Source organism: Haemaphysalis longicornis, unplaced genomic scaffold (genome assembly GCF_048455015.1).
Source record: "Haemaphysalis longicornis isolate Haplotype H1 unplaced genomic scaffold, Haemaphysalis longicornis Haplotype H1 scaffold_1, whole genome shotgun sequence".
Lineage (NCBI taxonomy): Eukaryota > Metazoa > Arthropoda > Arachnida > Ixodida > Ixodidae > Haemaphysalis > Haemaphysalis longicornis.
Genome location: NW_027526203.1, coordinates 148,433,183 through 148,504,159, shown reverse-complemented (window position 1 = coordinate 148,504,159; position 70,977 = coordinate 148,433,183). Strand labels below are relative to the sequence as shown.

Genomic DNA, 70,977 nt, shown 5'->3' with positions numbered 1-70,977 from the left:
GACAAAGATAATGACAACGGAACAACCCGTCGAAACCTTGAGTCACTAATCATCCAGACAACGTCGGACACGCTTAACAGGAACGATTGAACTTTGGATACTATCTATGCAAAGTCACTGAAAACAGTGCTGAGTGCTACATAACCCGGGGACGTCCAGCCGATTGCTTCAGTGTGAGCAAGGGAGCCCTAGTGCTCCCGAAACGTCATTTGTATATTTTGACTTTGGTCAGTGACCAGTAAACCATTTCAAGTAAGTATCGTCTGAAGGATGGTCGTCGCAGTCTTATGATGTAAGTGCAGCGTTATCGATCTTATTGAGAAATACACGCGCAGTTCTCTTCAATCGAAATTGACCGAGTTGGCTCGTAGCGGGACTGCAGGCGCCTAGCTATTACAGCTCGCCGATTTGACATCAATCGTGCACTCGATTTTAAGTTTGAGACATGCAGATCGAGACCTAGAAAGGCAGTGAACTCCACAACTTTTGTTATGCGGATACAGTCCATCCCGCTTATAACGAACACATGGGGAAACGGAAATCAGTTCGTTATATCCGTTTTTCGCTATATCTGCAAATAAAATATATGCATACAAATGTTAACGGGAAACGAAGATTTCTTCTTTACAGCCAGGATTTCGTTAAAATCGGGTTCGCTAGAAGTGGGCTCAACTGTATTCTGGTGCCATATCTCTTGGTGGAGAACACTATAGTCGTCAGATCCGTGTAATAGTTATAAACATTCTTTAGTAATCCCTTTGTTTTCGAGCACCAAATTTATACAATCTTTCCGGGTTGCGTGGACCGTTGCTGGCGGCGTAACTGTAGAAGACCATGTGTGCCTTGCGCTGTTCCTTGGTCTCGTCGCATCGTCGTCGTTCCTCCTTAGCCATTTGCTCCGGCTCTCTTTGAGCACTGATGGTCGAACGTGCTCTGCGTTGCTTTCGCTTTTGACCCCGTTATTGGGATCCGCTGGTTCGCATTCCGCCGATGGCAGAACTGCTGATTGATTAATTGATTGTAGGGTTTAACGCGCCGACGCAACGCAGGCGATGAGGCGCGCCGTAGTGGAGGGCTCCGGATTAATTTCGACCACCTGGGGATCTTTAACGTGCGCCGAAATCTCGAACACACGGGCGTTTTGGCTTTTAGCCTCCATCAGAAAAGCGGCCGCCGAAGCCGGGAATCGAACCCGCGACCTCGTGCTCAGCAGCGCAACGCCTTAGCCACTGAGCCACCGCGGCGGGTGATGGCACAACTGCTGCTTGTCCGTCAGGCTCACCAGTGAACCAGTTGTTGTATGAATAAATGACCAACAAATGGGCCACATTTAGGGTGCGTAACACAATACTAGGATTCAGAGTAGCGCGCAGATTTCTTGTGGCTGGCCCTTCGAGAATGCTTGCGCGCTAAAACACTTGTATAGACAACTGGTACGCCAGAAAAGCCAGGGACAGCCGTTCTTTCGATATCAGCCGTTGCTTTGTTGATTTTGTCGTGCATGGCGGACCAGACAGGGAAACAGTCAAGCCCAACTGAGGCTGACAGACTCATTTACGCGCTATATCACCAGGCTCAGAATAAACTCTTTCACCCACGACAATTTATTTTGTGGGTTATGCTTACCCCACTCGTGCTCTCCCAGTAATAATAACCGTAAAATGAGACCGACCGGCGGCCCGCTTCCGCCAGCAGTGTTCTATGGGTTACTTCCGCGAATCACCAGCCTCTGCGATGTCTTCGGTTTACGAGGTGTTCGCGTTCACGTAACAGGCGCCGACAACCCGTCGTCGGCGTTTCGAGGGCAGACAGGTGCGGCAACAAAGCGAGAGTAGCGCGGGGCGAAGCAGGCAGCGGCCGCTCGAGGTTGCCGGGGCGTCCATGTGGGCCACAGCGGGTCACCGGCGCCAGGCCAGGGTCGCAGGGCCGCGAAGCGGGGCTCTCGGACCTTTCGAGGACGGCCCGCGCTTTGTGGGTCGAGGCACACCGAGGTTGCACACCGCCGTTCGCCCTCAGACTCGCAGAAAGGGGCAGCCCGCCCCCGATTGTCGGCAGGCGGCGCGGCGCGATTGTTGTTGCGCCCGCGGGATCCTGTGTACTTCAGCCCTGCAGACACCCGACCGGCAGCGACGAACAACAGGTTCCCCTCCGTGGCCGCTTTCAGGGCGCACTTTCGAGGGGTGCACTGACCCAGGGCGCAGTGGCTCCGGCGCTACAAACCCGCCCGGAAGCGTAACCTCATGGTGCTTCTTTTTTTTGTGAGTGAAATCAGGGCTCGGGCGTCTTTGTGGCGCCTCCAACCGGCTTATCGGTTCTTTATTTGCTTTGCTTCTTCCTTCGCGTTCTTTTTTGATGGTACGCAATGTGTGCCCAACCCGGCGACAGTGCCACGGTTCTTTTTTACCCACCGTACCCCGGGGAGGAAAATGGAACTGTCTATCTGCTCCTAAACGGGATCTGAAAATAGATGCGGTATGGAAGACCCAAGCTGTTGTGCTCCAAGATTTTAGAAACTAGCCCGTGATAAATAAGAACCGTAGTTATGTTTCCCGCGCAGCCCTGCTTTCTGTTTGGCACCTAATTAGCGAATTAATTTATACTACTTCTCATTTATTTTATACTGCAATTACGAACTTAATTTTTTCAACCTAGCTATAATCGGGCTTGTACACGCTCTACCGAAGACTGTCTGTGTATCCATTTACGCCGATGACATCTGCCTCTGGGCTTCGGGTGTTAATCTAACTCAGCTGTGAGCACGGCTTCAAAAAGCGGCCAATATGACGTAAGCACACCTCCGAAAGTAAGGACTGAGCACTTGTAGTGACAAGTGCGCGGTGGTTGCATTTACCCGCAAAACCATGTCCCTATATCCGATAACTATCCATAAAAAGTCGATACCTTACTCCAGAAATCACAAATTGGCGTCTTTGTTAAGGAAAAAACTCACCGCCATCACCCACATTTTAAGATTTCTCGCTGGAAAGACGTGGGGCACATCGGTCAGAGGAATGCTGCAGCTGTACCAGCCACTTTTCCTGGGAGTTTTGCGTGACAGCTTGCCAGCGATATCCAGTGCATGCTCCACTAACCTTCGGGCGATCAAGAGCATCCAAGCGCAGGATCTCCGCACGTGTTTTGGTTTGCCGCGATGTGCGTCAGCAGTAAGAACGATATACATTGTCCAAGACTGTCCTATAGCAACTTATGTGACCACTGAGACGCTACGCCTACACATCAGGCCCCTCACGAGGCTTCCATGTCACCAACTTGCGCAGCTTCCTCGAAGTCGCCCACGCTCTTCCTTTGCAGCCATATTGTCGCAGCGCACAGGGCTGAGGTACCATCAAGTTACATTCCTGCGGTCACACCGTTCTCCCCGTTGCGGTGCCTGGCAACACCGGAGATTCGTCTCCATGTTCCGGGCATTGGAAAGAAGGCCGACTTGCCACCACTGGCTCTCAGACAGTTTCCCATGCAGTTACTGCACGAACAACACAATGACCGGAAGCCTATATACACAGATGGTTCTGTGACATCCTCGAGCTCGGCAGGTGCGGTGGTTATACTATCAGAATCAACCAAAATTCGATTCCGTCTTGCCCACGCCACGAGCTCGACGGCTACTGAACATGCAGCCATCCGTGAAGCTCTTCAATACATTTTGGAATTAAGCTCCTCCCCAAAAATGGTCGATTTTTCCCGACTACAAAGGCGCCCTGCAAAGTTTTCGAGCAGCAACAGCTTTTTGTGGGTCAGCAGCTCTGCGCTGCGATCCTTTCCACCAACTGGTGACATACATTCGATAATTATTTCACCAGGCCGTCATAAAGGTCCATAATATTTTATTTCAGTGGCTGCCAAGTCACTGTGGAATAAATGGCAATGTTTTGGCTGATGCCCGGACAGGCAATGATAGTGAAAGTACCACCTTGTTTCCGCTTTCAAGGACTGATGCCGCTAGGGGGCTTCGTCAGTTCGTGCGCAGGACCTCCATTACTCAATGGAATACTCCGGACTTTGCGCATCCGCGCCTCCACGACGCCGTCTTCCATGTGGGCTGTTTCGATCAAGGTCTACTTTACTTAGTAGACTGTGGTTGGGAGTGGCCTTCACGAAAGCCTACTCCTTCCTCATCGGGATAGCCAGTAGCGCCCACTGCGACACCTGCGAGGTTGAAGAGACAATCGAAGATGGGCTTTGTTGTTGCCCTCAGTATTCGTCGGAAAGACGCGTTTTGGCCACCGAGCTCAGCCGATTGGGTAATCGACCGTTCAAACTATAGACTATTCTAGAACAACGACCCCTACAATCAACTTCACAGGAGGCAACAAAAGCCATTCTGTGTTTCATGAAGGACACACGCTTGGACGAACGACTGTAGTGCCCACGAAGGGACTAAAGTGTGTGCGCGGCCCCGCTCCTGTCCCCACTTTTTCGCCTGCCCTCTCTTTCATCCCTTGAACACTCCTTCCCCAGTGCCGAGTAGCAATTAATCCTGGCTCTAAGCCTGAATAACCTCTCGGCCTTTCCGTTCGCTTTTCTCCTCCTCCTGAACAGCGAACCACAAAAACAGCCGATGCAACTGTTCGTGGCACGCGCCCTTCCTCGACGCCCTTTTCACATGGTTGTTGCGCCTCCTTGATTTGCTTTAACAAGCTAATCGGTTTTCAGTTCCTTTTCCACTGGTTTGGTCCAGTGTTCGTTTTTTTGTTGTTGTTTTTAGCCCACTTATTATGTCGTTGTGATCCAAACTCATTTTTCTTTCCGCCCGCCTTTTCATTTCATTCTACAAATTACATTCGATGCTGTCGAACTTTTGATCGTTGCAATTGGTTTTTTCCGAATGCGCCTGTAACTGCGCTTGCCCTGTTTTGGTCAAAATGGCAGTGCCCGTTTGAGGTCACTTGGTCAGCCTTCCGTTAACCGATGAGACTAGAGCGTCGTTTATGCTTGGACGTCTGCAACGTCTGGCAAACGTTTTCGCGCGCCACATTTACATTTCGCATTTGCCATTATGAGGAACGTTGTTCGTCTTACACGGATCAATCGTCACAGAAGGGACTGGCCATGCTCAATCTGGCCCCAATGTATGCAGTATGAGCCGTGCATATAATGGTGACCCTGACTAGACATTGTGCGCTTGGTAAATGTTACCCAAAGACTGTAACAGTGCCCAAGGTGTGGTTTGGGTGCTCCCGCTTCTCAACGTCCCATCTCTGCTTCCCCCAGCACCTTATGAGCTCTCGTTATGATGAAGTCGTCCACTCACTCACACATACCTTCAATGTGGGCCATTCATTTCCCAAGCAAAGGTAATTTACTGGAGTGGGCTAAGACGTTGTGCTGCTGAGCATGAGGTCACGGGTTCGATTCCCGGCCGCGGCGGTCGCTTTTCTGATGGATACGAAAAGCAAAAACGCCCGTGTGTACAAGATTTTAGCGCACGTTAAAGATCCCCAGGTGGTCAAAATTAATCCGGAGCCCTCCACTACGGTGCGCCTCATCGCCTGCGTTGCGTCGGCGCGTTAAACCCTACAATCAATCAATCAATCAATTTCCTGGAGTGAATCGAGCTGCCATGGCGCACATCTTTAGAGGTGGCGGTGATAAGTGGCTTGCATATGAATCGACGTGGTGGAATGTGCAATCTCGCCATTGGATCTAATAGGTACCAGTGAACTTGATTTTAGCGCAGCGACTGCCTTAAAGAAGTACCGAGACCAAATTTGTGTTTCCCGTTTTTTTTTATCAGTCCACGCGAGCCCATAAATTATAACGTGTGAAATAAAACTGGCAATTGGCCGCTAACAGCCCGGGAGAAGGCGCGGGAAACCCTGACGCGTCGCAGGCGTATGAAGCCCGACAGTGGAGGGCGCGTGCCATTGGAAAGCGAATATGCCATGTATCAGGACATCGCTATACGTCCGTGGTAGAAAAAAAAAAAAAGAGCGCCGCTAGGCAACGTCATTCTGTCGGAGTGTGAAGCCTCTAAATCAAGGTCGTGGATGGAAAGAACGCTACACGGACAAGAAAACGTGTTGCTGGGCACCACACAAGATAGTCTGTGCGACACTGCAGGCGGAGCGTTCGAAGCGCGTCGTCTGCTGGCGTGCACCGCTCCACCCGCTCGAGCGCTACCGCTCACCTTTTTCTAACTAAAACGGATTTCGATTGAGATTCGCTTCGCGGGTGCAGGACAAAAATTGGCCCAGCTGGCGCCTAGAATGAGGACAGCGGCGCAGCTGTCACGACGGAATAATGTACCATGCTGCCTTGAAGTGCGCAAGATCATACGAGATATTATTGCACGAACAACAAGGTAAACAACCAGAGAATAATTGGATAAACAACAGCGTCAGAAAGGAGAGTACGCTCACGCGCCGAAATGCGGGTTCACTTCCGTTGTGTAACGTCGACCCTCTAAATTTTAATCCCAAAGGCATTAATTGGCCCACGAGTGAAAAGATCGCGGAGGCAGCCGAGCGTCTCGTCGTTGGCTTCGAGAGCATCTAGGGCCATCTGTTCCCCGGCCCAATTCAATATCAGTGACGCCGTAATCAGTACTCCCGAAAATGGCCAGAGGGGGTGACGGTTAAAGCCCCTTCATCGCGTCCTTGGCCGCTTTGAGCTTGGCAGCATATATGCGAGCATGCCTGGCCCGAACAACGCGATTGATCACCGTCTTTCCTCGCTTCGCCATGGCTTCGCCACCTGCTTTTGCAATGAGAAGCGCTCTCTGCGATGCCGAGCCGTGAAGCATATTTGCCAAACCTGGACGCCCACACGCACCCGACGTTTGCCTCTTTTTTGGTCACACTAGAATAATAGAAGAACTAATAAAACGTGTTGGTAGGCTAAACTGACCTAATGATACCAAACTATCCTTATCTCCGACAAGAATGCGTAGAATTGACCTAATAGAACATGTTGCAGCAAAACATTAAATAAGAGAGAGATGTCGGCCTTAGAAAAAAAAGATAACAATGATAAACATGATAAAAAGATAAACCCGCGTCCTTGACGCGGGTTAGATTTCTGGCCGTGGTGGCCGCTGTTCTGATGGAGGCGAAAAGCGTAAACGCCGGTGCGTTTGATATTTCGGCGAAACTTAAGATCCCCAGGTGGTCAAAATTAATTCGGAGCCATCCACTACGGCGCGCCTCACCGCCTGCATTGTGACCTGCATTGTGTCTGCATTGTAATCATAACCCATAATCAATCAGTCAATAGGTGACGAAAAAAATATTTTCGCATAAGTGGCCTGTAATTTTGTCAGGGTGGGCTCCAGTGGACACACAAAGGAAAAATATTTGCACTTATTGCGTTAGCTATTTGCCAGTGTATGTGTCGCGTGTGCTTAACTCACCACTTCTGTTATCTAGATACGTTGCTCGCCCCTAGGCGATTGCCCACCCCCGGTTTGCACACTTCTAGGCGATAGAGTAGGGGTGTGCAAGCAGGGTGTGCGAGCCCAGGGGTGTGCAAGCTTTCGAAACTTGCGAATACAGACGCGGTTAACAGGATAGTCCACTCGGATCTGATTCGAATCAAATAGCAATATTAGAAAATTTTGAAAGTATTTTTAAGTTTGAGCGATCACGGGCTTCCCCGCAATATACCGGTGACGTGAGGCCCAACGCCCAATAAACCTCCATACTGGTTAGATGCCTGGTCACATGACTTTACGTTGTCAAGACATGAAAGTTTGCCGACATGCACTATAGACTGCAAAAACTGTAGGTTGAGTTCCAAATAACCCAGTGTGTATATACGCGCGTGCTGATTCTATACCAGGCATCTAACCAGTATGGAGGTTTATTGAGCAAAACGAGTCACGTCTTCGTCAAATTCATAGTAACACATATATGTTTGTTAAGACCTGGAGGGATATTTCGGAACATTTTGCACAGCCATATCTTCCCGATATTCGGATATGCGTTATAGGAAAACACCCCTAATAATAAAGCAAAGCGCGCGTTACAAAAAAAAAAAAAAAAAAAAAAGCAGCGACGTCGGGCCGCGCTCACGCTCCCCTCGCGCGGTGCGCACGACTCCTTCAAGCCCGACGGTTGGCTTTCCCACGCTGCTTTGGATGCTCGGTGGTCAAGATGGCGGACCTATGCGCAACTCTTGCTCCCGTAGGGAGCATATACAGGAACTATAGTGTACACTATACAGGAACTCTAGGGGGGGTGTCCTCCAGTGCCCCCTGTTGCCAAAAAGAAGAAACCGAAACAGACGACGATCTTCGAAACCGAAACAGACGACGACGACGAAAAGAGAATATACAAGCAGACGGCGACGACACGAGCGTCCCGCGAGTTTCCTCCGACTCCGCCGATTTCGGGGGAGCAACCTTTTTGCTCCGTCATCTGGAGCCAACCGTTCTTGCTCCACGAAGCAACCTTGGCTGCGACGGCGCACTCAATCTACCATGGGAACATGCAGGATTCGGTTGCTCCCGATCTTCCATTGGAACGCGTTTGCTCCAAACGGAGCAAAAACGTTGTTCTGAGAGTCTGCCATTGGAATTCAACACGGCCCGGCCTCGCTCTTATCCATAGCCAAGCTCGCACGCATGCGGCGAGTCGCGTGGTCAGGCGGCGACCAAGCTGCGGAGAGCGCATGCGCCAAGCCGGCAGCGGCGGCGGCACGCTAACGTGGCCGTCGGCGGAGCTCTGCCTGGCGAGTCGCGCGTTGTGTTTCCAAGGGTGCGGGGCAGCTACGGTTAAAGGCTAAATTGCTCAACGTGATTAGTAAAGCTTTGTTTTAAAACACCAAGTCAGCCCCACAGCCTCATCTGGATTCCAGAATTGTAGTGAAACGAGGGGGGGGGGGGGGGGGGGGGGTGAGGTCAAAGGAGAGAAAAAATATATTCTGCCTAGAGTGAACTAGAAGAATCTGACGGACTAGCCGCCGGCTCCGCGCCTACTTCTTCGCGAAGCGCAGTTTGTTGAAAGTTGGCGTGGCGGCGCTGCGGTCGCAGTGAATTGGATTGATTGGGTTGTGCCGGTGAGAACTGCAAGTGCCGGCAAAGGGCGGCCACCGATCGGAGGTCCCGCAGTCGTATTCAGTCATTCGTTTTAAAACTGAGCGGAACCGCTGCTGCTGTTCATCTCTCTGTATTGAGTGTTGTTATGTCATGAGCCTTCAGTGTTTAATTTCAACGTCCTTGGCATGTCTCCTTCACCACTTTTACGAGCCGGGATGCCGCTCCGGCTACGCAGGTGTCAAAGCGGTAAAGAGTTCCGAGAGATGAAGCTCGAAGGTCAACCTAAGGCACAAAACTGCGCGGTGTGCGATCCGCACTTCGAGCACCGCTACATACAGCGTTACTGCACGCTTTTTATCGATGCTAAAGAATTGAGAGTCGCCCGTTGTGTGCCCGGTGTGACGGCCGACGTAGAAGTACTTGAACAAGGACGCGCCACCCGCAGGAGTCATAACAGATCGCATTGGTTTCCAAGTGGCATAGCATTAAATTGACATGAACAAATATGTTGACCAGCTGCGGCTTGTTCTGCTGACGCGGCGGTTCCCCTGTATCACGGGATGCTGCTGTTACTGATAAAAAAATTGTTAGGCTTGGTCCAGTGCCAATGTTCGGGCAAAGGGCGTGTGTTTTTCCAATCTGTACGGTTACATTTGCTAGCAATCTCGTGCTTTCGACCTTTAATTCCGCTGAAGCAGTCTTCCCAATCATTCGTTGTATCTCCACTCCCAACTATAATTAAGTACGCTATACAGAAGCTTTATGCTTATTCAAAGACCGAATAAGAGCGTTAATGGCTCTAATAAAATATCAGGACTGCTCTATATGGTATATTCTCAGTATACCTGTAAAATAGCGCGTCTATTCGCGGTGCTCTGGGGAGAGCATATACATGGCCAAATAGGATACAAAAATCGGACTAACCTGCCGCGGTGGTTCAGTGGCTAAGTCGTCCTGCTGCTGCAGAGCACAAGGGCGCCGGTTCGGTCCTAGGCCGCGGCGGCCGCTTTTCTGACGCAGGCGAAAAGCAAAAACGCAAGTGTATTCGAGATTTCGGCGCACGTTAAAGATACCCAGGTGGTCAAAATTAATCCGGAGCCCTCCACTACGGCGCGCCTCATAACCTGTGCATTTCCGGCACGTTAAACCCCACAATCAATCAATCAATCAATCAATCAATCAATCAATCAATCAATCAATCAATCAATCAATACAAAATCTGGCTAAAGACTCGGAGAGTATGCGAAAACCTGCGCATCGCTCCCGGGCGTATATTGTAAAACCGAAGGCCGCAACTGGGAATACGGTTGTGGGACACTGATGCGGCATTGATCACTTCTGAATAACTGACACGCACATTTCATCAATATATACGCTTCGATCGAAGGGTTATGACCGCAACGTTTTAAAAATCATTATTTCGCAGAGAACGTCCTGGAAAGTTAGCGTAAAAACTACTATACGATCATGCACCGGATGACATGCTGAGTATGATTAATTATTCTCTCAGGAATGCATGGATTCCCGATGTGTGGCGGATACCTAAAATACTTCCTATACCGAAGACTGTTGGTCAGGGCCTCGCTATTGATAATATCAGGCCTATCTCTCTGACTTCGAACGTAGTAAAACTAATTGAGCGGATTTTACTTCACCGAATTATGGAATTTTTGTCTGAGTATAATATCCTCAGCCCAAGTCAAATTGGATTTCGCCCAGGTTGTTCTATTTGGAGTGCCCACATCGACCTTGAAAGTCGTATAAAACTTGCCCGTCGATATAAACAGGTTGCGGCTCTAGTGACCTTGGATATAGCAAAAGCATACGACAGCGTGGAGTACCCTGTGTTAATGTCTCGCTTGCAGAAATTAAATTTCCCTAGATACATTATAGCATGGCTGCGTGAATTCCTAAAGGACAGGCAGTTCTGGTGTGTGAGGGGTAACATTTGTTCCTCTCGGCACTCACAGAAAAGAGGTGTACCACAGGGAGCTGTCCTTTCGCCGGTTCTTTTTAATATCCTGTTAAGCTCGGTCCCTGTGGTTTCGGGTGTCCAGACTTATGTTTATGCCGACGATATCGCGTTTTTCGCGTCAGCTTCTGACATACACGAACTGTATGTATTAATGCAGTCATATCTGAATTCTTTAGATTCCTGGTTAGATAGCATTTCTCTCACAATAAATGCCAGCAAATGCTCTGTGCTAGCTTTTCAGTCCACTTTTTCCTTTAATATCACTCTCTGTTACCGTCAGCACATCATACCCCAGGTTGATTCTTTAAAATACCTTGGGGTAGTATACACCAGCCAACTTGACTGGAGTCCACATATAGAGCGTATAGCTACTAAAGGAGCACGTGCTGTTGGCATGTTGAGGCGCCTCAGTCATAGAAAAAGGGGAATGCGCCGTGAATCTCTTCTGATGATATACCGTATGTACGTGCGGCCTATTTTAGAGTTCGGGTGTGTTCTATTCTCGGGTGCTGCTACGTATAAGCTCCATCGCCTAGTTCTCCTGGAACGCCAGGCTCTTCGCTGCTGTTTAGGGCTACCTAAAAATGCATCTAATGCGTTACTTTATTTGGAAGCCCGAGTTCCTCCTCTGATACACCGATTTAGAATACTCACTGTGGATACTTTCCTGAGAGCCTATGGCGCGGGGGTTAACAGGGCACAATTTATCTTTGTAGATGAACCAGCTGTGTTTTTGGCGGCCCAGTGGCCCAGGTCCTATCGACCGCAAGTTACTGTAGCACAAAGCTTGGTGTCTCCATTAGGGGTTGCGCTCAATAACGTACTTCCATCTCTTGATAGGGGTCATACGATAACGGTCAACTTCCGGAACATCTTTCCCCAAAATGCTAAAATGCTACCTGCCAGACTGCTCAATAGTATCCTACAAGATCATTTGGCCTCAATTCAGCAAGGTACTATCATATATACAGATGCTTCTCAACGAGATGAAAAATCCGGAATAGGTATAGTTTCCCCTTCCTTAAATTGGTACTTTTCGGTTCGTCTGGTGGATTTTATCCCTATATTCTATGCGGAATTCTTGGCAATTGTCTTGGCAATACGAAAGCTTGACATATCGGTGTCGTCTCCACTTATAATTACAGATTCCCTATCCGTAGGTTTAGCCCTTTCTTCTCCGAAAGACTCACCTCTTCTACGGACGTTTCGATCCCTTCTACCACCTCATATTACTGAAATTGACCTTCTTTGGGTCCCTGGGCACGCGGGAATCACCTTTAATGAAACCGCAGATTCACTGGCAAGGGTAGCACTCTCCGGGCCTGTTGTCGATGTCATTGAGACAACGCCTTTATTAGCCGCTGTAAGATTCCGTAGATTGTTGAAGCTGCAAGGGCAGCACGAATCAGTCTTATTGTCAATGCGAGATTTTTCTCATCTAAAATTCTCCTGGAATCCGAATTGGTGCCCCTCACGCGACCTGGAGGCGATTGTAACGAGCCTTCGATGTCGTGTGCCCCAGTTGAACAGATACCTCCACAGGTCTCGTCTGGCGCAGACTGCCATGTGCAGTTACTGTAATGAAGAAGAGTCTGTCGACCATTTCCTTTTGTCATGTCGGCGATTTTCAAGCCTCAGACGTCAGCTCCTTGAAGTGCCGCTTCATCGCCTGGGGTTGGTATTATCAGTGCCGGCTCTTTTATCATTTGGGGCTTCAGAAACGGGATACTGCCGCCGGGATGTTTGTTCTGCTCTTCTGCGCTTCATTGAAAATTCCAAAAGATTTACAACCTAATTCGTATCTTGTTCTGGATCCTCACCTGAGCCCTCCAAAAGCATCCATTTCTGATTTTTTTTTTATTCTCCTCCTCTCCCTCCTTCTTCTTCTTCCTCTTCTTATTTTTCTTTATTTAATTATTTATTTACTTATTTCCTTTTTTTTTGTTTCAATATTAACCAAATTCCAAACTCAATTCCTCCAACACAAGAAAAAGAAAAGCTTCCAAATTTTTATAATTTTCTTTGAATCATTCTAATTTTCTAATTTTCTTTGAATCTCATTCGAATTAACGACTGATGTTTGGCCGATCCCCTGATTGGGTATGCGCCAATATTCAAAGGAACAACAACAACAACAACAACAGCTCAAGGATCTTCAATTCGATACCCTAGGTGTGTATGTGCCATTCACAAAGGAACATCATCATCATCATCCCCATCATCAGCTCACGGGGTGAGGCGAGGGCCCGAGCCACCAGCTCACGCCATTACTCGCGTTCCTGACGCATATCGGCGAGCCAATGAGGACGCGACGCGTTTGAAACTCCGCTGCCTCCAATTGGCTGCGTTTCTTGATCGGGGAGCCAGTAGTGGCTTGCCACGGGATGGCAGAGGTGATGAGCGAACGCGCCCGACAGCGAGGAGGCAGTCGAGGAACAACTGCTCCCAATGGCGCTTCCAAGTTCACCCCACCGGAGCCCCAGGGGACCCGAGGCTGGTGGGAAGTTTGGAGTTTCCCGAAGGCGGCCAGCGGCTCCGCCATCCGACTCTGCCGTGGCCCCGATAGCCACGCTTCTTAGCTGGCAGCCGGCGTTCGTCTCCAGGGCGTCTGTCGCGCAGAAGCGTGGGCGAACTACGTTCCTGCTGGAACCCATCCGCGGACTGCAGGCACAGCGGGCACGTCGGCGCGCTTCCTCGCTGGGCTCGGCGACCACGCGGCCCCAACGGTCGTCTCTGCGCCGACACCCAGCGCATCACCGACACGACGTCGCCCACGTAAGCTAGCCATCATTTTGAGAATTGGCGTCTCTAGGCCTTTCACATTTGTATCGTAGCACTGTGTGCAATCCCCTTGTTTGTTAAAATTTTACTCGTTGGAGTTATTGGAGCACTTTCGATTTAAAAGCTGCACCTGTGGATACGGGGTACGCGACAGTAGAGGGCAGGCCTATGCCATAATCACGACCTATTCACTAGCGCCACTTTCAGTGCCATTACGCCGTCGCAGCTACAGGCCCAAGGAAGGTCTGGGACGCACTCGCTTGTTAGTGCCTTCTTTTGTTCCCGCCGCCGGGGTGGTCCGTCGTGTTCATGTGCAAATAAACGCTTTCTTTCGAATCTGTCCGATTCGCCTCGCCAGGCCACCTCAACGCCCCAGCCTTCACCCCCAGCCCTCACACTGCACTGTGTACCGAAACCTCGACAAAGGTGTCTTTTAGCTCACCGCATTTATCCGAAAAACGGCATCGAGGGTGAGAATCATCGAACCAACGACAACGGTCTTAGGAACAGCGGAATGTTTTTGGCTTCACCTTATTAACGGTGCCCTTTGGTGCCGGTTACCTGCAGTAGGTTTCGAGGCGGCGGTGGCGGCGTCCGATTAGTCCGTGTAACCGCGTGAGCGAACGAAGCAGCGACGGGAGAAAGACAACGGAGAGGAGCGGCTCGCGAAAGTGCGAAGGGGGAGGGCGGCACGACCGGCAATGGAGTCATCTCTCTCTCTGCCTCCCCCTCACACTTTCGCCACGCGTCGCCGCCAAGGAACGCGCTCCCTCTCGCACTTTCCCCAGCCGCTGTTCCAATCGCCACTAATCCGAACCCCTTGACATTTTCGCGGGAGGTTCAAACATTTGCGACAACATGCTCGATGCTCCGCCGTGCCTGGCTCATCCGAAACACGTGGCATTTGCGCGGGAGGTTTAAACTATTTTCTCTGCGGCTCAACATTCTCGCCGGTGGGGGCGACGTAGGGGCGGCTGGCCACTCTGACACGTGTGAGCGTGAGCGCCTGACGTGGAGCGCGGGTTCAGAGGCTTGCTGCTGTACGAGTCTCGTCTCTCTCGTGGGCGCCGAACAGGCGACGCGCTGCGAGATCTAAGAGTAGCGCGTCCCGCCATGCGTTCGCTGATCACGCGGTCACTTACTGAGACGCAGCAGATGTGCGCCGTGACCGAGAAGACTTCAGTTCGCGCGGGCACAAATTTCGCGTTGGGGGGCATAGTAACCATCATATCATTTTTTTTTTTGCACTTGGGATTATAGTTGCGCAAGTTGGTATACATATTTTCCGTTTGGTTGGCTTTCGTTTTAGTGGATGTGTCATGACATCTCATCAAGGGTTCCCCCATAATCAGCACGAGCACAAACACGTCCCATTTGTCGGTAACCGGAAGCTTCAGTTGATGTGGCTAGTTCTTCTAGCGGCGGTGCAAACATGGTCTTCATGGTGCAAACAGGGAAATTTCTACTTTGTTCATGCCTATGTGCACACGTTTATCCGCTGATTGATAACCCACCGTTATTAACTTCGGCATTGCATGAAGTGCCGTCCGGCGGCTGCAGCCACGGCTAGAGTGCCGTCCAACGGATCTTAAATTTTGAAGACTAAGCTCGCGCACGGCAGAGCGTCTGCCGTTGTGGTGCTGACGTTTCGTCTCAGCTTTTTGATACCTCGGTGGTGGATCTATACCAGCTTTTGGCTCCCTTTTTTCATCTTTTTATTATGGTAATTATAATCTTACTTATTATAATTTAATTATAATTTTTGTTTTAAGTCAGCCTACGGAGGAGGAGGAAAAGCTTAATTCAAACGCAACATTAAGCGTCGAGAATGTCCCGGGCCAGGTCCACCAACGCCAACTGGTTTGTGAGCTGGTCCAAGTCATGTGTGTTTTCATTGATTTGTTAGTGTTTGCTAGGTATAGGTTAAATTACGTAAGGAAGAGCGAAGTAGTGCCATACGTGGCATTTTCTTGCTAAACACCAGTGGATGTAGCTTGAGTGCAGTGGTTATAGTAACGTCGGATGGCACCATAGACCCAGCCTTGTCTTTAACTTTCAATTTTGAGTATTTCTGAATAAGACCACTGAAGCGCTGGCGATTTTGTTGATGGCCTAGCATTCTGTTCAATAATACTGGTTAATATTGCATAGTAGCATCTTAATTGGTCTTTGTCAACATTGATTTACGAGCTTACACAGGGTCTTACTTACATCGATAAATGGAACACTTTAAGATTTTTCCTGAGTGAACCGCTACACCGTTCACGCTCCAACTTCGCAGGAAGATCGCATTTTGTGGTCTATTTTGTATGACGCCGGGGACAACAGCGGCACCTACCTGTTTATTCGGAAAAAATATAGAAACTGTTTTCGTCAATGGAAGCCACCTGGGGTATGCAGCGCGAAACGTACGATGGAGATTCACGGTAGGAAGGAGCAAATGAGGTAGCATGACGATCAGAAAACTTATTTTTTCTGTGGTTTTTGATGGCCGCAATAGTTACAGAAGAGCTGTTCATAGTTTTCAATACCAGTCATCTGGTCGCCGGTTTTTCCAAGCTTTTAATGGCCACGTACCATGACAGTTTAAAGAAAAGTGTAATTTTGCGTTTGATGGTGCATTTGAAGGGTCATTGGGAGAAGACCTTGAGTGCTGTGATAGACAGCCAACCGAGGCTAATTATAGGTAACAGGTTTAATTAGCTGTAACCACACTCGTTAAGTCCAAATGCCAGAACTCTTTCGTACGTATCGGCGAAATATTTGGGGAACTGAAGCGGGAGGGGGCTACGGATCAATTATGCCATCTCTAGACTTGTTTGTTATCTAAAAAAATACTATAACCCCCTCCCTCGTACTCGGCAGCTTTATAGCCACTGTGGAAGGTTCTAAATCAACTGGAGCCCATCAGCCTGGCGTGCCCGATGTCGCAGGCATTGATTCTCAATTACGATTCGTAGAGGTCTCATTTGCAGTGTCCCACCTAGGGAATGTTTTCGGTGGACGAGCGGTCCCTTCCTCTCTGTTCTCCCTGCGCAGAAACCTCACAGGTCGGTCAAGATGCTTAACTGTGTTCCCCTCTTTTGGGACTGTGTCCGAAGACACTGTTGTATCGAACGCAGGAGCTGCGCTACGGACCTAGCGGTGTGGTTCCCCACGATTACCACACTGGTCCTCTATCACACCGCGTGCGCCTAGCCGAGACTTCAGTCAGGACGGTGGCACGCAGGGCGGGTCGCCTGGATCGAGTCCTCGGCGCCACCCCTTCCCCGAGCCGGGACCATCTGCACCTCTGCCCCACCACGGCAAGCAACCTGGCGGACAACAACAACAAGGTACAGACACCGATGCGTAGTAAAGGCGCACAGTCCCGTAGGGTGGGTGCTGTTTCAGCACGTGATGGAAGCAACACGCGTATATAGGAGACCACGGGCAGCCGTCCATGCATGAGAAGAGTGACACGCCTTCTATTACAGAGGGCATCAGGCACGAAAATGCACTTACACCGTGCTTATTTTGCAGCCAGTCCATTTAGGAGGCTTGATCGGGGGAATTTTGTTGATTGATTGATAGATTGATTATGAGATTTAACGCGCCGACACTACACAGGCGATGAGGCGCGCCATAGTGGATGGCTATGAATTAATTTTGAACACCAGGAAATCTTTACCGTGCGCCGAAATCTGGAACACAAGGGCGTCTTCGCTTTTTGCCTCCATCAGAAAAGCGGCCGCCGTGACCGGGAAACGAACCTGCGTACCTGGGCGCTTAATTCGGGGAACTTCGAGAATGCGAGTAATAGGAGAAAGCGTACAGGACACCCTGGAGATTTGGAAAGGACTTATTCTTGTTCATTGAGTCTGAGAAAGATCTAAAAATAACTCATGAATTGAATACTTACGTTAGGCACCCAAGCGGTGATACACGCTATGGCCTAAGGAGTAAAGTACAAAAAGGTGGATGCTTTTCCGGTAGCGTATCCCTCTTGGGGCGGCCGCCTGAACCACACTTGGGGAAACATAGAAGAACATGCCCCTTTTTTTTCCGCCTGCCCTGCGCAGCTGAGGAAGCCGTCCCAGGCGCCTTGCATGGTTTTGGTGGCAGATAAATTGTTAAATGGCAGCCGTAGCGCCCACCTGTCGGCCGCTTTCATGGCTCAGAAAACGGAGCAGTACTTAGCTGCCTCGGCGTTCGCAACTGGCTAATCCAATATGGCGTCGTTTTGTTTACATTTTGCCCCCCAAGAATGCCGGATTGGTCGCTGGGAGCGAGAGTAGCGCATGCGCAAAACGCTACTGGAAAAAGGTCCATTGCTCTTAAGAATTGATGCCGCTAGTCCGAATCAGAAGAAACAAAGGCATGCGATCAATACTGGCCGAGGTCCATTTGAGAACCCCTTCCAAGTGTGGAAGAGAAAGCTATATCTCGGTTACTAAAAATAGTGGTATACTACCCATGCATTAATGCATGGGTGTTATTAAAATAAGGAAACAACACATGGATGCAGCTGAAACTCGGGCCTTACTCAGCAACTTAAAATAAAATTTGTGTCAAATAAGAGAGGCTTGGAAGGTTTGTTTACAAATGAACACCATAGATTATGGAACAAACTCGAATCATAGACATCATATCGTTGAGGGACAGAAGTGGTGTTAGGCCATTCATATGAGGCAGAGGGCTCTGGGTTCAGGTGGCCCACTGGAGGAATAAAATGGCTACCGAAGGTCGTGATTCGAAGTTTCCGAAGACGCCGGCCCAAGCCACCGCCAAGGAACATGACCGGACGAGGGCAGTGTGGCCTCTACTTCCGTCCGATGCTGGAATTGATAGCGTGCTGCTAACACACTGACAACTATGTTTTAGTGCTGGCACATACGTGACTATTTCCCATTATACGCCACTGTAGCGCGAAATTGGAAAGTGGTACGATATTCCTTGGGTTTTCTTCGGTTAAAAAGCGTCTTTCGTGGCTGGAATGGACCTGAGTAATGTACCAAAGGCAAGTTCACTGAAACTAAAGAAAGTAGTTGTATTAAATATTTGAAATGAACAAACATACTTTGAGGATTGTCTATCGCAGGAAACATTTTCTTGGTGCGCAAGAAAACATCCTCAAGAATGGGTGCAAAAATTACAACGTTATGGCATGCCTGTCACAACGGCCTGCCTTTGCACCCTGGCTTTCTGGTGGTTATTGTTTGAAGGTATACACAGTCCTCCGCGCATGACCGGAATCGTGCACCTTAAACAGGAACAGTACAAGTCCGTCTGAGTAAACTTATGGGGGAGACCGCCTTCCTGCCTAGTGCGCAGTCCTATAGATCGCATGATTATTTTAAATGTATTTTGATTATCTATTTCATCCATTAATTTTCTCTTTACCACTCAGCAACGTGGCATAAATGTTCAATAAATATAGTTATGCAGTTGGGCTTTTATTTCCCTTTCGTTAGTTCATTTTTGTTTGTCCTTTCAAAGGGAGAGCGGTATCACACCAAACTCTGGCTGATACCCCCTCGGGGTGCAGTAGTGCCGTTCCCTCAGAGTTCATCGTCGCACGGAGTTTTGCGTACTAAGCAGTTGCTCGCGATCTCTCACCTTCCCCAACGCACCGTGCAGGATTCAGCAGGGGCTCGCGAGTGACACGTGGGCTCTGCGGGGAGACGCCGAGCGGCTCCCCGACCCCTCCGTGAGGGAGAGCCCGGTGTCCAACCAGCGGCCGAGCTCGGCCTGCCATGACCGGGCAGGGCATCACAGCTGCCACCCCCACCGACTTCAGTTTTATAAGCGGGATTCTTTCCCCGCCACCTTCTTAACTTTTTTATTATGCGTTATGAATGAATAAAGGCAATTGAAATGGAACGTCAGGACTCCTTACGTGTGTTATGGGCGGCAGCTTCATTGGCTGAGAAGGTGAGTCTGAATGGGTGGCACGTCGGTGGCACTGTGGGTGGCACGTATATGTTGCTGCCGCGTAGGAACTTGCGAATCGTCCGTGAGCTTCTGACGACTGGCCATTTCCAGATCAAAGCTTCCAGACTCAATGCCCTTTTGTATGGACTCTTGTCAGAATCGAGCAATCGAACGTATTATGGCTGAACTCATTTTATTTAGGACCTCGGTACCAAACCGGCTCTTCTGATATTGAACATTTTTCACGATATATACAGCAAAAAGACATTCATAATAACTCTGTTGCTATTGCTCAATACATGGCACAATAGCTCACCCCCCATCGGAGAATTCATCGCTTCAAAACCAGAAATGAACTGACTGGCGGAAGTGGTCAAACGTGCGCGACTCAAAACGAGCGAGTCGTTTAACATTAGTTAAAATTAAAATTTCAGGTTACAGGTCAGCTAAAATTAAAACAGAAAAAGAAGGGAAAAGCTGAACATGCACATTCGTGATTAACCTCTCAAGCAGATGAATGTCCCTTCAACAGTTATTGACCCAAAAGCTTTAATAGGTTTCTTGGTTTGGCGTAAATTTCTGGTTTAATTTTTTGATATCGACGGCTAAAAAATGAGTAGCTCTTTGATTATATACAGCAACACCTGGATATAACAAACCTCATTGCAATGAATTCCTGGATTTCAGTTTTCCCGCTTCGACTCCCGTTTTTGTCGCTCCAATCGCGATCTTTCCGCCTGCCTGACCAAGTTTGTGCCCCTATCGTCTCCGTGAGTACCTCTGGCGTCTCTGGATATCTTCGTTTGCCACCTACCACCGTCGGGCCCCCCTTCAGGACCATCGAACCTACCGACCACGCCGGGGCCGCCGCTAGGCCTACATTACAGGCCTAGTACGAGCGGCCGCCTCCCCGAGCTGCCGCTGCCGCACGCGCACGTGCACCTGCCATCTACCATGCCCCCTTCGCCATCCCGCAGCTGCGCTACGGCGCGTGACAGCACATCGGCACCGACGCAAGACCAAGACAACACACCATCGCCGGCGCAAGACCTTGTCAATGAAAACAGCGCAGACGGCCACATGGATTTCGACGACTCGAAAGGAAGAACTGCTCCGACACCTAACCCATGGCGTCAGGTCATAAACTCCCGCAGGAACAAGACCGTTGCTGAAAACCAGGTACGCCCCACAAACGCTACAACGACTGCCGTCCCCGCACGAAAAATACCGCCTCCTCGCTTTCCGCCAAACCACTTCATAACTGTCATCCGACCTCATGACGGCCTTCGTGTCGGAGACTGGCCTGCTCGTGACCTGGTATGCAGCCTCGTCGCGGCAAGCGAGATCCCCGGCCCCCTCTTCCGTGCGACTGTCACACTGCAAGTACAGCCAGCCCAAAACCACCTCGTAGCTGCCACCCCTGACCCAGATATCGCTGATCGACTCTCCCAACTCACCGCATTAACCCTCCGAAGCACTACCTATGCAGTATCTGCCTATATGAAGCCCCCTCCGGGCACTGCTCGTGGAGTGATTCACGGCATTCCCGAGGGCATCACGCAGGACCAACTCATTGAGCTCACCGCCGCTAACAGACCGTACTTGATCCACGCCCGCCTCATGGGTCGCACGAGATCAGCTCTACTGACCTTCAACGGACTCCGCATTCCGTACTATATTAAACTAGACTGTGAAATGGTGCGCTGCCGTCCATACCGCCGTGCCGCCCAGACTTGTCAATGTTGTGGTGAGATAGGGCACCGTCAAGACGTGTGCCCGCACCCCGACAAGCCACGCTGCCCGGCCTGTGGTATCGCCAACCCGTCACCGGACCACTCCTGTGCCCCTCGGTGTAAACTGTGTGATGGACCCCATGCCACTGCCAACAAAGAATGCCCCAAACGCTTTCTACCAGTTCCCCAAACACGGAGGTTCCGCCATCCTGCCCAGTCCCCATACCAACCAATCGGCCAGACCCCGCTGGCCTACCACGAGCAGGACTTTCCAGCCCTACAAGCCCAATCCTCGACTACCCACCCTGAAGACCGGAACGCCATCCAACCACAGGTGAGCTGGTCAGATGCTCTCCGCTCTACTCCCACTGCTCTAACTTCACCCTCCCTCCCCCCTCCCCCCCCCAAAACCCCAACCACCAATCCACCCTTCGTACTCCGCTGCTATTGCTGAACTTAAACAGCAGCAGCAACGTTTCCAGGCACAACTCGCCTCTCTAACTGCCAAAATTGACGCCCTATTAGCCTCCCCCCTCCCAGCCCCGCCGCCCCCACCAGCACCCCTTCCTGAGCAGATTCATGCACTCATTGACACGAAAATAGCGGAAGCCATAAAAGAACTGATAGCATCACAAACCGAGACTCTGGCCCCCATATGTAGTGGCATCCAGGCAATAACTGAACGACAAAACAAATTAGAGCAGACCATCCAAGGCATACAGAACTCCCTGGCTTCGACTCACCAACCCAAGAAACTCAAACATCACCCTTACCATGACTAATCCCCCGGATACCGACCTCGTCGTACTCCAGTGGAACTGCCGTTCTCTCAACAACAAGCGACACCAGCTAGACTTGTTTACCAAACAAGATCCTCCAGATGTCATTGCCCTGCAAGAGACCAACACTCCTACCCCCCGCCTACCGCATTATACCGCCTTCACGCAAGACCCCCAGCATCGCACCGCCACTTTCGTACATAACTCCCATCCGGCCCAATCACATTGTCTTAATCAAACCGTACCTCATACCTTTGTAGAGCTCATCTCCACAAGGCCGACTGGCTCCAGCATCTTCATCCTGAATATCTACAGTCCCCCATCTGATAACCTCCACAACATTGAGGCACTGATTTACGAAGCCGCATCCCTGTCCAAGGACGCCCCTTTACTTCTCCTCGGAGATTTCAACGCCCCACATTCTGCATGGGGCTACCATTTTGCCTCCAAGAAAGGCACGGCCCTCTTACGCGCCACCCAGAACCACCAGTTGATCCTCCAAAACGACCTCACCTTTCCAACCCGCACCGGCAACAGTGTCACTAGAGACACCACACCTGATTTATCATTCACTAAAAACATCTCCAGGATCCAATGGTCCCGACTCGACGAAACACTCGGCAGTGACCATCACCTCCTCTCCCTTCGCTTCCCAACCAAAAAGAAAACGACCCGGACGGGCACCGCACGCCTGACTAACTGGTCCGCCTTCCGTGAAGATCCAACCCCTCTCCCTGCAATAAGCCAAAATTTAAGTGACTGGACCCAGGCCCTCGAACACCGGGTTAAAAAGCACACCCAAGAAATCGCACTTACCGACAGCACTCCGGCAGTCGACCCCCACCTTATGCACATTTGGGACGCGCGTCGTAGTCTTACTAAACGCTGGAAACGGCAGAAGCATAACCGTAAACTTAAAAAGCGCATAGCCCTCCTAACCCAGCAAGCGCAAGCATATGCCGCCGATCTCCAGAGACAAAATTGGCACTCTTTCTGCAATCAGCTCCAAGGCACTCTCCACTCAAAGAAAACGTGGCATATCCTCCGTTCCCTTCTCGACAACACCAATACTAAGAGATACACAAACCATAGAATCCATCAACTAATCCGCAACAGCGCTCTCCCCACTCAAGAACTCCTCAAGTCGATCCGTGACCATCTTTTTGGCGACCCTACTACCTACCCACCCATCCCCGACACATGCTATACGGGCCTAGCTAACGAAGCACTAGACGCCCCCTTTACCTTCACTGAACTTCAAGCTGTCCTGGCCCGCCTCACCCGCAACACCACCCCAGGAAAGGACCATATTACCTACCGCACTCTCCGCAATCTCGACGAGGACACACTCCAAGATCTCCTCGAACTTTACAATTATCACTGGCAGGGGGGAACTCTACCTGAGCAGTGGCGACACTCGGACATCATACTAATCCCAAAACCCAACAAGCCACTGACGCCGACCACTCTTCGACCAATCTCCCTGACCTCATGCATCGGTAAACTCTTCGAACACCTAGTACATCAGCGCCTCACCGCATACCTGGAAGACCACAACCTCTACCCTTTCACAATGTTTGGGTTTCGGCAACACCTATCCACTCAAGACGTCCTCCTGCAGCTCAAGGAACAGGTGGTGGACCACCTGAGCCGCACCTCTCCCACAACAATCTTAACGCTCGACGTCAAGGGTGCATTTGACAACGTCACCCACGAAGCCATACTGGAAAACCTGAGTACCACGAACTGCGGCGTAAATACCTTTCGCTTTGTAAAAGCCTTCCTTGAGAAAAGAACAGCTACACTCCGACTCGGCCCTCTACTCTTGCCTACTTTCCACACCCCGGCAAAGGGAACACCACAAGGATCTGTTATTTCGCCTCTTCTCTTTAATATAGCTCTGCTTCACCTCCCTGACAAACTGCTAGCCATTCCCGGCCTACGCCACGCATTCTACGCTGATGATCTGACTCTCTGGACCACCCAAGGCTCTAGCGGTGCACAACAGGACATCCTTCAGCAAGCAGTCGACACCACTACTGCTTACCTTCAGCCCAGGGGATTGACCTGAGAGCCATCTAAGTCCGCCCTACTGGTCCTCCGCGCCCGCACAAGAGGCCGCCCGGCTGCGCCCACCCCTGACCCACAGGTCACCATAAGTGGCTCTTTTATCCCCCAAGTTACCACGCTCAGGATATTAGGCGTTCCCTTCCACTGGGATGGTTCAGGCTCTGCCCTACTCCCCCAACTGCACCGAACAGTCTCCCAGCTCATCCACCTTATACGCCGAATCCGGGGATCGGCATACGGTCTAAAAGAGCCAGACACTTGCCGTCTTGTCCAAGCCCTCATGGTCAGCCGTCTCACCTACGGAACCCCGTTTGTGAATCTCAGACCCCAAGAAACCACCAAGCTGGATGCCCTAATCCGCAAAACTTACAAAGCTGCCTTGGGCCTCCCTACATTTACCTCTACTGAGCGTCTACTCCAACTTGGGCTGCATAATACCCTCAGTGAAATTATGGAAGCCCAACGAACCTCACAGCTACAACGGTTGGCCCTTACTCCCACTGGCAGGAACGTGCTTCGCACCATTGGGCGGTCCACCCCGTCTGCAACTCACGAACTTCAACGCATCCCTCTTCACATTCGCCAGCGGCTTAGGGTCGCCCCAATCCCGAAACATATGCATCCGACGTTCAATAGGGGAAGGCGAGAAGCTCGTGTCAGAACACTCACAAGGCGGTATGAAACCGACGCCCAAACGCGCTACACGGATATCGCCCATACTCCCAACGGTTCACACACCACCCTCGTCACCCTGGACTCTACCGGCCATCTCGCCACTGCAGCCACCTACAAGCAGCTACCAGTTCCCACAGCAGAGGCACTCGCCGTCGCTCATGCGACTACCACCCACCAAAAACAGCCCTACCTAACCATCATCACCGATTCTCAGCAAGCATGCCGGTGGTATCAAGCTGGCCTGGCACCCCCTCAAGCTCTTCCCATCTTTCACTGTCTCCCCGAAGAAATAGAAATAACAATAGTTTGGACCCCTGGCCACTCTGGTCTTGCTGGGAATGAAGCGGCCCATGCCGCAGCCCGCGCTCTCCACAACCGGGAAACTCCCCTCTGCAAGGCTAGATACCACAGGACGTCCAGATTCCGCAAGAACCACCTTAACACCGCTGGACTCTACCTATAGCTCCATCCTTTCCCACTACACAAACAACAGAAGAAGGTACCCTCCTCCCCACCCATCCCTTACCCCACATGAAGCCTATGTCTATCGCCGCCTTCAGACGGAAACTTTCTATAATCACACGATTCTCTCACACATCTCCCCATCCCTCTTCCCCCATAACTGCCAAGCGTGTGACCTTCCTCTTACCACCTTCCACCTAGTCTTCTCCTGCCCGCAGCACCCAACCCCCCTTCACTCCCCCACCCTTGAGCAGTGGGAGTCCGCTCTGACCAGCTCGTCACCGGAGCAGCAGCTCGCCCTGGTGAACCGAGCTCTGGAATCGGCGCGGGCTCGCGGCCTCCTGGACATGGGAGGCTGACCACTTCCCCTTCCCTCTCCCCTAAAGCTCAAATAAACGTTTTTAATACCACCACCACCATTCCCCATTGAAGTGCATGAGTTCGCGACCTCTATGTAAGGAAGCAGTTCAATGATCAGCCTTGATGTAACGAAGTCGCTAACCACGCCAGGGGCACGCGGGGGACGCTTCGAGAAATGTTTCCGTAGCACAACTCCACTTAGCACCAACATGTTCCACGCTTTTTCGACCCATCACTTGCCTTCTCCCCCTCCCTCTCTAACTTCTGAGTACTTGCGACCCCTCAACTGGTTGTGCAGCTATAATTACGACACGTAGGTACGACATGCGGGGGGCAGACTTCCTTCGATGCCGCCATTAATAAGATAAGATAGTAAGACAGGTGCAGATTACAAACTTACAATTTACAATGTAGATTACAATGTACAAATTTAATTCAATTGAAGTTATTTTAAATTAAATGTAATTTTAGAAAACACGTAAGCATGCGCGCACCCCTCCTGAAACTTTCCGTATATACGGAATTATGGGAATGCGGAGTACATTCCTAGCATGACACAAAGCCACCACAAAACAAGAAAGATTTTTGAGAAGCAAATGAAAATGAAACAGTGCATGCCTATTGAAAAATTTGACACCTGTTTTAAGTCTGTATGATCACTGGAACCGCGAAATCATCGTCCGTATGAATTCCGTATATACGGATTATACGGAAATCATACGGAGCATCATTTCGCTTATTATTGAAGATAAAAACACGAAAACTGTGCGAAATGTTCATATTGTGCGAACTTCTATAATTCCCGTGTTTTTCGTAATAATATCTACATTCATTACGCTTGGGGACGTAACACTCTGTATAAACTCCGTATTCCCATAATTCCGTATATACGGAACTTTTCAGTGGGGAATATAGATCATTATCCGGCTTCGCTCTTTATTCTAGAACAAATTTATTTTCACAAACCAGATCATCAGAACATGTTGCTCAGCAATGCATCTGGCGGTATGCGCTGGCGGCATCGACAAGATTACACGACCGCACAGTGACAGCGAACATTGGGCCGTAAGTTACGATGCGGGTTGAAGCAAAGATATCGTTCGAAATTCTTTGCTCGCGTAATGACGCTGACAGCGCCTTTCCATATTCATGGCAAGGCGGCAGCCGTAAATTTCTTGTGTGGATATGTCGACTGCGGACGTAAACGTTGCGTTTGTGCAGAAGAAGCATAAATCGTTAAGCGCGCGGCAGGGTAGCGGACGACCAAGAAAGAGCGATTTTTGCGCTGCACCGCTTTAGCATCAGCCGAATCATGGCCGAATCAAATCAGGCTAGAGTGCATGTTGCAGTGTGCGATATTACTCTGGCTCATTTCTTGTGTGGTTCTTCCGAAATTGCTGTCGTACGATTTTATCTTATATCTCCTGGGTTATATCGATATTCTTCAGTTCGCCTTGATTATTCCAGACTAAACGTTCCCTGTTAGAGAATTAGCAGTGGTCACATATGTGGCGGTGTGCGATTACCCCGCCGCTCATTGCGGCCGCGCACCGTGATTTATATTCCGCGCGCGCTCCTCGTAATTGTGCGCATAGTTTGACATGTTCAAAGACTGATGTCGCGGCGAAGGGAAACAAGCCGCTGTGGAGAGCGAGCAAGGGGAGAACAATGCACAAAGCCACAACGACGAGAGGGGCACGAAAGAGGAAGAGAGCAAAGTGAAAGCTGAAGCCCTATTCTCGACTGCACAAATTCCTGGGAAATCTGGGAATTTGCCGGAAGTCTTTTCTGATTGGCTTTCAATTTTAGCCACGCGCTTCCGGTTGACAAAGCAGTTGTGTGTGCCTTCGTCATTTTGACGTTTTATGACGTTTACGGGCACCAGTTCTAAAGTTTGCCTTATTTCTCTTTACTGAAAGTGCATAATTCTTGGCCGGCAATGAAAAACTAGACTAAATGCACCGGACATGACAACACAGGCCTGTCTTTGCTATTCAACAACAATACTGCTTGTAATACACGCCCTCTCTGTGATTGGCTGAGAAGTCGTGACGTAATTTGAACAGTTGGCGGGAACGATCACGTCACACACTGGCAACTTCAGCCTGCGTAAAAGTGACGTAATGGTACGTTAACAGCTTGAAAATGGCAGCTGCTTTTGCCGTAAAATAGGGCAAAAAATTTCCCCCATCTTCAGCTCCACGAAATATCCACGAATTTGCAGCAGGCGCAGTTTCGCATGACGTGCCGTTTAAAGCATGTTTTCTAACGAAACAAATAACAGTTCGACTGTTTCCAAGTCAGCGATCACGGAGCATACAAACATGCAGTATTTTGCTTTTCCATTTGGCAATAAAATAAAAATTATGTTTGGCGTAACCGCAACATAAGGGGGCAGTACAAGCCTCTCCATGACAAAGAGAACCCAATGCATGGTATTTGTCCACGCTCCTCCTAGTAAGCTGCTGGGTCACATGATCGAACTCAAGAGAAAAATAACAAATAAAAGTGACTCTCTTGTTCATTACCATGCTGATTGAAGTCGAGCGTGACGAATGAGTGAATCGGCGACATCGGTGCGCTCCGCGGTTATCAGGCGTAGCGCTTCGCTGCTCTTATGTGTCATACAAGCGACGGTCATGGCCGTCTTTTTCTGTGATCACGTGACCATAAACTTGCAACTAGCAGCAGACGATAGCATGGCGGCGGTGGCGGCCGGGAAGGCGATAACGCAACAAAGCTTGCATTGAAGCAGAGAGCTTACCTGTGTTACTAAAAGCGATTGAAAGAAATAAACAGATACGGTAAAAAAGATTGTGTGATATTCTTTAGCTCGACATCCGCCTTTTGCTCGCTTTTGGATCAATGATACTCGATCGCCTTGTGGTGTTGACGCCAATTTTGACCTGCAGAAATGTGTTTCCCTTGCCAACCTCAGCTACCGTCTAAATTTTTATGATGCATGTCACGGGTTTTTTTATCTTTTATGAGCATTACATGTAGGCGAACGATTCGTCCCCCTCCCATATCTTGCGTTTCCTTGTGTATTTTATTTTAGTGTCAGTGCTCTGTTTATATTTCGGACCTCTGTTTTCCCTTACGTCGAGCTGGTGAACGTGCTCCCACGGTCGTCTCGTTGCTCGCCGTCCCATGTGCCATGTTTACGACCAACCGAGCGGTGCCAAGACATCCGGCAACTCAAGTGGTCTGGCTCCGGGGCGCGAGACGGACTGTGCCCAGGCAGTCGAGCGTTTGAGCATCAGTGGGTGTGCATATGTGGTGAGAGACCTGAGCGGATCGCGAGAAAACGTATGTGAGTGAAAAGAACAGCGCCGCCCAGGCGCATTTGTCAGTTTTGTACGAACCCAAGACAATAATTAAACAGTTTGTTTTTGCTTTCTCCTATAAATCGTACGGAAGCTATTATTTCACCGGATGTCTTCAAGCAAGAAAACGACCTGAGCGAAAGTTAATTCAAGGAAGTTAACATATATGACACCTTAGTTGAGATCTTTATGGGTGAAGCGTCAAATTACACTGCATGTCGTCAGAGCTATACATGCATCACATCACTGATTGCTTACGTTGTGCTTACGCAAAAAACATGGCGAATTTCCCGCGAGTTTGTGCAGTCGAGAATAGGGCACCTGGGGGCGCGGGGACATTATCATCCCTCGCAAATGATTTTTTCTGGGTCACAGTCGGTGCTCCTCTTTATCTTACTCCGTGGGTCGCACCATCGAGCCCATATACGTCACAGCATGGCCCAGACAATAGCCGGTGGTTGACAGGTGCAGATGGAGCAGACGACAGGGGAGTGAGTAAAGGTGGAGGAGGTGGCACAGGTGCACAAAACACGAGAGAAAAAAAAGACGTCTGCTAAAATGGTGTTTCTGGCTTCAGTAGGCATGGTGCCAGGGCCTCTCCTAAACTTTTCTATCCTCCATGGAGAAAATATTGGCTGCCTCAAAAAAATCAGGAGAGATAACAACCTCCTGAGCCCTCCGCTCTCCTTGTACAAGACGTGCGACTGTACAGTGCAGTTCACTGATTCCAGGTTTTGTTTTGGTAGGGATGTAGCATAAGCCGAAAGCCCTAGTTTATTTCTAACAGTCACATGAAAAGCAAACACCAAGCACCCTCCCTATCCATAAGCATGCAGCCAGAGTGATGTCATGTGTGTTTGCCATGTGGTTGTACATCTCACAGTGCTGTCGATTTCAATGAAACAACCCTAAATAATGAACACAGACTGTTTTTCTTGAGTCACAGTTTGTGTAGCATGCACATACTCCCAATCCCATTTCACCCCACAAGCTTCCAAATGCGTCATCAGAGCTAAAGAACATTCAGAACACTGTACTGAGAAGCTAGGACTCTTAGTTGTAATAGCTTCATAGATCCACTATGTAGCTGTGAAGTATTCCCAGAGTTCCCAGTCCCCTCCTTGTCACTGCACAAACCTGGATTCGATTCCTTCGAATTTTGTTTTTTAGTTAACAAGGCACGTGAAATTTTGGGGTCATCCACTGCTCGCAACTCCGGGCTTTTTGCCTCACGGGGCACATAATCTGCGCTGTCTTCTCCTGATCATGCTTTTATTTATGACTGACCTGGAAATGAAAACTAGGGTGACCATAGAGTTTCATACTAGCCCGCCGCGGTAGCTCAGTGGCTAAGGCGTTGCGCTGCTAAGCCCATCGTCGCAGGTTTGATTCCCGGCCGCGGCGGCTGCTTTTCTGATGGAGGCGAAAAGCAAAAACGCCCGTGCGTTCGAGATTTCGGCACACGTTAAAGATTCCCAGGTGGTCAAAATTAATTCGGAGCCCTCCCTCACGGCGTGCCTCATTGCCTGCATTACGTCGGCGCGTTAAACCCTACAATCAATCAGAGTTTCATACTAATATACACTAGAGGGAAATCTGGTGACACTGTCTAGGGAAGCCGCGCTTCAGTGAGCGTCCCCTCATGTACCGGGCAGGCAGGTTCCACGTCTTTGGCATGGCTCAAGAACAGGCTGAAAAGTTGGCTCTGGCTGCAAAAACGAGACTAGTATATTACTGTAAAAGGTTATTCAAATTTGTTTTTGTTCTTATAAAATTGAAGTTCCAAAAAGATTTAGTTCACAGTGATTATTTAGGAGCTTCATGCACAATGAAAAAAAAAAAAAATGTTACCCTTTTTTTTTGTTGACTTTGGCTTCGAGACGAAAAAGAAGCCATATGGCTAGCTAAGCCAAGCAGGCGAGGAACGTCGCTAGCTGCAATGGCGCTGCCCACGGTGGCCTGCGAGTGCAGCGATCGGTCCACTCACACTGAATCCAGGAGGAACCGACCGCTGTAACTTGATTCTTCAATTTGGGAATTTGTTGCGAGTCCGCTGGGATTTAGCCACCGATAAGAATGGTGCCCTTGATGTTCTCTCATGCCCACTGACCAATCAGATATGCTGGCAGCGCTCTGGGAAATGATGCACACTTGGCAACCATCCAAAAAATTCATTTAGCCAAACACCTCGCACTACCCTGCCAGCAACTAACAACAAAGCATTCAGGGGCAGAACCAAGCGAATATCCAGCCCTTCCAGTGCCCCATTGTAAGTGCTTACAGCCTGGGGATTCCGGGCATGCGATATTCCGTGCCAACATAGGTGCAAGCTCGGCACTTGCGGTACGATGCAGAACATAAGCAAATGTGTTGACATTCAACACCTAACACCTAACCCAACTCCTAAAAGATACCAAGCAACCCTTATATACAAAAGAAGCGCAGAATTGAAACAAAAAAACATTTCACAGTAAGAGAGATCCCAAGTCTAGGGAAAAAAAAAAAGACACTGCTGAAGGTTGGACCCTGAGTGTTTGCTCTAGAGCCCACAATTCTATCCCTAGGCTATAAAGACCCAACAGCGAAGTTCTTTTAGCACATGCTTAAAAAAACGGAATGAGTGTTCCAAGCGAGTTAGTAGGTGGCACTGGGCACACAGAGGAAGTGCCAGGGCTGTATCCACAAGGGAACGGAATCTCGCTCCAGGCACTCCATGGTGAATGCGATTTGCAGCTCCTTACAAACCTCTTTACCAAAGAAAGCCTGGCTGGCAGCACCAACCCCAACAACGTGTGCTTGCAGAAAGCACTGTACATTACATGCAATTACTTAATCATGTGAGACCAGCAGAGAGGATCATGCTCAGACACTAAAACTGGGTCAAGACTGCATGACCCCATACCTAATCCTGTGACAATGTGTGGGATAGAGGTGTGCAAGTATTTTGAACTTCAAACACTCCACCAACAGTAGGTCTCTTTTATTTGTCATTTTGGATTTCCCAGAACTTCTCCAGGGCAACACTGCACTTTAATAAAACGTAATGTTGCACATCATATTTCTATTGCGAGAGCAGTGCTAAAATGCCGACGAACCCCCCCGAAACCGGGAAGTAAAAAAGACCGAGTGTTTGCTATTAGATTTGATTTGCACCAAAGTTTAATCGCTACAGATATTCAAAGTATTCAAATTTTACAGCAATGAACGTTGGCTCTGCCAAACAGCATGCAAACTTTCCAACTTTGACAAGATTTGTTGCTCAGCTAGTTGGTTCATACTTGAACAAAAAACGTGCGGCGCTAGACAGACGAGGATGAAGGTAACAAGGAGTGTTCTTGCGGTTGGCTTTTTTGCACAACGCCAAAGCTGTGCAGAGAAGCATAGCACGTGCAAGCCTGCCCCATCTCCAATGTTAGCTGAAGTGGGAAACAGTACCAGCGTTAAATTTAGAATCTACAAAAAAAAAAAAAAAAAAAAGCTTCGCCTGAACATAGTGGCGTGAGTGAGGAACCAAGAGTTATTACTGCTGGCATGCAGCAAGGTCATACCAGCCCCTAGCATGACTAGCCTCTTTTCAATGACTGCAGGGACCAGGCCAATATATACTACTTCTATTCGCAGCATGCTGAGGAACCTGTATTTGTTCATGGCAATGCATGGTAAATTTTTGTTTAACTGTTTTGCCATATTTTATTTTAAATCTTCTGTGGCATTTGCATATGAGTGCATAAACACCAAGACGCGGCAGGTCCTGAATGCCCGAGTTATTTTGTTACCATGTTTTAAAAGCTCTATCTACACTAAAGCAAAGATATTCACACACAGAAATACTCGATCCAACTGGTGGTCACTTTTTACAACTCGCACTCCATTCACAGTCCCAAATTTGCTATTTGCACGCCTCTAGGGGGGAAAAAATTGGGCCAATGTGTGAAGAACCCATTTCACACCTCCAGGTGTCATTTCAAGTGGAACACACAACGATCGTCGCTGCATGCACAGCCTGTCCCGACTATTCTCACGGCTCAGCTCGTGTCTCGGCCCTTGCTCTTCATTCCCCCCAGGCAGGGTGGCGAAGTTCCCGTCTTGGACTGCCACTTGTCTGGTGTGGACGTCTGGTGGGAAGAAGAAAGGGGGAAGAGTAAAGCAGAACGCTCCATGTTAGACAGCAGGCCCAATATCCCACAAGTAGTGCAGTTTAAATCAAGGCTTTGACGGAAGCCCACCTGGTCGGGAACGGTAATTGCAGAAATAATGCAGACGCCTAGCATAAGAGAAGAATGGTATAATGACGTTTTGGCCCCCCGAATAAGAGCCCTGTTCACAGTGTGATCAAGGTTCCTGTTCGGGGGGCCAAAACGTCATTATATTATACTTCTTTTGTGGTCAGCATCTGTGTTATTTAAGTAGTTACTCGTTTTTGTGCACCTAGTAAGCACGAGACAGCCAAAAAACAAGCTGAAGCACTCTGAAATATTGAGCTCAGCACTCTTTCTCACTGACCTTGCACCAACAAAACCTTGTGGTGACGCCACATCTTGTCCAAATGCTAAGCGAAGGCTGTGCGAAAGTACACAGATGTGAGGTGTAGCTTTGTTTGCATTTTGCCTCCTTTTGGCTGCACCACAGTGATGACGTAAACGAGGTATGAGGCGTACATCAAATAACACCTGTTTTCGCCCCTTCTCGCGTAGACCTGCACATAAGGAGGAGCTTGAGGAAGTTGGGTCAACCAGCCGTAATATAGCTCCCAACAGTGGAAGAGTGTCGACCAGACTATGTTCACTGCAGAATGTAGGCTGTATATGGTGGCGATGGGGGTCAAAGATAATGGCCACTAGACGGGTGTGAGTGTTTCTGGGAAATATGTGAGGAAATGGAGGGTATCCCATGGCTGGGCCAGGTGTATGCTGCTGCAACAGGAGAAGCCACAACTACAATTGATGCAGCAGCACACACACCTGGATCTGAGCCTCTCCTGAACACTCTCAGCCAATTAAAGGCTGTTGTCTTTGACACGCTTGCCACCAAAAGCAGCCTGCATTCTGCACTGAACTTTGTCTGGTTAGTACCCATCAGCCGTTCAAAACTGGACCACAGCTCATTAATCCCCCACGGCAGACTCTCCATCCTACCAGCCACATTGTCAGTAGTCTCCGACTTGCCTGTGCTGCACTGTGTGCTTATCACAACAAGTGCAATGTCACTGAGCTTCTCATAGGCCAGTTGATGTGAGAAACATCAAAAACAAGTTTCATTTGGTCACACTTCATAGAGCACTGAAAAGGCCAATCGTGCCAAGGCATGTGCAGCCTTTGAGGGCTTATGGCCTGAATTTGCATCACAGGGACAACTTGTGAGAGTCAGTGCAGCAGCACCCTGGGTACGATCGGGACACCAGTCATCTGTGGGGGCCACTCACTAGTGCGAGACGTCAGCATGAGAGGGTGGCAAAGCAGGTCAGCTCTGGTCGATTGCTAGTCGCAATACCAGGAGGCCAGAAGTGAGCATCACGGATGGGCAACAACAACAACAACAACAACAACAACAACAATAATAATAATAATAATAAAGCTTGCATGGAAGGCATACCAGCTCAAATTAGAGGGGGAAAAAAACAGAGAGAGCTAGGTGGCTGCCGAAGAGAAGAGAGACAAAAGCTAGAACACGCAAGCAACACCGTGACTAACAAAAGACATGACGGGAAGAAGACGGACAACTGGTGGTGCACTGAGGTAAGGGAATTCTGTGGCAAAAAATGGCTTTTCGACTGGGGCAGGACAACCGTGAGTGGAAGTCCCAGTGCTAGAAGGCTGGCGGACGACGATGAGTCAACAATTTTAACGTGATAGCGTTATTAGACTCATTTTTTGATTTCTCCGTGGCTGCTAGCTGCCCGCTATCAGCCATGCTCGCCAAGCGTCCGCGGAAATACGTCACTGCTGCCAACCGGAGGCTACGACTGAGGCAGGCAGATGCGAAAGCTCGTCTGCGTCTGGAATAAGCGCAGCACCAACTGATATGTGGAAAGAAGGACAACGATAGCACCTCCAAAAAAGGAAGGACATGCATTTTCAACAGGTGAAGTGCCTGCGCAATGAAGTTCGTTCGACGCCCAGTCGGTGGTAACATACTCAACAGGCACAGTCGCCAGCCGTGCTCGCAACAGACGCCATCCCACCAAAGCATCTTTTCACGGGCAGATAAAAAAATATACATTTCCGGTAATTCACATGCCGAAGCTACACCTGGGCTACAAGGCGCACCGTAGCGGAAGGCGCTGGAACAATTCTGGCCACCTGAAGTCTTTAACGGGTGCCGAAATCTTGACGCATGGGCATTCCAGTTTTCTGCTTCCATCAGCAAAACGGCCACCACGGCCGGGAATCGAACCCGCGTCCTAAGGACCCATGGAGCCACCCCGGCGTGTTTTCCACTGGAGCCGATGCCGGCACCAACATTAGGTCACCTAACTAAAACGGGGGGCAAAGGATTATCACCAGTCCCTCAAAAATGAAGGAAGGCACTGGTTATGAGCAGAGAAGAACTAAAATAAACCCCAGCATATAGGGTCTAATCACATGAGTTTTCAAACTGCTTTCCCATATTCCTGTCGCTCTGTCTATGCTGCATCTCTGTTGGAAAAACGACGGAGGCCACACGGCCAAGTAGAAAATTACCCTAAAACAGGTACCGACGCCCTCCGAGAGACCAGTAACGTAAGAACGCTCGGCGTGGCTCTAGAGTCAAGCGGCAGAGCCAAACTCACAATCGCCAAAAAAGGGAAGATCTTTAATCAATTGCCCACATTATAAAATGCGTAACCAAGAGAAGCGCAAAAAAGAAAGAAGAAGGAACGGTAATACTCTTCAAGCCACTGATCATGAGCCAGATATCGCACAGCCTACCGTGCCACAAAATTTACCCGCACCGTAGAAAATCAGAGAAACGCCATCATCAGGACAGCATGTAAGGCAGCACTCAACCTCGCAATTTTGACTGTGAGACTGACTCACAACCGGTGGACCCCCAGGGTAAGAGAATGGAACACGAGAGATGGGTCCAAAATAAGGGGAGGGGCCTTAACTAGATGGAGGGGATGAGATAACAGTTGGATGCAGAGAATGGACTCGGGCAGCACAGGGCAAGAGTGGTAAAAGCCAATGGGAGAGGCCTCCGTCCTGCAGTCGACCTAAATGGGAAGTTGGTAATGGTGACGATGAACAGGCCCAAAAATTGTGCGTTCATAACGCTTAAAAAAGAATAAGAGAAACCACTCTCTTAGCACCAAGAAAGCGGCTGGAAAAAACAAAATCAAAACGGGCCACTGTATGGAAAACAGGCACCCAGTGTGAAAAGAAACAACTGCAAGCCATGAAAGAGAAAGACATGTCACCGATTCAGCAACTCCGCATAAAAACTCTCCTCTACGAAAAACGTGGATCCAAACCTACACAAGAACAGGCGATATGGCAGGAAGTTCATGTGAGGGAGGCTCCAAAATCATGAGCAGGGGTGCTACAGCCAAAATAGAAATTGGAGCAATTTGTGGAGCAGGAAAATTTTGCTTTTGGAGCAGATAAACCCAAATTTGGAGCAGATTACGGGAAGAAATACCTCCATTTTGGAGCACAAAATTTCAAATTTGGAGCAGTTTAAGAAAAAAATTTACTTTTTTAGTGCAAAACAAAGAATGCAAGGTATTCAACATCAGCACAATCGTGCTTTAGTGTCAGTGGACACTAAATGTGCTTGACAAAAATGACCAACGAATTCTGCAGGAAACTGCAAGGCCTGGTGAATTTGTACCAACCTGGAAAGCATGTTGATTCAAGTGCTTAGTGTGTTTACAGGACCGCTGTAAACATTCCTCGCTTCCGCATTCCTCGCTTCCGTCTATGCCCCGCGCTCTACCTATCCTGTTGTCGCCTTGCCGTGTTGCCTGCGCCACTTGCGCGTCGATTATGTTGAAGCGTGAACCGTATGGAGCGTTTTCTGCTCACGAAAACACGCCGCAGGCGCGCTGACGCCGCCGCGAATACCACCCGCATGCTGCGCGCGGCGGCAACATGGCGGCGTCACCGGCCGCGAAGTGGTGCGGGTAGCTCGACCGACCGCTTCGATCGCTCTTTAAGATGCCACTTAAGAAACAAATGAAGTCGCTTGTACAGTAAAGGAGCTGACAATGTGGGCGAAAACGACACTACAAAGCATCGTCCGCGCGGTTAGGGAAAAGCGCCAATCAAATATCCGCCACCGTGGTAAGCCTAAACATCTCCGGGGGGCCAGCGGGCTGTCCGGAGCGCTATCAAACTGCCGCCGTGAAAACACTGCCGCGCGCGTCGCGCATCATTTTCCGAGCGAGGTAGAATCTGACGCGGGGGCGAAATCGTCGACGCAGGCGTGAAAAACGCACGCGCAACGCCGACGCGCACGAATTTCATGCGGTTCACGCTTGCGTCCGTGTGCGTGCGTCGCGTCGGCGATGAGCGCGCATTCTTTTGACGCCCGTGTCGACGATTTCGCCCCTGTGTCAGATTCTACCTGATTCTATCAATTCTACCTCGCTCGGAAAATGATGCGCGGCAGTGGGAGGAGCCTGCCGACTTGCGCCAATGGGGAGGCGCCCTCTTCACGGCGGCAGTTTGAAAGCGCGCGCAGCAGCTGGCTGGGCCACCTCTGCGGCGGATATTTGGCGCGGATGATATTTTATAGTGCAGTTTTCTCCAACACTGTCAGCTCCTTTTTACCGCATGAGCAATTTAGTTTACATCTTGAGCTGCTTTTTAACCAAAGGTTCGAAGCGGTCGCTGAAGCTACCTGCACCTCTTCACGGCAAGAGCCGACGCCATGTTGCCGCTGACTGCCGCATTCGCGGCACATTTCCATTTTTTCTCGTTTTCTGATGATACGAATTTTCGGGTGATACGAATATTTTTGCCGACCCTTCAGATTCGTATGACCGAGATTCCACTGTACAGCAAAACGCAACAACTTGTAGAGTGCCCAGCCCCAGCACCCGCCCGCACCAACGTTTACACAACGTTGGCCCGCACAGCGTCTGGGCAACTGGATTGGATTGGATAATGCCGTGTAAAGGTTGCCAACAGAGCATTTATTTCCCACTAAAATTAGCGCAGCTGAGAAATTTTGCGGCTAGTCGAGCATTTTGGCGCAGCGTGGCGCAATTTCAACAAATTTCAGGGTTTTGGCGCAGCGTGGCTCAAAGAAATGAAATTGTATCAAAATGGCGCAATTGGCGCAGCTGTAGCACCCCTGCATGAGACTACAGTATACGCCTCGAGATTCGCGATCGCTGCGCCGCCTGCCGCCGCTTCTCCGCGGCGTTTGCGGGATTAGCGCTGCGTGGCGGATAGGTGGTCATGCAGTGTTTTGGTTCTCTTTCGCTTCTCTTTGCCTTTCCGCGCACTAAACAACTTGTTGTGGGGACGTCTGTAAGCTAACTGCACGTTTAGGGCACTTAAAAAACAGCTGCCTCTTGGTAGAGCGGTCTAACGCCACCAAGAGCTACCCGGGGAGGCGGTTCTGCGCGCTTTTTGGCCGCTCTTGCGGGCGTCGGCGACGGCAGCAGCATATCACCGCTGTCACCTTCGAACACGTCAGCACAAGTTAATTTTATTTATTGTCGCCTCGTTTAGACCTGATATTGCCACTGTAAGAGGTTGGTTTGTTTTGCAGCGCAGACAACAAATGTGGCTTTGCTTCGAATATGTACGTCGTAGAAAAATATGTTTCGGGGATGTGATAACACATTAGCTGACAAAACCGTGTGCCTTTTATGGAAATATAAGCCACGCGAAAATGTTAAGTACACTCAAAGGCTGTGCATTATCAGATATGTGCCCACTCATGCCTTATAGTAAGAACCAAGTATATGTTAATGAAACCACGGGAAAATGAATGGTCTGCAAGTCAGGAATAAATAGAATAGTCGTACGGGAATGAAAAAAAAAAACCGAGTGCAGCCTGTGAAATACTAAAGACGTTTGTTTGAGCAAGGTAGTATTCACCAGACCAACTAGATGCGAAATGCACTATTTCGCTAGACATTGGGGGGGGGGGGGGGGGGGGGGGTTGAGGAGGAGGACGCTCAACTATCGTTGTTTACAAATGTGGAGCGAAATCAATGAATGAACGTTTTAGTAATCACACACACAAGCTGCGTGTTCACTTTTCGTTTGTTTTTTGCCTTCAACGAACGGCTGATCACTCGGCGGACACATTTTTTGAAGAATACAGGGTAGGCATTTCACAAGCGATACGAGGTGTCGTTGGAAGAGTTGATTGATTGATTGCAGGGTTTAACGCGCCGACGCAACGGAGACGATGAGGCACGCCGTAGTGGAGGGCTCCGGATTAATTTTGACCACCTGGAGATCCTTAACCTGCGCCGAAATCTCGTGCACACGGGCTCGTTGGAAGGGTGTCATATCTGATAGGGTCTGTGATTTCCGTTATATATGCTAGATTCTGCAGTCTCCCTGTGTCATATGACGATGTTTCGAAGAAGAGTTTGGTCACGGAGTTACATGGACGCGGAATACCCTATAAGCCCATCTTCGCGCTTCTCGTGGAGGATAAATGTAACAGATGAATCTTTGCGAGCGCTCACCTCAGGACAAGAGGACCCAGCATTAAATTTGTCGTGTGTGCTGACTTCGGTGTGTAATTTTGCATTATCCATCGTACTTCTTTGGTACAATGTTTGTGAAATTTATGCCGCATTGGCTTGTTCATTGTACTGATCAATATCTGATATGTGATATTGGCAGGTGTAACTTGCATGCTGTCAGGTATGAGTGCTCCGCTGGATTTTGTAAGTGCACAGTCGATTTACATCATAGTGTTTATGGCCGCAACATGACCATCGGAGGAAACACTGCTTACGGAGACACTGCCACTAAATTTCAGGGTAGCGGAATTGCAATCAGCTGCATGCAAATGCTGGCTTCGGGACGCCGGCCTGTGACACACGCCCGGCGCTCATATAGATCTCACTAAGATCGCGTCATAAACGTTTATACTCTCGTGAGCACACCACGCTTGCAAACAGAGTGCCTGTTACACGTTATTCGGTATCTCGAACGCGGACAAACGGTAAATGGCTGTCTTGAACGGGCCCCAAAAGCAACGGCGACAGGGGGGAGCGGGCCGGGGACTCCCGCGCCTGCTTTCGAAACGGGCCGCTAGGGGGATTTCAGTGGCGCCTCTACAGGCCGCGCTCGAGGCGTATAAACCGACTATGGCAAGTACGAAAACTACGAGACAGGAATTCTCGTAGTTGACTACTTAGGCAATCTTTGAGACTGCACGGCTCTTCTACATACGGGAACAAAGAAACAGGAATTGGAGACATCCCTTTTGCAATCCGACTGATGGATGTATCGAATAGAAACGTAGACATCATTGCAGACTCTAAAAGGGCATTAGACTGTTTTCTGCAGGCCGAATACCTAAATGCTTCAGTAAGACACACCCTTCCAAAATTCAGAAAGTTACTAGCGTCTTCTGGACACCCGTAAACGAGGGTATGGAAGAAAATGAGGCACCGACAAAAAGGGATGCGAATTCACATTCCGTGCTCCTTGCGACCAAGACTACCGCACTCCCTTCCAAGAAAAACGCTCAGAACACCTCCTCATCCTCCGTCTAGGAACACGATTTTTCCCCTTGGTACAAGGGGGTATCAATGCCAAAGAATCGCATATTCTGTAGAAGATCAGTGCGAGGTGATGAAAGGGCAAGGGAAGGAGCTGCTGCAACCGGCGCCCTACACTTCAGGTTCCACCCTTGAGCTCCCTACCATATCTTTACCCCCTTTTCCTAAACCTCCACTATTTCTTCCGTAACAAAGATCTTCACACTCCCTCTCTTTTTCTCTCTTTTTGCAAAAAGAAAAAATATTCTGTCCGGCCGCAACATCAAAAAATAAACACGTTGAAACACTGACACTGACACCTTCTCGTCCAAACTGATCAACACCCTCCAGCCGCAACTTTCACTTTCACTCTCAACATCTTAAGCCACAGAATTGCAGGGAGCCTTTGTCTCTCCTAGCCCACGGCGATTAAAAACCTTCGCTGCGAGTCTTTTATCTTCACTGACCTCAGTGCTCGTGAAGCACAGATTGTAAATAGGGCAACTGGTTTCAAAAACGCTCCCTGGAAGTCAAAGTAATGCTATCGCACCTTACATATTAAGACCCAAACGTAGATGTCACCTGCAACTTTTTATGGAGATGAGGCAGTGGGTGCCAATTCTCATCCTCCTCTCACGCTGAGCAGTGGCCTTTGGAAGCCCACACCGAGCATGTAAGACGACAAATGAAGGCAACAATGATGTGCCAGCCTCAAGAGGCTGCTCATGTGAGTGTAGCTCACCTCAACTGCCAGGGCGTGAACCGGACTCTTCAGCTCCTCCTTCAGAGCGGCATACACCATGGCATGTTGCTGTCAGAGAGAGAGGGAGGCGAAAGAAAGGCGCTGTGGACTTCGCAATGTGAGACAGCACAAGTGTAGAATACACTACTAGTACTTGGAAAAATCTGCAACTGCCCTTGTGCCGAGTCAAGTTAGCCATGTGTGCAGCATGAGAGACGTTGACTGACAACTGTGCTTGCTCTCGCTGGAGATGACAATGTGCCTTCATAAAATGCCCCTTCGATTCGACGAAGTCGGTGGGAACCACGAATATGCGATGTTCGTTTCACAGGTCGCTTCACAGCCATGTACACAGCCATGTACATGGAATGCCCCAGATGTCCCAAAGCAGACACCAAGGGCACGAACACTCTCGATGGGAGCGCAGCTGGGCACCAGCCCCTTTTGTTTGCACCCGCACACTGTGAGCGCTTGCAGTTTGCAAACATGTCCACCAACATGCAAACAAAATCTGCACGCCGAATATGTACCACGTATTGGTGGTCCGAGTGCATCTGCATCTTTGTACCTGTGTCCTAGTGGTCTAGACGTGGCTTTCATGCTAACAAAGACTGGAGCTGACGAGGAAAAATCTCAGATATGCATCCACCCCTGAATGGCAACTGTGTGGGTAGCACATGCATGCACACACACATATATAAACTTTTACGTCAGGGCCTTACACTACGATGCAGCAGGCTTTTACGTATTTTTGAATTTCATTGACTATGGGCAATTAAATCCCGAAAGCTCGCACATACGCTCCATACAGCACTCATAGGCAAGAGTTCAAGGACATTCAAGGTCTTTCAAGGCCCTATCAAGCCATTTTGAAGTGTACAGGGCAGCAAATGTTGGAATGTTTTACTACTACTTTGCTAACGCACTAATTTGTTTATTTATTTGCTTATTTTCAATACTGCCCGCCTCTTTCTGAGACCATAGCAGGTGGGCGTACCGATTGCACGTGCACGTAGCCCATAAATAAATCACTGCAGAAAACAGAAACAGGAATGTAGTGCAATGACAGTCATCACAAAAGTGCAAGTACTAAAAATATACGAATTAAGTACTCTTTCAGAGTGTGTGAATGTTTGTGCCGGGTTACACGGGATTCTGATGGAGGGATGTACAATGATGTGTCGATTTTATGATGGTTGTAAAGTAGCTAAAAAAGAAATTTAAGGTGCACTTGTTTTGTTCAAATCATTAGTGCTTGAGGCCAGAGCTTGTTAACACATTTGTGGGAGAATCAGTGCACTTACATTCGTTGCAGATGAATCTAGCTGCCTTCCTCCGTACATTTTTCAGTTTTTTAATGTTAGTGAGTGTATAAGGAAACCATATTGTGAAAGTGTATCCCAATACTGGTCTAACATAGGTAGTATAGGCTAAAAGCTTTGCAGATTGAGGGGCCAGCTGAACTTATCTGCGAAGATGCGCAGAGCAAATGAAGTAATATTAGAAATGTGCGCACCCAATCTAAGGTTCGAAGTAATAGTGACACATAATACTTTTGTTCATTCACTTTTCCAAGCCCAGTGCCTTCAATGCTGCAGTCATACTGGATAGCTTCTTTCTTTCGGGTTACCGTCACACATACTGTTTTTGAGGGGTTAATCGACATTTGCCACATGTCGCACCAGTTGGAAAGACGGTTTAAAGAATCACTTAGTGCAAGATGGTCTGAATGACTGATAATTCGTTTAAAAACAGTCACTCTGAGTGAAAATCTCTATGATATAACGTCAACCTTTGGAAGTGGATAAGTTTGCGCCCACCCACAATAATATTGAGAAAGCTTAACACAAGTCATGCCATTTCGAACTTTTTCGAGCACCAGGAGTGCTCTGAAAACACAGTCCTGTAAAGTGAGGGACGTCAAATAACAAACAATACCTCCTGTCGTCCCCTAAACTTCTCTACTGCCCAAACAATGGAACATTTTTCAAGGACAGGAGAAAATTGCATGGCTAGAATTGAATTGACACATTCAAGGTTTTTCAAGAATTTCAATGGCCTGTACACTCTGCTCACAAAGCCCCACTTCATAAGAGCTTCCGGCACTGCATATTGCTCATGAGAACGCAAGGCCTTGCAAATGAACGATCTTGCTCTTTTGAACGCACAAACCAGGTAAGGTTGGGTGCACGAGTCATTTCATGTCTCCCGAAATCAAACGGCCCTGCCAAGTGAGGTAGCGCACACCGCCACCGAGAAAGGCTTCCAAGCCTGAGAGTCGAGTACCCGCCCCAATGCATCAATCGACCCTGGTCGCATTTGCAAAGGATGCGTCACTCACCTGAACCAGACTTTTGCCTTCAAATGCAGCCGAAACCACAGTCACCCGGAAATGCGTCTCAGACCCTAAGACGGAAACAAAGAGAGAATGGCCAGGTTCCCTGCAACACTGCAACACTGCACACTTATTTTGTTGGCACCGTGCACCACCACTTCACTAGATCCCCTCTTCCCCACCAGTGCGGCTGTGTTCCTAGAAATGTGCATTCAATAAACCTGGTCCCCGCCCTTCCCAACTGTTGGCCAAGACCGGACTACAGCGGGTCCGGAAGCACCATCAGTAAGCTCTGTGACGTTCAGGTGAAGTTTGTAATGGAAAGGACAATGACTTTCACTTCGCACGGGATAAGTTTGACCCCTAAGCGGGCAAACACAATGACTGAGGCAAAAGCCATGCCAGCACAACAGCCCACGCCAGCTTCTCCAGCACTGCTTCTCAGTGGAAATAGGCTGTGTGATCTCTACCACAACCTGTCAACTCCCCCAGAGAAAAGCACTTGCGCAGAATCGTTTCAGTGATGTTAGTCGCGTTACACGTGTGCAAGCTCCCCGCCGCTCTGCATAACAGTTGGCAAGAGACAGCAGAGTGCGCTGCTCAATCAAGCACCTCTGAGCCACTCCTTCAGCCGAGCGATGGCACTACCTGTCCAAGAGTTGCAGGAGGCTCTGGCTGAGCAGAGGAAGGCTCCCGTGCCCCAAAACCAAATGGTTAATATAATGCGATCAGTTTCAAACGGGACTCGCCACGGTTTTTAAAACAAATTTCTGAGCAGGTGTGCATGACTGAGACGGGCAACTGCGGGGGAGTTATTAAAAAATACCAGCTTAAAAAGAAAAAAAGATACGTATACAATTAATGGGAGGCTTAGCCCAAAGAAGACAAGGACCGTCTTCATCTGTCACCGTCCTCATCTTCTTTGTGCTAAAGCCTCCCTTTAAGTATGCACCAACTCGTCCAACAACATGTTTTCTTAAAAAGAGATGTCCATGCACATAAGCATGACTTGCATGCCCAGGAATCTCGGGCTGTCCAAATTAATCAAAGCCCTCCAGTATACAGCATGTCTAATAGTCGAGGTGTTCTTACAGCACTGCAACCTGAAGTTTTGTGCTTTTCTACTTTTTTAGAACACAAGCGAGACTGAAAGAGCGAGACGTGGCCAATAATCGGCGTCATCACTGGATGTTGCTTCATCCTGAAGATGCAGTATGGACCCAGTTATCTGTCCAGCACAGACTATGCTGAGCCTCAACAATGACGCCAGTGTCACAAGCTCTTGCACTGAGAAGAATGTCTCCTGGTCTTACACTGCAGTAGACCCCCTGCTTGATTAATTCACTGATTCATTCATTGATTGGTTGATTCCATGCTGCACTACTGTTTTAATTTTAGGGCTGCTCATAGCAGCAGGCTCAAGCTAAATTTTTTCCATAACAAGTGTTAGCTGTCCCACACCATATTCTCCCCTCTGCATTTCCTCCACCAGCATTCAAATATTATTTGCATCATATCTACAGCCTTATACTAGGTTACTTTCCTAGTATCACCTTTAAATCCTAGGGCTTCAGGAAGGCAAGTATTTCCCACAGATGGCTTTGGATGGATACAATAACATTCCAATGCAACTTGCCGAAACGTATGCTTTTTTTCCCACAGACCACGCATACCCCATAATTTTGCGCTTATTTCCCCACAAAACTCCTCATTCTCAAGCATCCTGCTCTAGCCTGCAAAAGAAAAGCACTGCATCACCGAGATTTTCCTTGCTGATATCAAATTTATTTGCCTTGTACGTTTATTATTGACGAGTTCAATTCACTTTTTTCCCTCTATTTTACTCCGAGCTTGTCAAACTTCAACCGATGCCCAGCCCATATCTCCCTGAACTGCTGCATTGGTTGTTTGTTTCACTGCACCCCTGACGCCAAGTGGCCTAATGTTCCCTGGTTTAATTCTAGGCATGATAGTGCATCTCCATTCGCAAATGTGAGGCATGAAACCATAATGCCTTTTCGAATCAATCATACTACTTTGCACTTTTTGTACCTGCACTGAGCTCTATGCTTCATCAAAGCTGCGTTACACTTTACTTTATATTTAATTTAAGTTGTTTGTCATGAGTGCGTAAGTAGTTTGTCCCATCGTTTACCTACAGTCACAAATGTTTGTACCTATGCCTTAACTCTGTGTATTTTGCAATGGTGGATTGACACTGCATCAGTGCTACCACATTAAAAGCCATTAATCCTGGTTTTCTGAGCTAAAATTTAACCTGACGTTAGTGGCTTTCTGGCCACAAATATTTGCAAGCAGTTGCATACCTTTCTAGTTATCAGCTACAAAAAAGAGCATTGTCTGTGTATAGCACTTCGAGAATGTGCTGTTCCACCACCTTTCCTTGCCAGATGTGTGTAAAGTTGAACCCTAACTGACTTTCTTCTAGTTTTTTTTTTCCCAACTCTGGCATGCAGAGCATAAAGAGTTTTGGTATCAAAGGGAATTTCTGTTTCAAACCGCAGTGGGTGTCAACTGACCTCCTGCTGCGTGCATCTGTGCCTTTACCACGTCAGGTGCACCCTACTATCTCAATAAAGTGCCCTGAGGAACTCATCATCCAGGCCGGGGCATTTCAAACTCTCTGTTAATGTTGTCAGAAGCCCCTTTAACGCCCAAGAATGTTACCCGTAATGGTCTATCCTGAGCCTTCGAAATTTCAATGCACTGCGTTAACACAAAAAAATTACCAACCAAGTGCCAGTGTTGTCTAAATATGCTCTGCAGTTTCCCGAGCATACTATTCCCTTGTTGACTGACTAATTGTGGGGTTTATCGCGCTGACGCTACACCTTGGCTCTGAGGCGCACCGTAGTGGAGGGCTCTGAATTAATTTCGTCCACCTGGGGATCTTTGACGTGCGCCCAAACCTTGACACACGGGAGTTTTTGCGTTTTGCCTCCATCAGAAAAGCGGCCGCCGCGGCCGGGAATCGAACCCGCGTCCTTGGGCTTGTTCTCCGACTTCCTTAATGCAGAGTTATACGCTTCTAGTACTTGTTCTTGATGTGACCCGTACCTCTGCTTCTTCGCCATCCCACTCTGCTCACCTGCTTGTCGCAGACCACACCGTACCGGCTTTCTATGTGGGAGCATCATCTCGACTGAAGAACAGTCCAAACAATAAGAAAGAACTGTGAAGGCAAGCCTCTGGTATCCCTGTGCTCTGTACGCCCTCGCACAGCTGTGGATGTGCTCGCACGGGACGGGCACACACACAAAAAAATAAATACATCTACAATGCTTTGCGCCACTCAAAAGACCCTTTGCAATACCTAGTTGTAAAGTTGGCTTTTCTGCACAGCCAACCCCACCAATACGGAAGCACAAGTGATGAATGAGCCTGCCATGCAAATTGTGCATGTCAAGAGCGTTGTAACAAGCATGGCAGGCAGGAATATTTCACTGCCACCAACTTCTGAAGGCCGACACTGCTTCTGCTTCACGAAACCAAGCAGGCTGAGCTTCGCAGAGAAGCCAGCAGTATTTCGTGAGGGGTCATACGTAAGTGGTGCCAGGTCAGCACCGCTGTGTTGTACAGTGGGGTCCACTGTTAGAAGGAACAAGCGAGTGCGTGGTCACGAGGCTTTGCGAAACACCACCGTGCTGAGAAATGGAGGAAAATCTCCAAAATGCGAGTTGACCACGGGAGGTGGGAGCAGTCCCCATGCTGCCATGTTGCTCAACTTACGAAAGCTAGAACATCTCGCACTCGAAGGCAGATAAAAAAAAAGTTTATATTCTTACTGTAATGTAAGTGCACCTCCTTGCAGCCTCCTTTATTTCCTGATATGTGGTGCTCAACATGTCAGCCTTCTTGTCCACAACCGGACAAGTATCGTATTGTTCGCCGCACCTTTCTTGTCGCACTAACCTGGGCTCAGACACGATGAGAAAACCCGCTTGAAACTGCTGCTGGGAACAGCGCTCTGGTGCCTGCAACGCAAGTTCCTAAGTCCGTGATCACCAGTGGGCGCCAAGATAAACCCACATCTAACACACCATGCCACACGTTTCAAAGTTGGCCTTGCCTTCCAATGTGCAGAGAGCAGCTAGAAATAAACTCCCTAGGCTTCTGGTCACGTAGCTCTCAACATTCCCCTTCAGAAGGGCCACCATACAGGCCTTGCAGTGTTTGTCCATCAGTATTGGCCCATGAGATGACCACCCTGGCAGCTAAGCACGCCTGGCCATGACTTGCTGAGGACGGGCAGTATATTTGGACCTTCCAAACCTGTGGGCTGAGTTGTCCCCCTTAAAGTGAAAAAGCAAGGCAGGAAGTACAAAGCAGCAGCGTCTGCATATGCTACAAAGCAAGAATGTTTGAAATGTGCTATCTCATGCCCCACGAATGCTTATTGTTCTTTCTTTCTCAGCTGAACATTGCCCTCATTTCTGTCACCACATCAACATTAGCTGGTGCACGAAAGAACACACACTTGAACTTTTCACCAGTAAGAGCAACAAGTTAAACAGCCAGTGCTGTAGCAGCTAAGGATGTGGCCTCTCATTTTTTGCCCACGCACAAAGCATCTTGACATAAAGTGTGCTGTAGGACATTTCATCCTTAACTACGGCTGCATAGAGAATCTGAAGATTTCAACACACCAACTGAAGCCACAGTGCCAAGCAGGCACCTAAACAACTGTGTACGCAAGGAAGCCGAAAAGAACGCAGCAGTAAAAGCTTCATGTGCAAGTCTGTCACCACGCACAACTACAGTTCCAGTATCGATGTTGATGCCTGCAGGACAGATGTGCACAAAGCACACGGCAGAATGAAACAAACAACCAGTGTCTACTACCTTTGGGAACACTGTGCATGTAGCTTTCATTTTCCACCATGAGCTCTTGCGGCTGTGGCAAGAAGAGGGGGGAGAAAAGAAGAGATTCATCGACTAGGCACTCGTTCTTGGATACCACATGCAGGATGCATGGACCAGCATGAAAGTGGCCCCAACAACTCCACCGACTTTTGACATACAAGCTGTCAGAATGGCACGCAGAAGAAAGCAAACGCTCAAAAATGTGCATGCAAGGCTGTGTGGGCTACAACGACTACAGGGAGCAGCATTCAGCAGGCAACATAACCGCAATACATCACAGGCGCATTCGGCTGGTCACAGGGCCAGTAAAAATCGCACAGTGCCTTGGTTCTCGCTGCAGAACGCAAAGGCTTGCAGCTTCCCTGATGCCGTATGCTTAGGTGCAGCCCATGCTGCCAGCACCACTCGAGAAGAAGACACATGCATGTCGGGAAATGTGTACAGCCTGGCTGACTCACATTGAAAGCCTCCTTCAGCTTCGTCACTATCTTTGCTTCGGTCGGTCCACCCTGCAGCAGTGGAATAATCATCTCCTTTCTTTTTGCCCCTAAAATTGGCACCGAGTTATCCGCAGACACCATTAAATAAAACATTGCATTTCTGTTTGTTATCCCTTCTGTAATGCACAAAACATGCCACCGAAGGATACGTACATTTATGAATGGTTTTAACTGGTTGGAGCACACACAAAAACAAAAAATTAGGGGGCAGGGAGAGAGGTTCTGCACTGAGTCAATAACGTGAACGGCCACTAGACACCCAGAGACCAGGGGATCCTTAACATGCAGTGAAATCGTGTACACGCTAGCACTTCCATGTTTTATCTCCAGCATCTGAGGCAAAAATTTTACCAACAATCAACGCTCGGTTGAAAAGATGTTCTGAGCTATTTGCTATATTTTATTACCACTCCACAATTGAAATGCCCCACAGGAATTGCAACAGTGAAGAATAAACACAAGGAATGCCTCTGATGTTCAAGTCATTGCAAATGATTACAATATTCACTGAAAATGCAAATTCGCGCTATGAGCCACACTAGAGTGGATGGGTCCAGATTGGTGTCCCAAGCTCACGTCATGACACTGGCCGTACGCAGGCAATTTTGTCCCCTCGGTGGCTGACCTTTCGAGAAAATAAAGAGGATTGATTGATTATAGGGTTTAATGCGCCGACGCAACGCAGGCAATAAGGTGCGCTGTAGTGGAGGGCTCCGGATTAATTTTGACCACCTGGGGATCTTTAACGTGCGCCGAAATGTCGCACACACGGGCGTTTTTGCTTTTGGCCTCCATCAGAAAAGCGGCCACTGCGGCCGGGAATCGAACCCGCGACCTCGTGCTCAGCAGCGCAACGCCTTAGCCACTGAGCCACCACGGCGGGGTGAAATAAAGAGGACGGACTAATGTGCAGGAGCTGGAAGCGTCTAAGGAGATGCAGGCCCATTCATGGTATAAATACTGGAGATTTAACCTTTATGCATGTACAAGTTCACAAAGAACACAGCCATCCCAGAGTACACCTTGGTATGAAACCGGTACTTTACACCCACAATTAGGCTGCTAGAGAATACAGTAGTTTTTGACTGCCTCCGCTTCTGCAGCCCCCTCAAATGGCTAGTTAGCCTCAGATGATTGCATAAACACCCCCGTTTAGGCCTAGCTGTTCATGACTGGGGCCGTAATGAGAAGCCCGCCTGCCGTTCGTGGGTGAGACAGGTGCAATGCTCCATTAGCTCGAATGGAAACTCTCCCCAACCACCTCCTCACGCACATTTCGCAAGTGCTTGCCGGCTGGTACTTGCACGGCCACATGAAGTGGTCACAGAAATGAAAAATACTCGTAACAGCCGTGCATGGGAGTTTTCGTTTGAATTACAAACACTGAACACCCCTCGACTGGTCCCAATTCTTTTGAGTGACCTGCATGAACTGCAAGGTTGAGCGACATTTGGGTGCGCCTATTACGAAAGGATGTGGCTAGTGCTACACTCAGACGCTCCAGCCCAGATCACACCTTCTTCACAGCTCACGGTGAGAGCAGCCTGTACTGATGTTTGCACAACGGGCCAATCCGCTTCAACTCCCTGAATGGCCAGGGCCACTGGTAATGGTTAATTTCTATCAAGTAATACACTCTGACGATGCCTACGTATGGACCTAACTTTAGCGATGATTCGAGCTCCATTTGAAAGTAACGTGCGTTACCTCCAGACGGAAGTGTCTAGCGCAAGACACTCCCAAGGATTATGGCAGGTGATCCGTGACACTGGTTGGGACAGTGTTACTGAAACAGGCGGTAGACTGTCATTTAAACGTTGTTTTAAAACGTTGGCACCCTTCTGAGCCTTTCCGAAACCGTTTCTCGCGCCCCTTTCAGAAAAAAAATAAATAAAAAATCACAAATACTTTGACGCCCCTGGGTAGCTGCTCAAGATGCGAAGTCTTGAGGACCGCGCATGCACGCTTCCGCCACAAAGGAAGTGATCACTGTTTTTTTGCTTTATTGCGGCATCGCAATATTTTCATCCCTAAATTAGGTGACGAAATACATGATTCAAATATTTATATTCTGGCGGTTTTAAGCGCCGTAGCAGCACCTGGGCTATGAGGCGCACCGTGGAGGGAGCTCCGGATCAATTTAGACTACCCGGGGATCTTTAACGCTCGCCGAAATTACGAAAGAAATCGTTCAGATTTTGTGACGGTAACAATGCAACTCACAGACGCAGACCTTGTGGCATTGCATGCTCGGCTGAGCGCCAGCAGACGACTTCGGGGCAGTAAGACGCAACGCTGCATCATGAAAAGTTTCTAGTAAAAAAAAAAGTATATTTGCACGTTTCGTTTCTGCAACTTTTACTTGTCCTTTACTCTAGCCAGTTCGAAGCAGCAGTGAAACCCATTCAGGCTCCTCTAGAAGTTTGCTTGCCGCTAGCGCTTATTGTGTGTGCCTTTAAACGCAGTCTTCAATTAAGGAATACAGCATAAATCTCAATTAGAAATAAAAAAAAGGCAAATTACGCGCTAGGAACAATATTTTCAGCTGAATGCGCGCAATCGGAACGAGAAGTCGCGAACGTCAGGAGGCTGCCATGTTTTGATAACCATGGCGGTCGAGGTACCGTGAAGAATAGAGTTTCTCACTAGCCTAAATTTGAAACAGCGTAAAAAACATTGTGGAGATTCAGTAAACGTTATATATACTACGATTTTAAAAATATATATTTTATAAAGACACTAGGGCAAAAGCCTATGAAAGGCCGGAGGGAGAAAAGCGTGCCGAAGGGGATGATGGGAACAGAAGCAACTTCGCGGGAAAAGCAAGGCTGGCCTGGCAGGACTGCGCCACTGCGCTGCTATCGAAATGTAGAGATGCGAGAAGAACCGAAGAACTTTCAGGTGTGCGCGAGTTAGGAGAGCGTCCGTGGAACGATTCACGTAGTCTTTCAAACGGCTGTGCAGCGTGGAACAAAAGGCGCTTGTTTTGATGTACTGCACGCTCCAGGTACGTTGAGGAAGAAAAGAAGCGCCGTGGGAACCTTGCTGCTCTTGACAAGGTACGGCTGAAGATTCGTGTTTCGCGCAGTACACGTGCTATTAGCCACAGCTCGCAGTTGCTCTTATTGTAAAGTACAAGCACGCAGAAGTAGAATCGTAGTTGTGGAGGTGACCACAAACTCAGCCGCTGTGGTCGAAAGCGATCAGCTGTAGAGTACGGCCCACTGTGGACAGGGAACACGCGAGCGCGTGGCCGGCGGTCCGCGGAGCGCTAGCCGGTCTGATGTTACTTTTTCTTACCGTATTTATTCGAGTATAAGGCGAGGGTGCAGTTTGGAGAGAAAAAAATCGCCATATACAGGGTGGTCGACGATAATTAGAACACTTTAAATTTTTTTCCTGAACTAACCGCCGCTCTGTTCGCGCTCAAACTTCACACGAAGGCCGCATTTTGTGGTCTATTTTGTTTGACACCGGGAACAACGACGCTACTTACCTGGTTATTCTGAAAATAAATAAAAAAAATTCCCGCGCCTTCCCGCGAGGGGAACACGAGTAAATGCAGAGCATTGGGGCCTCAGTACTGAAGGCAGTGTTGCTTCCATCGCTTCTTCCGTGATGCTGGAGTAGCAGACACGAGCAAACGTGGGCACGAGCGTCAACCAAGGAAGGAAGGAGCAACGCAGTGACTGAAGCACGAGCGACCGCTAGCCGCTATATTAGCAGCGCGCGCAGTAGAGGGAGAGCAGTACAAGGGGGGGGGGGGGGGAGAGCGCGCATGCGCAAGCAGCGCGCGCCCTTCCACGACCCACCGCGCTGCTATCACGCACCTGTTAGGCCGGGACCGCGACGGAGCGAACGGGCTGACTACGACGCATGCGCGCGCCATCTGCTGTTGAGAGACAGGAGGGAAGGAGAGGCGCACCTGCTGCGGACGCGAAACTGTTGACACCGTCCGACGCACGAACAGGCGAGGCTAAGAAATGCTCTGCATTTAAAACGATTCGCCTATGGGGAAATGGCGGCGAATGCGCGAGCCAGCGCAAGTTGATGATGATGATGATGACGTGGTGCCTTTCCTTTTGAAACGGGCGGCCGTTACAGAGACGGCCTGGCAAAAAAACACAAATTCACACAATTACAAGAGAACTACTCAGGTGCCGTCCCGGAAGAGGCTGGCTTTGCCCCCTCAACGCCATCTCCCCCCCCCCATTGTCATGGACACCTTTTCCTCAGTCTCTCACTGACGCTGTTCGCGAGCTACTTTGCAGTGTTGCATGTTGCCCTCCACTGTTCAAGGCGTCGCTTAGTTCGGGAAACTGCCGCAGCCTGCACTTCCCCCGCCGAGTCCTCGAAGCCAAGCGCTACTGCTAGTGCTGTCTGAGGCACAGACTCGCCCAGTTTGTCGCACTGAAGCACCAGATGTTCGATCGTTTCCTCGGAGTTCCCACACGCACGGCACAGCACACACGTCACTGTCGTGTCGAACACCTGTTGCCGCTTCAGGGTGCGCAGCGCCCCTGCTCTAGCCTCGAAAAGCAGGGCGCTCCCGACGCTATTATCGTACAGGCGGACCGCTTTGATGGAGTTCTTGTGTTCACGGTAGAGGGACAGAGTCTCCTTATCGGTCAGTGCTAGCTGCCATGTCTCGTCTTCCACCTCTCGGACTTTGTTGCACTGCCTTGGCGTATGCTCCGACTGATTGCGCCGGGATGGGGTCTCGTATGAGGCCAAACTTTTGCTCCAGGTGGTAGAGCCGCCGAGTCCATTGCGTGCGAAGACAGGTTGCCGGCAAGTAGTCAAAGACTCTCCTCGCCCATCTGTCCCGGTGCATGTTCAACAGGCGGTTGTAGAAGGCCAGCTTGCTTGAGGCCTCCCGAGCAGCAAAGCTGAACCACCCTAAGTCCCCTTGGACAGCTTCGTTAGCCACCCTGCCATGGCATCCGACGGCCATTTGGCCGACTTCTCGTCGTCTCTCAAGTACATCGCGGCCTCTCGCCGACAGGCACACCACTGCGTTTACAAATGTCAGGGCAGGAACCTGAACCAGTTTCCACAAGTCTCTGATCATTACAAAGCGGTTGCATCCTAATAGGCACCTGCGTCGCAATATGCATTGCGCTCTAAGAGCAGTTTTCCCCACTCTCTCTTCATGAAGCCCGAACAAGTCCATCTTGGAACGACGGCGCCACCTAGGGTATGCAAAACGAAACGCACGTTTGAGATTCACGGTAGGAAGGAGCCAAATGGTGCAGCAGACGATCAGAAATTGCACCTAGGAAGGAGCCAAATGAGCTAGCAGATGATCGGAAAACCCGCTTTCACATTTTCTTATCGTCTGATCGTCATATGGCAATGTTTGGAAGACGCGTTTAGTCACCGCCGCGGCTTGCTTTATAAACCCGTAGCCGCGCTGGTCGCGGAGGATATATGTAGCAGATATAGCGCTCATCTCAGGACAAGACAACCCAGCCTTAAATTTTTTGTCGGGTGCGGACCCCCAGATATACTTTTGTATTATATATGTACTTTCTTTGTAGAATGTTCGTGAAATTTGCGCGACATTGCTTGCCCAAGGTAGTGATCAATATCCGAGGTATTATGTCAGCAATCGTAACTGGCGTGCTGCCAGACATGAGTGCTCCGCTGGGATATATAAGCGCGCACAAATCCGGTTTGCATCATGGTGTATAGGCATATCATGGCCATATGAGGAAACGCTCCTTACAGAGACACTGTTAGTAAATTTCAGGGCAGTGGAAATACAATCAGTTCCATGCATATGGCGGCTTCGCGTCATTGGTCTGTGACACACACCTGGAGCACATACTGACCGAATGTACCACACTAAGATAGCGCCAGAAACGTTTAGCCTCTCATAAATACACCACATTTGCGAACCGAGCGATTGCTCCTCATTAATGTGTCTTTTGAACGCATGCAAACGGGAAATCTTAGTCTCGAACGTGCCCCAAAAGCAGCGGCGACTCCTGCGGCTGGTTTCGAAATGGACCGCTAGGGGGATTTCAGTGGCGCCCCTACAGGCAGCACTCGAGGCGTATAGTCGTAGCGGCGCTGGGCATGCAAACACTCCTTTTCCTCTCACTTCTTTCTCTCCCTGCTCCTTCACGGGGCTGCGCCTTCCCCCGTCATTGCAACAAGCTGCGCATGCACGAAAACGACCTCTCTCGGCCCGCTCGCAGTGGCTGCTCGGGCGCTCGTGGCATTTTACTTTGCCTACAAAACGTCTAGGGGACAGTGCAACTGCAGCGAGAACGACAACAGGGGCGCTTTTTTGATTTGCATTCTCGTTACGGGTAGTCAGGCTTTAGTCGCTTCGATGCACTCTGCTCGACAATGGGGCGCCATCTGTTAGTTTAACTTGTAACAGTGTGCAATGCTACATTTTTGTGGCCCTCTACATCAGCACCGCGACGTGAGTTTTAGTAGAACGTTTCGTCGTTTTTCCATTGCGATATGGTAACACTAATTCGCCATCTGTTGAATATTTTGCGAAGCGAGCTGCCCATTAGCCCTTATGCCAGAAGTGTGCCTAGAGCTTTTACGAGCACCCAAACCACTAACAAACGCCTTGGTGCCGGTATGGAAAGAAAAATGTGCATAATATGATACAAACATCATTTTACCGAAGTACGCACCCAGTGGAAGCATAGCAGCACACAACACCCTGAATCAAAAGAATCAGTTTGACACACATTCTATTCAACTTCAAGACAATCAAGAAATGATTTCGGACAAACACATCATCACGACATGCGCTTTGAGACCAAAGTGCAAAATTAACAGGCGATCGACTGCCTCCTGCCTGTTGTGAGGGTGGTGCTCGCTTCTTGCAATTTACGGGGGCAAACAGGTCATTTCACTCTGGCACAAGCTGAGGAGGACTTCAAAAGAATCGTGCACACTCTACATACCTGGTGCAGGGCAATTGAATCGTCGCTAGTGATAATTCCAACATAGTAAGCACAGTCAACCTTTAGGAGCACGCCGTCGCATTTCATTGTGAAGCGAACGCGACCACAACACACACAGCTTTGGCCACTGGCCTGGGTGCAAAACTTCGTTCAGGCAGACAGCGCTGCGTGAAGGAGCAGAGGCTTTCCAAAACAAGGCACTTTCATTCAATATTCAGTATGAGCCACGACAAGCTAACATGTTCATCTTGGGCATGTGAGTATAGAAATGTGGAAGCTTCAATGAATACCAAATATGGGGAGTAAGTGCTGCTGGATTTATTTGATGTTTCAATTAACAGGACTAGACTAACGCCCCCACTTCTTCTAGGGTCCATTCATGGTCAAATAAATAAAAGAGACGTGTACTAATAGGAATGTCTTTTGTCATTGTGTTCTGACTTTCGTTTCAAAAATTTTAGCTTTACAGCTATATGCTTGGAAGTCAATCCCAGCACCTGTACTCTCACCTAACTTGTGTACGCAAATAGGAGCAAACTCTGTTGTGTGGAGTTTACTTGTACCAAGTAACCCTCCCAAGGGTCCATGGTCAGTAGGGTTTTCTGAGCATCTAGTACACTCCTCTTTATGCGGGCCCTCCTCAGTGGAAAAATTTGTTTTAGCCAGCCATACTCTTGTTATACAGTCCGTGCCCACTGCAATGGACCCTCTTACTACAGACAATTTGTCTTTCTACACACCTTTCGCACCTCTGCACAGCGTTCATGCAGAGGAAAAGAATCGCCTTACGCTGTTTTCAAAGTTAAGCAGCAGCACTTGAAAAAAGCCTAGCACATGCTGTCGAGTGTGTAGAGGCACACACTTAAAGGGACCCTGCAACACTCTGAGCACTGCAAGTAAACCTGCACGACGTTTAGATTCAACTGAAAGGAATTCCTGAGCCAAATATTGCACGTGCACGTGAAGCGGTGAGCGCGCAAATCGATGTGAAAGACATGGAAAAACCAACCGCACTCTCTTCAGTTATCTTCATTATGCACCCCTGGCATGGCCTGAACGATGTTGAGGCCATCGCTGCCCATTGGCTGTCGCTGGTCAGCTTCACGGCTTATTTCTCACATTACAGCGATGATCCGCCGTCGTCGGTGCTGTGTATCAACCTCTTCTATGCCTGACCCTGTAGGCACAGATTTGACGTTTCTCTTGTGTTTTGAGTGACGAACTCAATACTCCCCTTTCAACCAGACCACTCGACAACAAACGTTTATTGCTTCAAAAATGCTCTAGCAGCCTGAGCGTGCGCTTGCGAGCAGGCAGCCATGCCTGCTTTTTTGTAGCACCAAGCCGGAAACAGACTCTCCTCCACGTTTCGGAGAAAAGGAGAAGACTGCCCGGCCTGTCATAAATCGAAGGCTGCCGGAGAAGACGCTGTGAGCCACCCCCCCTCTCCAAGAGAGAGCGCGCAGCTTTCGTCGCGTTGTCTGCGATCGAATTGAGTGGGAACAATTATGCGCGATTTCTCATCGCTGTAGTTTCGGGGATAGTGAGCGGATTTTCATAATCGTTGCGGGAGGAGATTGCTGGGATAATAGACTTTACCCCAAAATACTTTCCGAGTAGTCGATGGTACGTGCTGCAGTGTCCCTTCAAGATAAGCAAGTGCAGCAATGTAATTGGGACCAGCTTTAAAAATCAATCATGGCCAGCAAGTTAGCCAGGCTCTTTTCAAACTCTCCCTGATGAGGTAGGTTTACCAAAACTGTTTGTGAACAGTTTCGCAGCGTCGTTTGGTTTTGACTTTTCCACTGTCCCTTTCTCTCGTCCAAATATGCAGTGCACGTTAATATAGAATCCTAGACTGCACCAACTAGCCCGAAAACAAGCCTTTGTTAACTGTTTGTGAAACAACTCGGATCGCTACCTGACGTTCCCAAGGCAGCTTCCGCGTTTTTAATGGTCTTAGTCTGGTCAGTAGAACAACTGATGCGAAATAATCTGATGAAGGACAGCTGTAACATCGAAAGTTAGACCAGGTGGACTCCGCATGGCCAGCAGCAGATTGCACACAATGCGTGGGAACCATCCCCCTGCTTGAGGCATTTCTTACCTTTTTCATTGAACGGAATGGGAACGATGCATGCGTGGGATAATAAATGCCAAACTTCTCTGAACCCGAGTTCTTTATTACATAAAAGAACTGAGACGAGGGCAGACTCGACCTCCGAGTGTGCCACTTAGCGTATTCGAAAGCGCTGTTCTGCAGTCTCACTGGAGGCGCGTTTTTTGGCAGCGTCCTTATTCTTGGCTGTGTGCTTGAACAGGCTCGTACTTCTGGCAATGTCGCCGTGTTTTTTGCCATGTTCGGTAGTGTTAATTATGCTTAGTTTATCCGGCAGTGAAATCAGATGACATGCTGTAACCCTGCCGTTGGTCGCACACACAAAAAAAGTGCCACCAGCACTTGCTTGACTTGGCGGCGCCAATGACCCATTCTATGCCGACAATATTGCCAGACATAATAGTTTCCTCACCAAAATAAACAAAGAAAAAGCATATCGGGTGCCGGCACCACGGAAGCCTGCGATTAACGTTCAGTCAAGAAAATTTTCGCCCAATTTTCGCAAAATTTTTGTTATGGGCGGAGTGGATTCCATGTAAAAGGCATGGAGACCAGACAAACCAGCAGCTATGGTCTGTTGAAACCGGAAGTCCATTGTTACCAAATCCCTTGTAACAAGCGGAGACTGCTTTGAGCCTGCTTCAGAGGCGTGTGCAGTATTTCATTTCTTGTGGCACCAGACCCCCAGAAAGGGAGCGCGATATCATGAAAGGGGGAAAAACAGTAACAGTAGAAGATAAGGTAGCCCAAGCAAGGATGAAGTTTTCATTTTTTGCCAAGTCCTCTTAGGAATCTTACCTTTGTCTTAACAAATGAAACAAAGGCGCTAAAGCAAAAAAAAAAGTACAATTACCTCACTTCAGATTCAAACCTGCGGCCACGGGGCCAGCATGATTGGGAGCATGGATACCTTAGCCAGTCGACCACTCATACAAAAATAGCATTAGCGACTAAAACATGCAACGTAAAGGCCCGTTCGTATTTGTAGCTCAGTGGTTCAATCTTGTTTCTGCAATTTCTAATACACCCTGAACGTTGACCACCAACTTAATGTTTGAGCGCTTGTGCAGTAGGCCAGAGGTGAGTGCGTCCTGACAAGCAGCTGGAAAGGGAACATGGTTTATTGAACAACGCACAAGTGATTATACATGCGAGTGATAATCGTCGGCTATAGCCGTGACATGCACAGTACTGTTGCTAGCGCTTATTGCTTCCACTCTGCTATTTGTAGTCCTGGGCTCCAATCTTTTTTTTGTAATTTCTAATGCACCCTGAACGTTAACCACCAACTTAATGTCAGAGCACTTGTTCATTAGGCTAGAGGTGAGCACATCAAGCGGACTTAACAATGTTACAGCATTATTGATTGCAGGAAAGCAATTGAACTGGGTAATGTTGAAACTCTTTGGTGCACATAATCATTGCTTCTCACTCATTATTTTTACGCTGGCCGAGTAAAAGATTGGTTGATCATAATTTATGACTCCTCTAAGTTCATCATCATCATCACCAGCCTATCTACGCCCACTGCAGGGCAAAGGCCTCTCCCATTAATGCCCAATTATCCCGGTCCTGTGCTACCCGCGACCAATTTATCCCCGCAAACTTCTTGATCTCATCTGCCCATCTAACTTTCTGCCGCCCCTTGCAATGCTTGCCTTCTCTAGGGATCTACTCTGTTACCTTTAATGACCAACGGTTATCTTGCCTTCACATTACATGCCCTGCCCACGTCCATTTCTTCTTAATTTCTACTAATATGACCTTAACACGCGTTTGTTCCCTGACCCACTCTGCTCTCTTCTTGTCCCTTAATGTTACACCCATCATCTTCCGTTCCATTGCGCGCTGTCGTCCTCTAAGTTACTTTAGCCATTTTGGGATTGAGGGTGGTTCTGGGGGTTCACTGGCATGCGCAGGACTGTCACTGACTTTGCTGGAGCAAGGGACAACATGCTCTGTGGCTCCGTGCGTCCTTCACGCACCGACATTTGTCATTTTCACTTCTCACTTTTTACTTCTATCTCGATTTTACGAAGTAATTTCATGCGGCGCTTCCAATTTAACGAAGTCATGGCGAGAAAGGAAGAACGAAATTCTGGTCGAGGCACGTTTTATTTTGCCTCTCAGAGCCTACATTGAAAACATTCAGTACTCGCACTGGCTCTTAAAAGGCTAAAATGAAAGAAAAGCGGTGAAATCTGCGGTTGACAACAATTAAAAGCGATGAAAGAAGCTGCTCAAACTGCTAGTGGTCATGGATGGTTTAATAGTGCGGCTACCATTTTGACGTCTCCATCGTTGCCTACGCCAGCGCCCTCTATGCTTAGGCTGCCGAAGCCTACTTCAAGCTTTTTTTGTACGCGTCCTTGCTCACGGCGCTACTGCTCGAGGTTGTGCTTGCTGATAACCACATAAATATTTTGTTCGTGCATCATTAGGTGAGTCTTGTAAGCAGCACGAGCACACCAAGGGAAAGAAAAGTGTTCCGAACAAGAGCCTGAGGAAGTTTCGGTGAAACCGACGGCCACCGAAGTGATGGATGTCATCTACGTTCTGCGGAGGCAGGCAGGCGCACGCGAACGTTTAAGAGCAAGCCTTGTTAGCGCTGTCAGCATACGAGCGTCACTTAAAAGCCCACCCTGGTCAAGAAATGCCAAGCACTGCTTACGGACTTCTTCACAATGGCTTGAACATCAAGTGCTGGTGGCAATAAATTGCTCTCTTTGAACATAGTCATCTTCATTTCACCCGCATTCATTAGACGGCTGCGGTGCGGAGAAATCGGTTTCTTTAGGGCTCAGTAGGCATAAACGTAATTGTTTAATCGAATTTTGCCGCAAGATATTTAATGGAAGCTCTCCGCTTTAGAGGGAGCCCATAAGCGCTGCTCCACACAGTGAAGCGGTCCGCGTGTACTCCGCCCAACTCACAATCATGGCTTTATCTCGAGTGTCGTGGTTGCATCACGCGCCCATACTGCAGAGCCTTTGTACATGAAAAAGTCTTTCGAAAGTTTCATAGCAGCCTGTCGCTGTTGGCCCGCGCACCCCTCAACGCCGCGCCTAAGCCTACCACTGAACGGACGAAAAGAGGCGTAACTTCGAACCAGCACCTCGCCGGGGTGAAGTTCGCGGGGAACGGAAACGGGTTCAATTGACTAACAGCGGCGTTTAGTAGTGACTGAAATGAAAAAAAGAAAAAGTGGAAACCTAGTCTGCTATCATATTTAATGAGGCGTTGCGGAAAAAGCACCGGTTTTACGACGATACATGAACTACCGTCGGCTATCCGAATTCCATTGCTTAAGTGTTGAAACTCTTAATTCACAAAATTTTCGCGGCCAGTTTTAGTACAAATTTCGCATTAAGTGCAGTGGTAACTACATAGCAGTTGTTTCCTGGCTAGGGGCAAGGTTTTGAATCCTCAATAACTGGTTAAATGAACTGTAAAATCGAAACCTCGATTTTACGAAATTCTCGATTTAACGAAATTTGCGGCCCCAAGTACGACTTCGTTATATCGAGGTTTAACTGTACTTGATTTAAGCTTTATGTTATGTACCGACTGCAGCTTCATGAATTCAAAGTGTGAGCAAAGCAAATTTCGGGGCTGCCTTGATACTGAGGGTACCGTCGAACGTCACTTGGTCACTTGTACGTTAAACGGCAAGGCACTCTGGACCCCTTTGTTTGCCTTGAAAAAAAAAAAAAAAATGAAAGCCGGTGAAACCCTCATTGCAAAAAAAAAAAAGATTTGAACCATGGACTTTCAAAACAAAACACCAGCACACAAGCGCGCAACCGCTCGACCACACCAGGAGAAGACGCGAGTGCCAAGAATTTGGTACCCTAACAGAGGCTCCCAACGAATATTGTCGAGTGATTTGCTTTGGTCATGTTTGAGAGATTTGAGCCGTGGTAACGGTTGTTTCTTACGCCCCCATCTTGGATTCGAGGGCAGTTATGCTATTACTACAAGCAATGTAACCACAGCCCCCTTATTTGAGTCAAGATAAGCTATCGCAAAACCTCGGTCTTCCTTGCGCAACCCACGGTAGCAACGAATGGAATGGCATGCACCGCTAGCATTCTGGCGTTGATGAGGCTTGGGAACTGCCGGAACAACTGGCCCTGAAAGAAGAGGAAGGGCAGGACCCCAGCGCTGGGGAGCAGCTGGAGGAACTAAAGCAGTGCCTGGCAGAGTCTGAGCAGAAGCTCTTCAAGGCCCAGAAGAGGGTGCAGCAGCAGCTGGAGGGCAGGGGTGAGTGGGGGGGCAGGGGCATCATCAGGGGCTGCTGCTCATAGCATTCACCACCAAACCTGTTATCACCATGCACGGCGAAACCTTCAAAAAGTGCAACACTGAAAAACATGAGACAAATGGAACAACAGGACGAATGCTTACTCTCAACTGAAATTTAATCGGGAAAAACAAAGACCACATAATGTCTCAGTGACCAGATCATGCATGCATCATAAAAACAGACAAGGGCAACCCAAATAAAAACAATCGCAACTACTACAAAGTGTGCAACACACTAGCTGCCAATATGGGCAATCTCTTTTGCGTGTAATGAAATAGAAGCCTGGCTGACACAATTGTCACCTCCCCGGCTAATCTGGAACGCTTCGGCTTTTCCCTAGTCATTTGGTGGGCATGCTTAGCTACATTTGTGGTTTTATGACACGTGCGTGGTCTGGTCACTGGGATGTTGTGTGTTCTTCGTTCTTCCTGGTTAAATTTCAGTTGAGAGTAAGCGCTTGTCCCATTTTTCTGTTTGTCTCACGTTTTTTCAGTGTTGCGGTTTTTGAAGGTTTTGTTGTGCATATATACAAACTAGCCCAGCTTGCTATTAGCTGTAGCACGTTATCACCACACCTGGCCCTGGCAGTATCATGTGTCGAAAAAGAATGTGGGTGCTGGTGCATGCTGCCAACAGATATCTACAGTTGCAATGGGAACCAGATAACTTCTCACAATTCACTAATGCAGTGCACACATGTATACAGGTGGCATGAAACACGCTGCGGGCATAGAAAAACAGGGGGTAGACGTAGCAGTGAAACTATACAAGGTGGAGAGAGCCCTATTGTACTAGCATCATGGAGAGCAGCAAAAAAAGAACAAGTTACATCTGGTAAGGGGCGCATTATTTGAAGATAAGGCTTAATGGTTCCAATCGTGGCTGCTGGGTATGCATCAAAACTTTGTGTTAAGCAGATGTTGCATTCGTTTGAAGCTGGCAGTGTTGTGTTTGGGCCCAGTTGCATGCGTACCTGTGAAGTTTATATCTATTTACTTATGCAGCCCTTGCATCACACAACTACCATATTTACTCGAATCTAGACTGATACGTTTTTTACAAAGATCGTTTACGGGGGGGGGCTTATATTCGAGGATGCAGCTTTCCTGCCACTGCTAGACACTCAGCGGCATCTCACGGCCACAGGCGTGCAGGTATTCAATGAGTTTTCAAAACTCTATGGTTTTCAGGCTCCATTTTGCCTGCTTGAATGTTGCGAAACATATGTTGTGAATCAAGCCCTCAGTGTTCGGTGCTTGTTTCCTAACGTCGTCGCGTGACCTCGAGAAGCACCCATGTTCGCGGCACAATGGCCCCCCCACCAAGCGGTGCCACTACACCGCGGCTTTCAAGCGGAATGGAGGCCGAGAGAACTTCAAACCTCCAAGCACAGGAAAACTTTGGAGTCAATGAGAAGAATGCGCGCCGATGGTGGAAGCAGCAGAACGAACTTTTCAACTGCACCACCAAACGAATGGCCTTCACAGGACGCAAGAAAGGTCTTTACCACGAGGTAGAGAAGGAAGTCGCCGACTTTACCCAGGAGCAAAGAGAGGGTAGAATGCCTGTGACGATGGAGATAATACAGGCAAAGGCGAGGGAGATTGTTAACATTCGAGGCATCGTGTGGGCTCAGTTCAAAGCCAGCAGGGGCTGGATCTCTCGTTTTATGAAGTTGTTTGCGGCTCGGGTTGAGCCTGCGGGTGAGCATTGAGCATGCTACGACGAACACCGCAAAAAATAAAGTGCATGTTCTACTCTTGGTCCAGTGCCTTTTTTCATTCAACTTACATTTGAGGTAATTTTTTTTTATTTTCTGACCTTCTGACTTTAGGGGGTCGGCCTAGAATCGAAGCCGGCTTATATTCGAGCACATACGATACTAGCAAAACAGCACAGACAAAGTCATAGATAGCTTTTGATGCTGAAATCTAAGGAACGGACTTTCACACTCCTGTGAGCTCCCCTTAGGACACACATGCACTCGTATAACCCACTGCCATATTCCATCAAGGAGTGTGGCAACACTTGACAGGTTCACTACACTACTAGCAGAATGGGATGCAATGAAGAGCAGGAGAAGACACAGAACTCCATGAATGGACAGATGAGATGACAAAAACTCTGGGGAGGCAGCCCTTATCCTGCAGCTAAAAGCCATTGATGGAGATGGTGATTACGACCTGTTCGCATATCTGCCTCTGCCAATGTTGCAGTGACGCAGCTGATGCAGGAGTTGGAGCAGAAGGCGTCGGCACCACCCGCTGCTGCCAGCGTACCACCGCCTCCACCCTCACCAGTAGAGAGGTTCGTTGTACCAGTGGCATAAAATTACCAGATCTTGTTACCAGAATGCATGACCGTGCATGCAGGATCTAGAAACTGTGCATAGTTAACCCCCTTTTTATTAGTGCTTAAGAGGGAGAGAAAAAAAAATAGAGTTGCCAAGTGTGGGCGTTTGTTTACCTGCTAGCGGGCTTCTCTGGTAAGCACTTGGAACTCCAGCACTTGGCACTTTACTGTTCCCTGTTCCTCGCAGGTCCCTGATGGCCCTCATAGCCAGCACCAGGAAAAAACCTGCACCCACCACGGCTAACGCAAAGTCAAGTGAGCCTCTCTCTGCCTCTCTCTCCAAATTGTCAGTGAGACAAGTTTCTCTCAAAGGCTGCCTAATTTATCAGAAGTAGTACCACACAGCGCATGCCCCCCCATGTTTTGGAGCAATTTCTGCCACGCTTTGAGACGCGTTGTCTGAGTGACGAGACCGTCTTGTGAAGTGAGTGTGCCACTTCTCACACCTCCTGAATGGTGCTTCTTGCCCAGAGGAAGACCAGCTTCAGTGCAAGCTGACGGAGGAGTTGATGGAGCAGATCAAGAAGGGTGTCCACCTCAGGCCCACCAGGCCACTCCCGGATGAGGTAAGGGGGCGGGCGAGTGAGTGGGTGGGTAAGAGTGTGAGAGAGAGAGATGCACATTGCCCACCTGTGCCGGAAAACTTGGAACTGCCAACACTTGTCAATGCGGCCATGGTCTGTGCTGGCAGGAGATGAGGCCTGCAGAAAAACATCGCTACACAAGCGCGTTAGAGGCCACAAGCAAAAGGAGGACTGGCTTCAAGACCCAACGGCCGCCTTCACCTTTGCTGCTGAATTTTGTGCCCTCACTGTGCAAGTTATGGCCATATTTCCAGACATTTGAATTACAAGTGTCCGGCATTAAGCAGCTTGTTCAGCTTGCATTCCAGTTTGACAGGGAGTGTTCCGATCTGGTAATACAAATCCCGTGCGAGCTGGACACTTTACGTTGGAAAGAGAGAGGGAGTATGCATTAGCTAGATGCATTTCCAAAAAAATATGTGCAAATGTTAATGGGAAGACAGAACACACTTTTACCCCTAACACTTTGTCACTGACTATTCTGCGTAACTCGGAAACCTGTTCTTGAACAGACTGCATTTTTACGCACGCAGACCTGCTTTTGTGGGTTATGTTTCACAATGCCATGGCTCTGGGTCATTAACTAATGCCTGCGGGCTTTCTTCCTTGCCTGCAATCCAGGAGCAAGACGAGGAGTCGTCCCCAGAGCCAGCCGTCAACGAAGTGCTGAATATCTTGGTGAGTGGCGGTGCTGCTGAAGCTACCCTGTGGCAGGGTGTGGTAGCTTTTATTGAACAAGCAAATAACCATCACAAAACTAATATAAATAAGCGGCACTGTCAAAGCCAATTCAGTAATTGACAGCTACGACTGATTGCAAAGAAACAAGGGTGCATTATTATGTCCTCATTGTGCGCAAACCCACAGTGCAGAGGCTGTTTGCTAACAGCCTTGCTCAGTTGGACTGCCACTGAAATGTGACCAGAGGTAAACAGTTGGGAAGTGTGCTATCGCACGCCAACACACACTCTCATTGCAGGTGTCTAACTTGTCTTTGCTGCTTGCACATTGACTTCAGCAGGCTGTTATTAAAGTACTTAATAAGGATGTGAAACAAAAGCTCTAGGTGCAGAAGTTATAATGAGCTGACTTTTAGTTTGCCTTTTTGGGTGTGTTTGAAAAGAGACGCCAGTTGTCTCGCCACGAATGTGAGTGATAACGCTCAAGCGGTGGGAGCACTGCTTGGCCATTCTTGGTTATGCATTTCTATGGCGAGAGCGTTAGCTGCCCCACCTCGTGAAACTGCATCTGTTCTGTTGGTGTGTGAAGCCTGACAGTCGAAAGAATGCGGCATGGGCAAGAGCATTGCTAGGCAACGCATTTTCCAGGCGTATTGGGCATGCTGGACATAGCCGCTGCTGTACGTGCCATTGCAGAGCGCTGTAGCTGCACAGGTTGCACAAACGGCGACAATGCAAGGAGAAGTTTAGCTGGTTCCAGCTTGTGTGACCCTATCCCTAAATGAAACAGATCTCCTTGTTTCCATCAAGTTTCATTGAGGACTTGAGGACTGAAAATTTGCCATAAAAGATCAATTTTCCATGTTAATTTTATTTGCAGTCTACAGGCATCAAAGAATGTACATGCAAAATATTATAGCTGTACCGTAAGCATTTACAAAGCTATCTCTCTTTGAAGTTGCCTAAATGACCATTTTTACCAATGTTGTCACACTTAGTGCCTTGTTTTCTGAGGAGCAATTTTTTTCGCCATGAGGTTGGGTACAATATCTTGGGATGTACTGGTCAGATTCGTGTAATTTTTGCTGCATTCGAAAGCTCACGAACTGGAAAGTGCAATAAAACCACAGAAATAAAGAATTCCTTTCACTAGCACAATTTTTTATGCAGCTTGTTGTACAAAAACATTGGTAATTGATGACCTGCCATTTAACTCTTTTGTTACCGCGGGAAATTGACCAATTTTGAGGGGCCTAACAAAACAATTTTTCTGTGCCGTACATATTGGTTAGGCATAAAATGTATAGTGACATAAAATGCAGAAGATTACACACGCTTTCCAACGACGCAAGTTTCATAATTGTTTTCATAAATAATGATTGCGAAAAAAATTATCGAATTCGAAATTTTTGTCCAAGCATTGAAGAAAATAGTAAAAAGTAAGTTGTGTATAATAAGCCACCAGTAGTAGAAAAAATTTAGAATATACATTTTGTAGGTAAACATTTCAAAAACCCGTCCTAGAAAAAAAATTGAGTTGCACGGTACAATTTGTCAGATATAAAAGAAGATGTTAGCCCGCGTGGTGCCTGTGCCTTGTGGTGAAGCCCGACCACCATTTCAAATTTTGCTATTTTGGATGGTTCACTGGAATAACTCCGATGGTTTGACATCATTAAAGGCCCCAATTAGCCTCCACGGGATGTGAAAACACCTTGTCAGTGATTATGACTAGCACAATATTGAAGGTAAGCAAGCGATGCGAAAAAATCCGCTTGGAGTTGAAAACCAAACTCTTCGGTGGATGCTTGTTGACGTTCTGATGATCACTTATCAGTCAGAACTTTCATTTGCGGTTTGTCATCATCTTCCGACTCACTATGTCACTGTAAGTGCACGCTCACTTTCATTTCTTTTTACTATCCCGGCTGTTGCTCCCCCGCAATCTTTGTGCACTGCGTTCGCTTTGCACTCTCGGTACCACCCGTAATGAAAGCTCCGTGTAATTTTTCATGGCGGTGAATCAACAGTGACATTCTTTAGCACTCTGTGCACAGCGTGTAGTCTAAATATTCTCAGGTGGCATTAAGTGCCGCGCTGTTGTGTGTGCAGGTTCAACTCCTAGGCACCCAGGGCGGAATCCCAAGGTCTTCACCCCCAGTACCAGGAGGATCGTCATGCAACTGCGGGGACGAGAGGCAGGAATTCCGGAAGGCACTGTCGAGGTCTCGGAAACAACACAGTCTACAGGATTTCAGGCAGAGGGCTGCACTGCAAATGTTGAAGCCATATGTGACCCCAGCGTTTTCCCATCTCCTGGTTTGGATGCAGGGCAGGAAGGCAAAAGGGAGAAGGTGGTCAAAAGAGATCAAAGTATTTGCCTTGAGTCTGTATTTTAACTGGCCCAAGGCTTATCGGCGAATCCCTTAAGTGCTGTGTTTGCCACATCCGAGGTCACTCCGGAAGTGGGTGGCTAGAGTGCTCGGGACACGCGTAGTTACCTCTGGAGTGCTTATTGCTTTGAAAGATGCTGTCAAAGATGGGCCAATCAAAGATCAGGTTTGCATAATCAGGTTCGATAAAAAGTTGGGACAAAATTTACAGTACGATACCAAAAATGATGTTGTCGTTGGCTGTTCAGATGACTGCACGAAGAGGATAGTGGGTGTGGAAAACGCAGCCTTTGTGGCCCTCCTTTCTGGACTCTCAGTTACCTGGATTCAGCCTTTGGTTTTCGCAGTGGCCAAAACAAACTTGCATGCAGAGACTATCAGAAGACTGTTGCTTGCCTTAATCGAAGAGCTGAGAGAATTTCAGCTACTTGTTAATTAAGGCAGTGGTGTGCGACCAGGAATCAAGCAACATTTAGTTATGTGAACTGATAAATTTGACCCAACAAAATCCTTTCTTTCGTTCTAATGGGGACAAGGTTTATTTCTTGTTTGAAACTCCCCAGTTGACTAAGCCCACAAGAAATAACCTTGGCTACCCCCACAAGCTTTTAATTGGCAATGAAGTTGTGGATTGGACATACATAAAAGTTTTGTATGAAAGCAAAGATAAGCTGATCTCAAGATTGGCATCTAAATTGACTGACGACCACATGTACAAGAGGCCTTTTAACAGCACGAAGGCCAAGTTTGCAACACAGGTCCCTAGCGGACTGTATCCATGGCATTGTCTGTCAGGATTTCTGTTGGGGCACTAGATAGGGCTACAGAACATACAGCTAAATTTGTTGAGAGAATCAACAACCTATTCGACTGCCTCAACAGCAAATTCACCAAAATGACTGATCCTCGAAAATACAATTACGCCATCAGTGCAATTCCAAACATTTGGTATTTCTTTGTGAGGCACTCTATTTCACTGCAAGCTGGAGCTTTGACGTTTCCAAGCGCCAGCCCCACACAATTCGTGGCTGGCTTGTCACGGTACAGTCTCTCCCCATGCTGTGGGAAGACCTCTCCCAAAATTTTGTTTTCGGCTTTCTCCCGACTCGCAACCTGCGACAGGACCCTGTGGAGAACTTCTTTGGCTCCGTGAGGCAGAAGCATGGCTGTAATAAGCACCCAAATGTGTTGCAGTTCATTGCAGCTCTGAAGCACACTTGTGCAGGTAAACTGTCCAACCTGACATCTCGAGGGAACTGTGAAATTCAAGACACCTATGTGCTGGCTTGTCTGGCACAGGGAAACCTTGATGAGGCAGCTGTCTTGGAGGTGGCAGAATTTCCAATCTCCAGCGAGGAGTCAGGTGAAGGCCTTCCGGGCATCCTGGAACACAACACTTTGTTCTGTTTCAGTGGCCACCTCGTGCAGCCATTCCTCAAGGGGCGTCCTGCAGAGTGTGTTTGCATGCCACGCTTGAGGAACTAGCAGGAGGTCTTCTCTGGTTCCCACCTTATTTTAGCCTTGCTTAGGTCTCATGATGAGCCAGGTCGAGACTCTGTGGCCTGTTTGCAGCGCCTTCCCAAGGCTTCTTTGAGGCCACAGTGGACGTGGAAAAGGAATTTTTGGAACATGTGGGTGTCTGTGTGCATCTGCATGGCACAGTGGCAGCACTCCAGACTGCAGTGCGTGGAAAGCTGCCACTTGTCTTGTGCTGCAGCGAAGCTTGCCGCATAGACTTCCTGCAGCATTTCTGCCATACGAGGCTAATGCTAGAAATCAACAAAGTTCTAAGAAAAACAAAGGAAAGAAAATCTGCACCTAAACGAAAGCTCCAAGAAGTCTAACTTCATATTAGTGTTAGATGCTGCTTTTATTTAACAGAGTTAGTGAACCGAGGCTACACATAGTGCATTGTTTTACACCGTGAGCTGGAGTGCAGTATGTATGGGATTTCTTGTTTTCCAATTCCAGCTTGTTTTCTAGCACTAATTTTTTGAGCCTCACATTGTGACAAACTGTAACTCCACCCCCAGAGGTAATCTTTGTTGGTTGCTGGCTTGGTTGCCCGTCAGGCTGTGTGGGCAACACTGATGATTGCACCACAATAAACACCGACGAGAACAGCTGCTCGAGGTCAGTCATCGTTGCAACTAGCAGGCTGCGGGTTGTCGCTTGGCTGGAGGGTCCATCGACCCTCCCTTGTTCACGAATGCGTGGCAGATCGTGACACTGGCGACGAGGATGAGGTGGGGAGGAGAACGGCAGTGGGCGAGGAGAAACAGCGGGACATTTTCGTGGCCTGCTGCAGGACCCGTGTCTTCGGTCTCCTGCTCGACCTTCTCAAGTGGGCCACACCAGATGACAGGACACTGATTGAGCTGCTCACGACACTCCGCGCACACTTCAGCTTGGCACCATC

The 70,977-nt window shown here is 48.7% G+C and overlaps 3 protein-coding genes across 5 annotated transcripts; 2 read left to right on the top strand and 1 right to left on the bottom strand.

Moving 5' to 3' along the window:
- The first annotated feature begins 13,217 nt into the window (after positions 1-13,217).
- LOC144166487 (uncharacterized) lies at positions 13,218-19,875 on the top strand. Of its 2 annotated transcripts, none has more exons than XM_077695998.1 (3): positions 13,218-13,745; positions 16,853-17,086; positions 19,371-19,875. In XM_077695998.1, the coding sequence occupies exons 1-3, from the start codon at positions 13,419-13,421 to the stop codon at positions 19,392-19,394; spliced, it is 585 nt and encodes a 194-aa protein (XP_077552124.1). In that variant the 5' UTR covers positions 13,218-13,418; the 3' UTR covers positions 19,395-19,875. The 2 variants fall into 2 exon arrangements, with proteins under 2 accessions (XP_077552124.1, XP_077552131.1); XM_077696005.1 differs by having other exon boundaries at positions 13,229-13,745; positions 16,874-17,086; positions 19,371-19,872.
- Positions 19,876-32,034: 12,159 nt separating this feature from the next.
- LOC144137851 (bolA-like protein 1) lies at positions 32,035-51,811 on the bottom strand. 2 transcript variants are annotated; one of them, XM_077669866.1, is made up of 6 exons: positions 51,413-51,811; positions 49,148-49,198; positions 48,669-48,720; positions 43,812-43,876; positions 41,471-41,539; positions 32,035-33,184 (listed from the first exon to the last, which is right to left on the bottom strand). In XM_077669866.1, the coding sequence occupies exons 1-6, from the start codon at positions 51,491-51,493 to the stop codon at positions 33,095-33,097; spliced, it is 408 nt and encodes a 135-aa protein (XP_077525992.1). In that variant the 5' UTR covers positions 51,494-51,811; the 3' UTR covers positions 32,035-33,094. The 2 variants fall into 2 exon arrangements, with proteins under 2 accessions (XP_077525992.1, XP_077525995.1); XM_077669869.1 differs by having other exon boundaries at positions 51,423-51,811.
- Positions 51,812-52,083: 272 nt separating this feature from the next.
- LOC144166476 (uncharacterized) lies at positions 52,084-70,194 on the top strand. Its single transcript, XM_077695986.1, has 5 exons — positions 52,084-52,248; positions 65,089-65,156; positions 65,373-65,467; positions 66,107-66,163; positions 68,278-70,194. Exons 2-5 carry the CDS (start codon positions 65,096-65,098, stop codon positions 68,593-68,595), a joined length of 531 nt encoding a protein of 176 aa, XP_077552112.1. The 5' UTR covers positions 52,084-52,248; positions 65,089-65,095; the 3' UTR covers positions 68,596-70,194.
- Positions 70,195-70,977: the final 783 nt, after the last annotated feature.

Coding starts and splice junctions, on each gene's coding strand:
- LOC144166487 (XM_077695998.1), top strand. CDS start 13,419: ATGGCGCTTCCAAGTTCACCCCACCGGAGCCCCAGGGGACCCGAGGCT. Junction 13,746..16,852: donor ACCGACACGACGTCGCCCAC/GTAAGCTAGCCA, acceptor CTGTGTCCGAAG/ACACTGTTGTATCGAACGCA. Junction 17,087..19,370: donor TGGCGGACAACAACAACAAG/GTACAGACACCG, acceptor CGCACCGTGCAG/GATTCAGCAGGGGCTCGCGA.
- LOC144137851 (XM_077669866.1), bottom strand. CDS start 51,493: ATGATGCAGCGTTGCGTCTTACTGCCCCGAAGTCGTCTGCTGGCGCTC. Junction 43,877..48,668: donor CATGCACAGTGTTCCCAAAG/GTAGTAGACACT, acceptor TTTCCGTCTTAG/GGTCTGAGACGCATTTCCGG. Junction 33,185..41,470: donor TTCACGCCCTGGCAGTTGAG/GTGAGCTACACT, acceptor TCTTCCCACCAG/ACGTCCACACCAGACAAGTG.
- LOC144166476 (XM_077695986.1), top strand. CDS start 65,096: ATGGCCCTCATAGCCAGCACCAGGAAAAAACCTGCACCCACCACGGCT. Junction 65,468..66,106: donor CCAGGCCACTCCCGGATGAG/GTAAGGGGGCGG, acceptor CCTGCAATCCAG/GAGCAAGACGAGGAGTCGTC. Junction 66,164..68,277: donor ACGAAGTGCTGAATATCTTG/GTGAGTGGCGGT, acceptor TTGTGTGTGCAG/GTTCAACTCCTAGGCACCCA.